The following is a 70,225-nucleotide window of genomic DNA, read 5'->3' as shown; positions in this document are numbered from 1 at the left end:
TGCTCCCGGATTAATGAAAAATAACTATGTCCTCTCCATACTCTCGGACTAAGGAAAAATGACTATGTCTAATCCATACTCTCGGATCGATGACAGATCTTAAAGTTCTACCCTTTGTGTATATCTCACTCGTACTCATAAGGAGATACTACCCAATATTCCTCTTAATTAATTTAGGTTTACTTTATATCCTAAATCATCAAATATTATCAGATATGCTCTTAACACGTATTCAAGACAATATCAAATATTTCACACATAAACATATGTTTAATATTTTAATCAATACTTGTATTAAAATCATGTTCAAGAAAGGGACTGTGCACTCACTTGTTAAAGTGATTTTTCCAAACTCGGGCAGCGATTCGCTTCTAACGATTCTATTTTCCTTCGACAAAACCTAGCATTATTATCGCTAAGTTTTAGTCAAATCTTTATTGCGACTAATTATTAGTCTAGATTCATCATTAACTCAAAGTCTACTTGCATGATCTATAAAGTAAGGAACAACCAGGTAGGATCATATCAGAGGTAGGGCCCGTTTGGTATACAAAGTATACTGTTTGGAAATCCCACTTTAAACACCTCACTAAATCACAGCCTAAACATCATCCTCGTAAGTAGATCAATCAGTATAATGATTTGGAGTCACTGATAAATCTTTTTTATAGGTTCATAATAATGATAATGAACTTAAACACAAGTTATACTTAAAGTACGGTAAGCATAACTCAACTTACAAGGGGTTTAGCGAGGAACCGGGCTCTGCGGGGCAGAACTTCCAAGCCGAAAAGCTCTTTTTTTCGTAGCCTTTGGGCGCTCTGGGGCTTTTCTATAGGAGCTTGAGGTTACTAGGGGGTTGGGACGGTTTTGGGAGGCCTAGAGAGAAGTTAGAGAGAGAAGTGAAGGGGTTTTGGTGTGAAAAATGAAGGCACTCTCGCATGGTATGTATAGGCTGGAATTGGGTCAAACTAGTCACGTTTTGGCCTCCAACTCGTCGAGTTGGTGCCACATGTCACCATCTGGTGACAAGGCTTGGGGAGAAAGCAATAACTCAGATCGCGCCACATCACCTAGTTCGCAACAGCATCATTCCGACTTCTAAACTCCGTAACTTTCGCATACAAGCTACGTTTTTGACGTTCTTTATATCCACGTGTAGGTATTGAAAAGATCCACAACTCTCCTTTTGACTCCACCGACTAATTCTTAACCAATTTTAAATTTAATAGTATGAGAAGATTACATTGTTAATAACCGTGTAAAATTAATAACTTTTACATACGGACTCCGTTTTCGACTGTCTTTTTATCATTGAACTCATATTAATGAGATCTTCAATTCTCGTTTAGGTTGTTTCAGCTAAAAATCGCTCGATCTAAAATTCAATTTACGAGTTGTATATTGTTTTGCGAAATCTTAGAAAAATCATAATTTCTTCATACGGAGTCAGATTGGGACGTTCTTTTTATGAACGTTCTCATTTTAACGTATATTAAGACTTTCATTTACATCGCTAAGTCTAAAAAGTAGGGATGAGCTTTAGAACCAGAAAACTGGACCGAAACCGTTAGAACCAGAATATATAAAACTGGTTCCGGTTTCGGGTTTAAAAATTGGCTTTATCCAGGTTTCAAGTAATCCGGGTTTGGGTCCATCGAGTCCGGGTAAACCTGGTCTAAAAACCGGAACCGGTGTTTGGAACCGGAACCACTTTTAGGGTCGGAACCGGTTTTTGTGAAACATTTAAAAGATGCATATCTCATTCGTTTCAACTCCAATTGACATGCGGTTTTTTTCAACGTATAGTTTAGAGTTTGTACATGATTTTAGACTATAAATTTGTCATTTTTAGTTTTATATTCATTGACTTACAGTCCCCCAAAGTCAAGATATCAAAGCTGGAAGTTTTTAGTTTTTCAGTTTTTTTGTATTCGGTGAAAGTTTTAAAATATGCATATCTAATTTGTTTGAAGTCGGATTGACATGTGGTTTTTCACAACTTGTAGTTTACAATTTGTACATGACTTTAGACTATAATTTTGTCATTTTTGGTCTAATATCAATGATTTACAATCCTCTGAAGTCGGGATAACATAACCGAAATTTTTTAACTTTTTAGCTATTTGTTTTTGTACTTTGTATTCTGTGAAAATGTTAATACATGCATATCTCATTCGTTTAAAGTCGGATTGACATGTGGTTTTTCCAGAGTGTATTTTAGAGTTTGTACATGATTTTAGACTATAATTTTATTAATTTTGTTTTAATATTCAATGAGTTACAGTCTCCCAAAGTCGGGATATCAATATGAAAATTTTCAAAGTTCAACCCACTAAGTAGTAAGTAATTACCAAAAAATTCCGGTTTTTCCGGTTCTAAACCGACTTTATCTGGTTCCAACCTACCCACTTTAATGCTTCCGGGTTTTCCGGTTCTAGAGACACTTTACCCGGTACAGTACCCGGAACCAAACCGGAACTGGTTCCTATATACCGGTCCGGTTTCAGGTTCTTTAAAATCCTGTTAATCGGTTTCGGGTTTTTCGGGTCCGGGTCCATCCGGTCCGGGTTTTTCGGGTCCGGGTCCATTTGGTCCGGGTTTGGACCCACTTTCATCCCTACTAAAAAGTATTTTATCGCAACTCACTTTTTACGATTCTCAGTGTTGTGCCGGTTTTGCCGTTAAACTTCGATTGGTCATAACTTCTTCGTTATAACTCGGATTTCGGCATTCTTTATATGTACGGAACCCTAACATATAATATAACTTGGTTAAGATTATTCCTTCTAAATCATCTTCCATCAAAAATTCATTTTTGACGCTCATTGTCTCTAAATTGAGTAGCACGAATTTGCAGGCGTTACAGTGTGATATATCACAGTGAATCGTTAAGTTTTATTAAGAAAAAATTAAGAAAATAATGGATTGTTTCAGTCACACTGAGGTGGAATCATCATGAATCATAAACGGTGTTAACTCATCAACAAGAACTGGTTTAACTTCCGTATCATAGAGTTAAGTTGCAGTCTAGAACTATATAGTTCACCATCAATTCATTTAATATGGTACAAGACAAAATAATAAATAGTGTAAGAATACAACAAAAGAGTTAGTCAAACAATGAAATATTCAAAAAGCGATATTTGTGCAGCTTTTTTAGAAACATGATAAAGACTCGATCCACCAAATCTTTTGAATTGAATGGCCATGAATGTACTTCCATTTTCCGAGATATCTACCCTCAACACTTGTCTATAGAAGAGAGAAAACAATATCACATATATCAAACAAAAACACAATTCATAGTAAACAAAGAGAGAGATTGTATTTAATTATTGAGATATTGTAGACTAATTCTAAGCTTCATGTTCACCAAGATCAAAGGAGGAGCATGAACCAGTCTTTGTAACCAACGAGTTAAAAGGATCCAATCTTTGTAACCTTCGAGTTATGAGAGTCTCCAAGAAAAGAACCAAAGGTTCCACTCGTTGTGATCCTTGAAGGAAGAGAAGGTGGGACCACTGTCTTGTTGAAGACATATTTGGATTTCATAGGGAAGTTGTGTTGTAGTGACAACGTCAATGGAAATTATACGTGCTATGTCACCTAACTTCATCTCGTCCCATTGAAACATAAATAGGTTGTTCAATCAGAAACGATATGTGCCCAGAAGAATACTTCGTGGCATAGTTCTCTGTAACGCCCGTAGATCCGGGCTAGTCAATTTAGAGATAATAGGGGTCGAAAACGAACTTTCGGCAAAATATTATTTATAATAAATAGTCTTAACCAAGTTTTATAATATGTCTCAAGGTTTCCGTACATATAAAGAACGCCGAAATCCGAGTTATAACGAAGAAGTTATGGCCCGTCGAAGTTTTACGGCAAAACCGGCACGACACCGGGAAGCGTAAATAGTAAGTTTACGATGGAGCGACTTTTAGCCTTATCAATCTAAACCAAAGTTGTAGTATACGTTAAACCGAGAACATCCATAAAAAACGCCCAAATCTGACTTCGTATGAGGAAGTTATGATTTTTCTAAGATTCGGCTTAGCAGTGCACGGCCCGAAACTCGAATTTTAGTTCGAGCGGTTTTTGGCTTACGCGACCTAAATGAGAGTTGAAGATCTCATTAATAGGAAGTCAACGGTAAAAAATATAGACAAAAACGGAGTCTGTATGAAGGAGTTACGAATTCTTCGCGGTCATTTAATAGTCTAAACGATTCCTACTGTTAAATTTGAGATCGGTCGAGAATTAGCCGACGGAGTCTAAATGAAAGTTGTAGATATTGATTTTACCTACGCTTTGAAAAAAGAACGTCGAAAATAGAGCTCGTATGCGAGAGTTATGATTTTTCTAAGTTTGAAGGCTGATACGCGATAGGGGTGATGTGGCACCACTAGAATTGGACACGTGGCACCACCAGAAGGTTGCCACATGCCCCAACTCGGCGAGTAGGTCCTCCTACTCAGCGATTCCATCAGGAATTCACCCTATAAATAGAGGTGTCGGGTCTTGCCATTTCTTCACACCTCTCAAACCTTCTTTCTCTCTCTACACTCTCTCTCTCTCTAAGCTCCGTAACCCCCCTAAAAGCCTAGGTAAACCCCCTAGCACCCGAAGGAAGCCCTGAGGCTCCCGGAGTCCCGAGAAAAGAGCCTTTCGGCTTGGGAACACTGCTCCAGCGAAGCCCGATTTTTGCGAAAAACTCGCTGTAAGTGAGCTACGCCTACGCTATTTTTAATATAGTTTCTAATTAATTATAGTAACATTATTAGGACCTTAAAATAATTATTTGGGCTATTATTATGAGTTATATTGAGTGTTATTTAACGCTTATATAATAGTAATAATAGCTAGACTATTAATTAGTCGCGGTTAACGTTAGACTAAACTCTAGTGATAATGATACTAGGTTTCGTCAAGGGATAATTATTTTAAGAGTAACGAAGTGTTGTCCGAGTGCCGACTCACCACCTTACCAGGTGAGTGCATAGTTACTTTCATCTTACACATAGATATGAAGTATTTTATATAAACTACGTGCTATGTGTGAATATTATCTGTATAATTGTTATCTTTGCTGAATGAATGATTTTATACATGTTTTAAATGATTTAAACGGTATATGTATTTTATATCTACGATAATGTTAGGGTAAAACATGGGTAGATGTAATAGATGGAGTATGATTTGGATGATGAGTTGAGAGGTGAAATAGACCGTGAGGTGAGGGTGAGAGGTGGACGATGTGAGAAGCCTTTTTCCCAAATGATGGCCCCGTCATTCAGCAGAGTATGGATGAAAACCACAGACTATTCTAGACAGTCCAGTGGAACACTAGCATGCTCGCAACCTGTAGGTGTTGTGAACGATGTGTTCACCGGTGTACTCTAAAAACCCATTGACACGTATTGCGAGTGGATACTGTCGATAAACGAAATAGCCCTGGCAGCTATGGATTTAGTGCCTGTTGAGCAAACCTTGGCAGCTATAGATTTAGTCCCCGTTCAGTAAACCCTGGAAACGATGAATTTCGTGTCGATTCCTTAGGAATGAATTAACGATGAGTAGTTGATTCTTAGGGTAGACCCTTAAGAGTAAAGAAGATAATGGGGATGGGTAATTGGATTAACTGTTTGACGATTAAACATAATAATTATATTATTGTGGGTTGAAAACCCTATGTACTCACCAGGTTTCCCAACCTGACCCACTTAGTTTATTTATATCACAGGTGTTAATATGAAGTCACATTACACTAAGAGATTAAGGAGATATAGATCACTAGTGATAATGAATGTAAGTTCTGTTTATGCTTATGTTTCTGTATTAACGATGACATACCAAATGTTTTAAAATGAATAAAAATACATTTCTTCAGAAATGCTTTGATAACGTCTTTATCATGTTTTACTGGGAACAAATTCCGCAATATTTTTATGAAAAGAAGTACTCTGACTTTTAACAAAGCATAAACAAAATCGGTCTTTTCTGGCCGTGGAAAATGGGGATGTCACATTCTCTCCTATCTGGTTTCATCAACAGGATGCAACATGTCAATCAGCGTGAGCATCAGCGTCAGTAAAAGGGAAATTGGTACTGAAGAAAATATGTAGAGTCAACGTCAACTAGCTCTTACAAAGAAGGTGATGCATTCAAGGAATGACACACTGATCTTATTATTTAAGATCAATTTCGAGATGGAGATAGAGGATCCTGAGACATTTAGAAGGTGATGGAGAAGATCATACATAGGCAATGTTAGTGGAAAAATATACAATGTAGCCTCCTTTGGTAAAATAAAAGTACAAAATAATTTTTATAAGCAATAAATTATATAAAATAAAAATCTAGTAGCTTATGTTCAGAAGTTTAAAAGTAGCAAAGCATAAAGTAAAAACAAATAAAGTGGCAATGTCTAAACAAATAAAATCGAACCATATAAACGTTGTTTTCCCTGAGTTCAGTAAGCACAATTTTGTTCTTAGAATAAAAAAATCTTTACTTCATGGCAATCGAAAAGAACTTTATAACCAACGTCACAAAGTTGATTGTTGGAGATGATATTGTTCGTTAGGCCTTTAACGTAGAACACTTCCTTCAGCATAAACACCATGCACTCAAAAGTTCCCACTCCCATGGCAATTTTTTCATTGTTGTCGCCAAAAACCATCTTGGGACCATATTCTTCACAAATTTTGTTAAGAGGGACTTGAGACCGGTCATGTGTCTAGAGCACCCACTGTCTAGGTACCAAGTACGTTCTAGATTTAGACTTGATCCGTGGACAACATGAGAATTATCAGCGTCACATATGTTAAGCTTACGTTCAGTGGATTCATTGATGATAGCCATTAGACCCTTAATATCCAGCTCCTCATATTCAGATGTCTCCTCTTCTTCCACACATTCTTCATGATCCTCTTGTTTTACAATGAAAGCTTTTGGAAGCGAGATGTTCTCTTTCTTCATATGGGCCACCAGTTTCTTGTATAAGACTGCATAGTTCTTAGGACTTTGAGCTTCTTTCTTCTCTTTGTAGTCCTTGGCAAAATGGTCAGGGCTACCACAGCTAAAACAATTACCTGAGTTTTTCTTCTCTGAAAAGGATCTCCTCGCTGGACTGCCTCCCTTAAACTGAGGTCTTCGAACCCCATTTAATATGCTTTTTGGTAAAATTTGACAATACGTGCAGCACTGGCAACAAGTTCACCAATGAGATCTTCATCACTCTCTTCACTCTGATATGAGTTATTTGAGTCGCTAATGTGCTTCATTGCTTCTTTACAAGAAACCAAGGCTACAAACTTTTCCTTGCTTGAGTCCTTCATAATGTTTTTACAAAGAGCTTTGGTCTCTTCGTAATTTTGTAGATTTCCAAACAAGGAGTTTAGATCCATGGAATTGATCTTTTCACTATTCTTAAGGACATCAACGTGATGTTCCCAACTTTTCCCAAGATAATCCATGAACTTTAGAACCAACTGAGAGGAATGCTTGATGATTCCTAACCTGCGCATATCATTGACCAAATAGTTAAACCTATTAAAGGTTTGGGTTAAGGACTCACCTTGTTGAGTAAAGAAATGCTCATATCTTCGATTGAGGTTATTGATGGTTGTGACCTAAAGTTCCATAATGCCTTCATAAGCCACTGTCAGCATTTTCCATCATCTCTTGGGCTGAGTCACAATTTTGCACAAGATGATATACGTGATAGGGAATATAGTTTCCTATCGTTGCTCTAGCTTTTACATTAAGATTTATCAGCCTCTTGTCAACGTCGTCATTGCTAGTCTTTGGTTTTTGCTTCAAGGGACCAACGAGAGCATTGTTGGCCATAGGTTGATACATAGGAACGTGAGGACATTTTTCAACAATTTTACGAATCTCATAGTCCATGGTTTCAAGAACAACCATGGCCTTAGGTTTCCACATGGCGAAGTTGTGCTCATCGAAAAGAGGAATTTTGTTGAGACCAAATGATTTAGGATTATTGGAAGTCGACATGATTACTTGAGTGTATCAAAAGCCTACTCTGATACCAGTTGAAGGTTTATATTGATCAGATACACTTCAAGTATAAAGAACAAAAGCAAACTAGTCTAAGCAAATAAAAAATAGAAAGTAAATAACAAAAGTAGTTCTCCAAATTGTCTTTCACCAAGAAAGGGCTTGTTTTCATTAACAAAATGAGTTGTCATAAAGACGGTCACAGAGACGAACTCTACATTAGGGTTTACCCTAATGTTAATTATATACTAATCTATACAAGTATATCCCTTCAATCAAGGGATTATATGTTATCTATACTAAGAACTGATCCTCATCACAAGGATATCGGCTCTGCTATCTATTCTATATATTTGTATCATTACCTAATATACAAAAAGTTATATAGAATAACTATTTATGCGATGACGCTAATAGACTTGAAATGTTGACGTTTATGGTGATGTAGACGTTGACGCCGACAGTTAATGTGTAGAGTGTTGACTCATCAGATCATAAGGCGTGACCTTACAAAGACCAATCATCTATTGCTCAAATATGGTCCTAATAAACGTCTAAAGTGATAAAGTTCCTAACTTTATGCCTTTGCATGGCTAAATAAATCTAAAATCCAAACCCTAGTTTCCTATCACCTTCTAATGTCCAAAAACTCTTGCATGGGTGAAATGTAGCAACCAAGATCCCATTTTTATGACATATCAACCTCATAAACATTAGGAAATAGCAAGCCAAAGGTCTTGACTAGTTCATACTCACAAGAACCAAAATCATGGGACAATAAGCATGAAAACCAAGAAGCTACTAAGATCTAACTCAATGAACCATCAAGGTGAAAACTTTATACCTTATGGAGTTGGAAAATGAAATGAAGACTTTGGATCTACAAGATTGAGCTTCACCAAGCTTCAAGGATGGGCTTCTCCTCCTTCAAAATGCACCATGAAACACACAAGAGGCTCAAATCTAGCTCAAGAGGATTAGGGTTTCGAGTTGGGTGTCAAAGATAGTGGAGGTTGATGATAAAAAGAGCCTCAAGGGGTTAGAGTCCTTAAATAGGGCTCAAAAGCCCGAAAATTAGGGTTTGAACCCTACACGATTACGCCCTATGTAACTAGGGTTACGCCTTGCATAGGGCATAAAACCCTCGCATGGGTTTAATGAATTATGCCCGGTGTAATTGACCATCTACGCCCCACGTAGAACCTTAATTGTAACACCGTAAATTTCCAAACATATTTTTCATTTTTTTTTAATCATATAATTCTCATAACGCATTTCGTAAAATCTCATTTATTTAGTTTACAAAACACATCTCCATAATTGTTTAATTAATAATCCAGAATCCTCAAAACATAACTCTTTCTCTGGTGTGCACAATCGAGCCGGTGCCTTCCCGCGATCCTGAGAAAACCTGAAACACAAAACACATAACACGGTAAGCACGAAGCTTATTGAGTTCCCCAAAATACCACATACAACACATTAGCCACTCAAGGCTACAACTCTGTAAGACCCTCCGGTCTATGTGTCTCGGTAGGACCCTCCAGTCCCATGGCTCGTTGGACCCTCTGGTCCGGTCTAAGTGAGGACCCTCCGGTCTCACAGCTCGTTGGACCCTCCGGTCCGGTCTCAGTAACACATAATAACAATACTCAACATAAATCACAAAGACATAATGCAGAATATCACAATACACAAATAAGCACATAAGACATCTCAGTCACACAAGGATACCACTCATGGTAAGTATAGTGAGAAGACTCACCTCGAATGATGGACAATCCCTATAAACGTTGTTGCTACGCACCGACCTCTAACTCTGAGCCAAAACCACAATTAACCCAATTAAGAACTAAGTCCAGACTCTCACTCATTAGGTCTAAAGGAAGACCACTAACCAACCCATTAATAACCTAAAACCCATTGGGCCCTCCAAGACCCAATAATAAACGGGCTCTCCCAAGGCCCACTCTCAAAACTAAATGGCAAGCCCAACTCAAGGTCCTAAGCATGAATATATATTCCTCTGGTCCAATAGTCTATTGCAACAAGCCCAAACTCCAGGCCCAACACTCAAGGCCCAAAATGCGACTTAGCCCAAAAGTCCACAGTGAGGTTATGCGGGGCGTACCTCCCTTGGTACGCTCAGTGTACCCACAATCCAGATTGGCCATCGGGGACATTGGGGCAGTACGCAGGGCGTATAGGAATTACGCTCAGCGTACTCCCTAGATTCACTCTTTCTACTCATTTGGTCTTAATTAGTTAAGACATTAACTCAAATCCCAAATCTGGACTCCTTAATGGCTCTTACTCCATAAAGTCAATGACTTTAAGCCTTTGCATGGCTGGAAAGGTCACAAACACCCAAAACACCCACTCCCTTATCTCAAAAAGCTCATAACTCATGCATGGCTTGATTCCAACGACCAAGATTGGATTTTTATGACATTACACTACTAATCACACTCAAAGGGGTTGATCATAGTTTATGGAGCTCACTATTTCATAAAGTCTCCACCTTTTGGGACAAAAACCCTAAAATACTCTAATATGATGCTCAAAACAAAAGAGTGAGAAAGATTGACGCTTTATACCTCTATATGAAGCTTCCAACTCAGATATGCTCAGATCCAAGGCTTGGACTTCTCACTCCTTCTCCAAAGCTCCTTCTTTACTCCAAGAATACACCAAAATTACTCAAGGCTCTCAAATGCACTCACAAGCTCCATGAACGAAGGATTAGGGTTTTAGAGGGTTTATTGACTGAGGATGGTGGCCAGGAATGAGGCCATCTCATTCTTTATATAGGGACACATCCAAAGTTAGGGTTTCCACTATGTGCCTAGTATGCCCAACGTACCCTCTGGTACGCTCAACGTACTAGGTGGCTCTGTTTGAAAATCACGCACATGAGTATGCTAAGCGTACATATATGTACGCCCAACGTACTCAGTTGTCACATTTCTTAAATAAGGGACTTATCCTGCCACAACTTCAAACTTCCATCGCTTCCTCGATATAACCCCGATTCCTATGAACCTCAAACCCATGGAAAGGTGACGAGATGTCCTATGCTTCTAGCAACTCGTCGCAACCCCGAGACCTCCTCAAGCCCGATTTTTAGTCCACGAACCCTAATCACGGACGATCCGAAACGGGATGTTACAGTAATTGACAAAAATATAAACTTTAATAACATAAAGAAATATACCTGAGGAACGGGTGTTATATATATATATATATATATATATATATATATATATATATATATATATATATATAGAGAGAGAGAGAGAGAGAGAGAGAGTAAGGTGTTGTTTGTTTTTTCTGAGGCAAAATGTATGCAGTCTACGGACCACATTTGCAGACCTCAATAGTAAAAGAGGCAGACCAAACGTCTGCAGTCTGAAAGAAGAAGATAATTTGTTTTTTTAACATCTGTAATAATAAACTAAAAATCTAATTAAACTGATTTTTTTAGCCTAAAAGAGTTTTTCAATAATTTTATGATTTTACTACACATAATTAACAAAAGTAGATCAACTTTTACGTATTATTGTATAAAAAGTGAAAAATAAAATGGTACGCATTAATGTATATATTTGATAAAAACCAACAAAATTTGGTCGCAAAGTTATACATAAACATTGTAATTAGGGATAAAAGAATTCAACATATAAAATAGATGAAAATAAGCTTTCATTTTAAATGAAAAATGAGAATTTTCAAAATTTTCGTTTTACCTTTTCAATTAAATCAATTAAAAAATGTTTAATAAAATTTGGCACAAAGCTATAAGATAACATTAAGATTTTGTTTTTCATATCTATATAAACAGCTCCAACGACCATTATTGTAAATAAATCTTTATTTATATATTTGTCACAAAGGTCATGATTGTGTCGTCGGACATTTTTTCGTTAAGTATTGTAACTTTTGTTTTCCAAATTGTTTATCATAGATAAAGTTAGAATAAATTTAAGTTAAAAAACAAAGATATATGTGTTTTTTTAAGGCTAGAAGATGTCTGAAATGTTTGAAGACTCTGGTCCATATATGCACCAAGAAGATGATGAACATGCCTTTTTAGGTCTACAGTTTTAAAAAAACATTTTGTAAAGCCTAATGTCAACGCGTGATATGCGCAACGCAGACAAAAGAGGCCAATAATACATGTAGACAAAAAACAAACAATATCTAACTGTGGCAAGCCACAAGTGAGGAGAAGGAAACTACACTCCAAACTAGTTGATGTGTTTTATACGATTGGGATGTCAAACCACAACATTTACCACAACCACACTCATCAGCCTTATAACAATTATTGTTACAATGGTAACCCTCTAAATTACCCCCTCAACAATTCCCAATAATGTCTCTAATCATCTAACGAGTTTCTTACGAGAACTAAAAGGGGATTATAAGTTGGCTTCCGAAAATCTCTAATCGGTAAAACAAAATTTTGCTACAAATGCTTAAATGTAACCCTTAATGCTCTTAAATATACAAATATACAATCAAGCAATGTTCGTTACAACAAACAAGGCAAATTAGCCTATCTCGGATGATTGGATCATTACGCCACAAGGATAATAATGATCTGCACAAGAGGATAACCATGCGATAAATTCGCAAATGATGTGACAAGTTAATACGTTGCTATTGATATATTTGTATGTTGTGTTTAGTAAATTCATTTGTCGAAATCTTTTATAAATCCATCGACATTGAGCTTGAAATCACAAAAACTGAAACGAGTAACGTATATCTATTTTATAGGAGTGATTATGACATGAAAAACACAAATTTTGAATGAAAAAAATAAGATATTTTATATAAACATAACAAAAATGACAAAAATTATATCTTAAACAAATAAGACATGGTATTTTATGGAAATGTTTAGATATGCATGTTAAATAAGTATTGTACTTCAATTCGTAATATTTAGTTTTAAACATGCAAATACACACTTTTTATTATCTAAAAAGATTAAGTGTGAAAAGAATCTCATCATCTTTTTAACCCTTTATATTTCAGTTTCCCGATGTCCGATTGACGCCAATTGCCAGGGACAACTGTAGAAAAGGATTCATCTCTCCGGTTTCTTGTGTATCCTTTCACTCCGGCCGTCGACGTCCCATCGGCTACAAGAAGAGCATATCAGAGGGCAGATTATTATCGCTTGGTACGCAATTCGTAAGCCCTAATTTTGCGTGTAATTTTCGTTACCTTATCTATGATCAGCCGCAATCGTGATTGCATCTGCTTATATTGTCTAATACGATTGATTTGTACTAGTTTTATTGCCTAGAGTTTATGTTTACAGGTAACGATTGCTTTGCAATCTAAGCTCTTTCTTAATTCATATCAAATGTATATTTTTTCTATGGTTAGTTGTTTGTGTCATACGATTTTCTTATGTATGTTTTGAGTAATTTGTATTAAGTGAGATGCTCCCAACGTTTGGGATAAAAATTGATTTGATTTTTGATGGCCTAGTAGTTTATATTTATAGAGCAAAATTGGTATGCAGTTTTGATTCAAAAACTCCTTTGTTCGACCTTGGATCTCTTATTTTTGTTTTGTGTGTAATTCAGAGGCTATCTGCTAACTATTTTCATTAGAACAACGAAAAATCAAGTACTTCTGAGAACCTGATTATTTCTAGGGTCTATTTTCCTTGTAAAAGTAGTCAACTGGTTTATAACAAATCTTTGTTTTTTGTTTCACACAGGATCAATATTCAATCGGATGTATTCCCAGGATTTGAACAAATTTTAACACCTAGTACCCATAATATGTGGAACTTTGCATCTAAATGTCTAGCTGGCACTGGTGCCCTAAGGTTTAGAAACGGTTTCAGAAAACTAAAGCAAGGTGGCAAAGAATTATCAGATGATGAAGCTTCTTCCACAGTTAGTAAAGATGATGGACTAGAGTGCCCAATATGCTGTGAATCCTTTAACATTGTTGAAAACATACCTTATGTTTTATGGTGTGGCCATTCACTCTGTAAAAACTGCGTGTTAGCCCTTAATTGGGCCATTGTGAAGGTCCCTCCTTTACCAATCCAGTTGCCTCTTCTAATATCTTGCCCTTGGTGCAACCTTTTATCCCCTCGCCTTGTATTAAGAGGAAATTTAAGGTTTCCTCGTAAGAACTACTTTCTTTTATGGATGGTTGAGAGAATAAATGGGGAGAAGGTGAAGTCTGACTCTGGTTCTTGTGGGGAATGTGGTCCCCACAAGAACCAGAACCAATGTCAGACTTCAGTGAATGTGAATGTTCACAGACATCAGTCGTTGGGGACCACCCAAAACAGTGGTGGTGGGTTACAATCTTATGTTCAGAAGGGTTTGGTATTTTTTGTTGAGTTAACGGCTAAGTTTCCATTGGTGCTGATATTTGTTCTGATTGTGTTATATGCAATTCCTGCAAGTGCTGCGGTTTTGGGCTTGTATGTTTTGGTGACTATTCTATTCGGTCTTCCTTCATTTCTGATGTTGTATTTTGCTTATCCGAGTTTGGATTGGCTGGTGAGGGAAATCATGGCTTAGGGTTCTGTTTGATACGAATAATAATAATAATTATAATAATAGATCATACATGGTTGTCATGTGAAGAGTCTCTATGTACTTATTCTTTGTTTTGTAGAATATTGATATTGGGGGTCTTTTTTACTCATTCTCTATTGGTTGTATTTGAAAATTGTATATTTGATTGTGTTATGTCTAAAATGTAAAAAGTTTGTATTGTATTGTTTTTAAATTGCTGCCTCAAACTGAGTTGTCTATAACAAATTGTAAGTGCTTCGCTATCAATTAATAATAATGATAATATTAACAAATATATGGTCTAAAGTTTTATCTGGAACAGAATGATAAGTTTGGTATTTTTCACTTTTTTAATTTCTTTATCTTTAATAAAGCTTTGCATATAACAAATTATGATGTTTATGACATACATTACATTAACATCAAACTTCAACCAGTTTACCTATTTAGTCATCAAAGTTTTTAAAAATTATAAATTTGTGACTTAAGTTATGGGTTTGGTTTTATTACACCATTGTATAAGTTTATAAGATTTATTACTCCGTTGAGACTCTTAATAGCCAATTTAGTTTGTTTCCTACCTATGTTACATAAGCATCCATGTATGTCTCTTTGGAATTTTAATTTTAACATTTTTAAATTTTCTTTATATAATAAGTTATTGAACTTCTCCATAATCTGTTTCCAACTATCAATTCGTGACATATTCAGAGACCCACTAGGACTCCAAGGTATTTGATCTGAAGCTTTCTATGGTCATGCATGCAACCAGTGGAAGACGTAGAAAGTTTGAGTAGTGGTGACACTAAAAATAAATTTCTAAACAAATCTAAAATAGTGGTGACAATCATATTTCAAGACATTGCACCTAATATAAAATAATTATACTAACAACCGGAATTGGAGTGGTGGCCCACGACCTCTGGGCACCACATAAGTCCACCAATGCATGCAATCGAGGCTAAAGCCAAATCCACCAATGGAGTGGTGGCCCACGACCTCTGGGCACCACATAAGTCCACCAATGCATGCAATCGAGGCTAAAGCCAAATCCACCAATGGAGTGGTGGCCCACGACCTCTAGGCACCACATAAGTCCACCAATGCATGCAATCGAGGCTAAAGCCAAATCCTCGGCCTCCTCAAGACAAACACCAAAAGCTTTTGATTTTTGGAAATTTATCTGGAAACCTATAACTCCATGAAAACACTTTAAAGCAATGATCAAATTTTCAACATTCACTCTAAACCAATGTCGAACAAAAAGCGCATCATTACCATAAAGTAGGTGAGAAACGTGAACAGCGTCACCCCCTACTCGAATTAAGTGAAATAACATAACAACAATCGCATCCAACATCGCGACATTTAACGTTTCCATCACCAAAAGTAACAAATGGGGTCGGGAGGGGGGGGGGGGGGGAGAGGATCTCCTTGTCTAATACTCTCTGACCGAAATTTATCCGTAGGACTCCTATTAACCAGAATAAACGAGTGACAGGAAACCAGACAAACTTTGATCTATTGCATCCTTTCAGGACCAAAACTTAGAGGTTTAACCCAAAATTAGCAGGTTGGGTTGAAATTATCAACACATTTAGGTTAAATGGGTCAACCCTCTAACACATTTAATTAAATAGGTTGGGTTGGGTAAAAGTTATCAACCCATTTAACTTTAATATATATTTAATTTAATAACTATTTAAATATTACCATGTATTAAGCTAAGTATTAGTTTATAAATTACAATGTTGTATTGTTATTTTTTTTAAATGCAATCCTAATTCTTATATTTTTTTTTCTTTGCGCCGACAACACTAGTCACTCTTCCAAATCATTTGGAATTTACATATCTTTAATGTTATTTGAACAATTTATTTGTATTTTGTGAATTAGGATTGTGCTTTTATTATATTTTGAAAGTTTATTTAAGTTTGAAACTAATTTAAGTCGTGCAATATTTAGTTATTTTATTTACTTTTTTATTTTAAATGGGTTAACATAGGTTTAACCCATTTATTTAATAGGTTGGGTTGAGAATTACATAAACGGGTCAACCCAGTGACAATCCATTTATCTGAAAGGTTGGGTTGGGTTGGAAATATCCACCTATTTAAATAAAAAGGTTGGGTTGGATTGAAATATTCAACCCAATTAATAAATGGTTGAACCCGAACTCAGGTCGATCCATTGTCAGCATAAACTTCATAACCTTCATTAGAAAATCTTATGAAACATAATCATATGTTTTTTTTCAAAATCTATTTTAAGGATCATATACTTTTTTTTCTTTCACCAAGCTACCACTTCATTCATCAAAAGAGTATCATCTAAAATTTGCGCACCTTTTACAAAAATAGATTGTTCAACACCAATGACTCACAACAAGTCTATCAGTAAGCATTTTAACAATAATCTTGTACAAAACTACAATCAAACTAATAATAGGCCTAAAGTGAGTGTCATCCATTTTAGGAATTAAAAGTGATAAAAGAAGAGTTGCAACATGAAACAATAACCCTCATGACTCCAAAATCATTCATAAAGGCTCTGATATATCCTTTTGTCAAGTCTTACATATCATCCCTAATAAATAAAGAACTTTCTGTTACATGACATGTTCTCCTTTAATTTGACGAATGCCAATTTATGGTAATTTTGAATTTTTTTTCACATGTCATTTTATGGATTTTCCTATTTTATTAAATTTCATATAATATTTTAATGTAATATTTGTAATAAATATAGTAATAAATGGATTAATGAGCTTACCTTCCAATTTCAAAAATTTTAAATTAAAGTTTATTGGTTTTTTTGTTTATTTATTTAAATTCATTATTTAAATTTAAAAGATAAAAAACATTTCAATTTTAATAATTCATTATTTTTCTTATTTTCTTATAAATTCAAAGTTTTCAATTATTTAGACATTTCTATTAATTTTTTTTTTTAAAATTAACTCATATAATATATGAGTCTCACAACTAGTGTTTAACAAAAGAAGTTAACTATGTGTTTAGTAATATAAAAAAGCTTGAAAATTGGTGTGACGTGATTTAGTAATATAAAAAACAAGTCAATTTGCCTTAAATATTAGCCTAAAAAATATATAAACAATAAAAAACATTCATTTAAAACTAAACGTAAAATCATTAAAACTCGAAGAATTCGATGTCTATCATTATATACTTATAAAGCTAGCATTTTTCCTTTCACCACATTCATTTGAAACTTCCATATATTTTTCCTTTCACCACATTCATTTGAAACTCCCATGACTTTTCAATTTCTTTCTAAAAATAATTATAATTTTGTTAATTAGGTTAAATAAATATCAAATCTAAAGTATAATCATACATAAACTAAATTTCAATATTAAAATAATATATTTACTTCTACTTATAAAGTTATGTTTTTTTTAACATATAATACTTAATTATTAGTTTTAATATATTGTTGAATGTAAATCATTATCATTTTAAAGATACAATTTTAGAACAATTTGTATAAAATACTTAAGTTATTAATTTGAATATATAACATTACAGTGTAAACTTAAATACAAATTTTACTTTAACTTAAACAGCCCAAAAAATATTTTGTAAATAGTTAAAAGTGATAAATTGTAGTGTTTTTCTAATAATGATTATAAGTTGGTTAATAAAGTTAAATAAATATCAAACCTAAAGTGTCATCATAAATAAACTAAATTTCAATTTTAAAATTATATATTTACTTCTACGTATAAAGTTATGTCTTTAACGTTTAACATATTATACTTAATTTATTAGATTTAATATGTTGTTATATGTAAACCATTATCAGTTTAAAACTACAACTTTTGAACAGTTTGGACAAAATACTTAAATTGTTAACTTAAATATAATATTATAATGTCGACATAAATATAAATTTCAGTTCCACTTAAAACAACCAAAGAATATTTTGTAAATAGTTAAAAATAATAAATTGTAGTGATAAATACAAAAACTAAATTGTTACCGTTAAAATAAAAAATAATGTTTGATTTTCCTAATTAATTATAATGATAGAAATTAAAACATTAAGCAAATAAATTTTAAAAAAATTAATTAACAATAACAACAACTATAAATAACATTAAAACATATATTATATTTAATTTTATTCATGTGTAACTCGCGAGTAGAAGTCATTCAAATGATTGAGATTATGAAGTTATAATAGATGTATATATTATCATATATTCAAAATAATCAATATATTATATCAATTTAGTATACAAACTATTATATCAAATTTAACAACAACGTTATTGTTATATTAAAAAAAAACATATATTTATAAAGACTTCAACTATATAGGTGTTTCTGCGCAACGCGCGGACATTCGCCTAGTTTATAATATACGAAAGGATACAAAACACTTATTCATTCATTAACACCTCTTCAAAATAATAAATTACAATTTCGGATCACTTTGTCTCCTTTTGTATGACCTACATGTGATTGGCGTTGTAGGTTCCTGAGATTGTTATTCCTTTGATGTAATTGTGTTTGAAACGTTCTTTGGGTAACAAAGTAACAATTGATATAAAAGGGTCATCAAAATCTAGATAGGTTGGGTGTAAGTTACTATGCACGTTTTTTCTTTGGTGTATTTGGTTTGTTTAGCTTCTTGCTAGCATAATAAAATCTCTACTCTTCTAAAAAAACATAAACAAGACATATTCCTTGAATGCCATTTACTCAACTATGCTAACACTTAGTAGAAAAAAAGCCTTAAGAATTGCAGCCATGCGTCCTTGTCGGCGAGAAAGGTGAGAAAGAGAAAAAAAAAATACAAGTTAGGAATAAAAAAAAGTTTACTTAGAGTTTCGTCCATTGAGACCTGGAGGTACCCAATTTGGTTGATGATTTTTTTTTTTTTTTTTGAAGTGATTAAAGTTCGAGAATGATTCTTCAATGTAGGGAGATGCCGATTTATGTTATGAAAGTTCAGAGAAATGCTACAACATACAAGTAAGAATGGATTGGATTTGAAGATTGACAAATATTTAGTGTTGTTTAGGTATTTTATGAAAGCGTTGGGCAGGGCCGGTCCTGAAAAATGAAATATTCTTAAAGGCCTAGGACGAACAAGAAAAAAATGGCCCTTATCTTTATTATAATTTTGTATTTTTAAATAAAAATATATAATGAAAAAAATTGGGCCATGTGCAGCTGCCCACTTTGCCCCCCTCTAAGCCCCCCATGGCGTTGGGCACTGAACCGAATAGTACAAAAACCTGAATGATATAAAATAAAGAACAAAGTACCATACCATATACATATAATCGATTCATTTTGTTTGTCCCTAGACATAAGACCGTTAGGCTTGAGGGAGTGGCTCACCACCCTCCCTCGCTAAGTCCTTGCTACCACACCTTAACCATGCGCCAAACACATGCGCTAAGATGGACTCGTTGGTTGCTTGGCGAAAGAAAATAGAAGTACGAGTAAGACGGGTGGTTCCATTTGACTATATAAGCTTCAAATGTTTGTAACTTCAGCTTAGCAACTTGTATATTTTTATAGTTTATTTTACTTAAATAGTTAAATAAAAATTAAGAAAAGAAATGTTTACTTTTTAAACACATCAACACTTCATATTATCATATGAAGCTTAGGTGTCCATAAAATTATAATTTGACAATGTTTTAGCACATGCTATCATTCTCTCCAGTCTCGGTAATACTCTTCACGTCAAAGGTCAATGAGAGCTTTTACATCAGCTACCTACCTAGAGAGAGAGAGAGAGAGAGATGGTTAATCGTCCTTCCCACCATAACTCACAACACAACAAAAATGTTTGATCATGAACCGATATGATGATGTGCACGATGATAGTTCGTGACCCTATCAACCACGATTGCCTCCGTGATATGTACTCGTGAAGGCCTAATAAACCACCAGGTTATAACCGAGTGGTTTATGTTTCAATAGTAAATTAACAAGGCTGTAAAAACAACAAAATACTGAGGGGATGTGATTGGATGGAAATAATGGAAATATGGACTGATGGGTTGTGACTTGTGGTGGCAGGAACAGAAACAACTCGACAAGCCTCGCACTCTCTTGAACCATCTTCTTCCTTCTTCATATCCTTCCGTATATATATCTCAACTGTTTCGACCCTCTCCTCCACTCATCACTTAACTCACAAGTTTTGCGTTGGAACTTACCAGAACCCTATCTTTCCCGTATTCCCACTCAATCCCCTCTACTTTTCCATTCCTTAATCAATCCCAAGAACCTTAATTTATTGGTCACTGGACTCACTCTTCTTCCGTCACCGATGGCAACGACGACGTCCTTCCCCGGCGTCCGCATCCACGTTCCATCCTCTACTGGCATCGATAGAACTACATTGTTTGCTCAACCGTCTGTCTCCTTGAACTCTTTTTCCAAACCTAGAACAACTACCCTACGTTCGTTGAAATTAAGGAGCAGGAGTAATGATGTTTTGTTGCTCGCTCGGACGGGTGATAGGTTTGGTGGCAAGAGCTCCCGGTCTTTTGTTGTTCGTTGTGACGCTTCATCCAATGGGAGGGTAAACAGTTACTAAAACCTTTCTCTTGATTTATCGATTGTACTTTTTTTTTATTTGTTTAGTTTTCATTGGTTTTGTGCGTTCCTAATTGGAAATGAACTAACATCTCTTATTATATAGTTTATGTGGTTTGTCGATGATCAATTAGATTAGATGCAAGATATTAGGGTTATGAATTGGGGGAGTCAATCCATGATTTGTGAGATTCAAACTTACTTTATTTCATTACCTACAAATAAAATCATATCTTTATGAACTTAACAAACGCATATCTTTGTCAATGAGCTAATGTTGAGTGTCGTTTTCGTTACCTGTAAACTTGCGGTGGTTTCTTTCATTAGTTACTTGTTTCCATAGTATACTCATATGTGGACATTGCGTTGTCAGATCACTCAACAAGAATTCACAGAGATGGCATGGCAAGCAATAGTGTCTTCACCTGAAGTGGCAAAGGAGAACAAGCATCAGATAGTGGAGACTGAGCATTTGATGAAAGCCCTTCTGGAACAGAAAAACGGGTTAGCTAGACGAATCTTCTCCAAGGCTGGTGTGGATAACACCCGCCTACTTGAAGCCACTGATAAATACATTCAGCGACAACCAAAGGTGAGATATTGTTGTATAGATATTATTATGGATTAATACTTGTCTGAATATTAGTATATTATCTATCCTCACCTTGGAACTCCTGATTACACTATGCTGTAGGTTCTTGGTGAGTCAGCTGGGTCGATGCTAGGGCGTGATTTGGAAGGCCTAATGCAAAGAGCAAGGGATTACAAGAAAGAGTATGGCGACTCATTTGTGTCTGTTGAGCATTTGGTACTTGGTTTTGTACAAGATAACCGATTTGGGAAACAATTGTTCAAAGATTTCCAAATTTCTTTAAAAACCTTAAAGAACGCAATAGAATCCATCAGAGGACGACAAACAGTAATAGACCAAGGTAAAACATGCGAATGATTTTGCTCATGTTTATGATGATTGATAAGGATCTTGGAAATCCTTGAACTAGTATAACCACCCAACTCATCCTAATTCCTAATATATTTTGAACTTCAGACCCTGAAGGGAAGTATGAATCATTAGAGAAGTATGGTAAAGATTTGACTGCTATGGCGAGAGCAGGGAAGCTTGATCCTGTGATAGGAAGAGATGATGAAATACGCAGATGCATCCAGATTTTATCAAGGAGAACTAAGAACAACCCTGTCCTCATTGGTGAACCAGGTGTTGGAAAGACTGCAATTTCTGAAGGGTAACCTTTTCTATATCCTGCATTATACATGTAATATACAAAAAACTCAACTAGTTTGAAGCCTTTGGAACCTAAAATCTGTGTTTCTCTATTTGACAGACTTGCTCAGAGAATAGTGCAAGGTGATGTGCCTCAAGCTCTAATGAACCGAAAGGTACATAGTGCTATCTTATCTTATCTTTTTCTTTTGCTTGACCTTCTTGAATATGGTGTGCATTAACTAAAACTAACTTGTTATTACATTCCAGTTGATATCCCTTGACATGGGTGCACTTATTGCTGGAGCAAAATATCGTGGAGAATTTGAAGATCGACTCAAGGCAGTGCTCAAGGAGGTGACTGAATCAGATGGACAAATCGTTCTGTTCATTGATGAGATCCATACTGTTGTTGGGGCAGGTATTTGCTTGAATTGAACCCTGGAATCTGGATAAATTTTTCATTTCATGAAATATTCTGTTTTAATCATATGATCTCAAATGAATATAGGTGCTACAAATGGTGCAATGGATGCTGGAAATCTGTTGAAACCAATGCTTGGTCGTGGAGAGTTGAGATGCATTGGTGCAACAACATTGGACGAGTATCGTAAATATATCGAAAAAGATCCTGCATTAGAACGCCGATTTCAACAGGTTTATGTTGACCAACCTACAGTAGAAGATACAGTTTCTATCCTCCGTGGACTCCGTGAGAGATACGAGTTACATCATGGAGTGCGCATTTCCGATAGTGCCCTTGTTGAGGCTGCAATTCTCTCCGATCGTTACATCAGTGGTCGTTTTTTACCCGATAAAGGTAACAATCAAGAATTTCAAGATACTTACCATCTACGTACATGTCAAATCTCACTGAAGAATCTTTGTATCTTGTAAATTGTTTGCAGCCATTGATCTGGTAGATGAAGCAGCTGCTAAACTGAAAATGGAGATCACTTCAAAACCAACCGCACTTGATGAGATCAATCGTTCAGTACTGAAATTGGAAATGGAGAGGCTATCACTCACTAGTGATACGGATAAAGCCTCGAAAGATCGGTTGAGTCGACTCGAGGCTGAGTTGGCTCTGTTGAAAGAGAGACAAGCCGAGTTAAATCAACAATGGGAACATGAAAAAGGTGTCATGACAAATATGCAGTCCATTAAAGAAGAGGTAACTCAAAAAAGTTTGCTTTCACAACATTTCATCATATTGAAACTACCCAACTAACTAACTAACTAACTAACTGTTTTCTATTTGTAGATTGACAGGGTGAATCTAGAGATCCAACAAGCGGAACGTGAGTATGATTTAAACCGTGCTGCTGAGTTAAAATACGGGAGTTTGAACTCTTTGTTGAGACAACTTGAAACTGCTGAAAAGGAATTGGTTGAATACATGAGCTCAGGGAAGTCAATGCTTAGAGAAGAAGTCACAGGTGATGACATTGCTGAAATTGTAAGCAAATGGACGGGCATCCCCCTATCTAAACTCAAACAATCCGAAAGGGAGAAACTCCTACACTTAGAGGAAGAGCTTCACAACCGGGTCGTGGGTCAGGACCCGGCGGTGACAGCTGTCGCGGAGGCGATCCAACGGTCAAGAGCAGGTCTATCAGATCCCCATCGTCCAATCGCTAGTTTCATGTTCATGGGACCCACGGGAGTCGGGAAAACCGAGCTAGCAAAAGCACTTGCTTCTTACTTGTTCAACACAGAGGAAGCTCTCGTGAGGATCGACATGAGCGAATACATGGAAAAACACGCGGTGTCTAGATTAATCGGCGCGCCACCTGGCTATGTTGGGTACGAGGAAGGCGGGCAGCTGACCGAGACAGTGCGCAGGAGACCATATGCTGTTATTCTGTTTGACGAAATTGAAAAAGCTCACGCGGATGTATTCAATGTGTTTCTCCAGATTTTGGATGATGGTAGGGTCACCGATTCGCAAGGTCGTACAGTCAGCTTTACAAATACAGTCATCATCATGACATCGAATGTCGGGTCCCAGTATATATTAGACACGGATGATGACTCCATGCCAAAAGAGCATGCTTATGAGACTATAAAACAGAGAGTCATGGATGCAGCTAGGTCGATTTTCCGCCCCGAGTTTATGAACCGGGTTGATGAGTATATAGTATTCCAACCACTTGACAGATCACAGATCAACAGAATAGTCCGTTTACAGGTAAGTTGCTTCATAAGTTGGGAAATTGTTAATTGAATTGAATTGAATGGTTACTTATTTATTTTTTTTGTTATGTATAGTTGGAAAGAGTACAGAAGAGGATAGCGGATAGGAAACTGAAGATTAATGTAAGTGAAGCTGCGATTGAGCTTTTGGGGAGTCTTGGGTATGACCCGAACTATGGTGCTAGACCTGTGAAGCGGGTTATTCAACAACATGTGGAAAATGAGCTTGCCAAGGGTATCTTGAGAGGTGAGTTTAAGGATGAGGACACGATATCAGTGGACACAGAAGTCACGGCGTTTTCAAATGGTCAACTCCCGCAACAGAAGTTGGTTTTCAAGAGAGTGGAGACGTCGTCACCGGGTGATGCACCTAAGGATGAACAAGCGTTTTCACAAGCTTTGTAGAGGTTTATGAATGCACATGTAGATGATGATACATAAAGTTATACGGAATATCACACATCGTAGTTGATGTGACATTAGCTAGAGCATGTTTATCTTTGGTATGCATAATAAATGCTTATGCTTTATGCTATAGTGAGTGTTTTTTTGCCACTTAATAATTCGGTCACCTATTATTGTTGCAAATCAAAGTTTTAAGCCGATGCTTTCTTAAGGCTGAGGGGTATCCTCACGCATGAGAATGAGAAGGTAGTAAAGACGAGGCCACGTCATTATTTAACCATTCCATAACCAACCCATTAGGTTGTGGAAATGGTCTTCACTAGTGAAGAAGAGAGAGATAGGCACAAAAAATGCTCTGTGAAACCATCCACTCCACAAGACTTTCACGTATGAAAAACCCTCGTACCGGATGGCCTAACTCATGCACAATGACACTACCATTGCTTCCACCTTTCAAATGTTTTGAACTGATGCTTATAAAATGTTGAAATGCATAAATGAGTATGATAGCATTCGGATAGCCCTAAGAAAGAATCGAACAATAAATTTTATTTTTAGAGTTTCGAAAATTATAATTTTCATGAAAAAAAATCACTTTCAACTTTTCTAGTTATAATTTTCATGATAAAAAAATCAGTTTCAACTTTTCTAGTTATAATTTTTCAACTGCTGAATAGGTTTCGAGGCTTAACTTAAATAAGTCTTCAGTACGCTCAATTGTACAGTTATCTTCGGCCAACGCAATTCTTTATTTTATCTTTTTCATTTTCTAAAACCTTGTAAATTATGTGGTTTCTTCCACCTCTCTCATGAAAACTCCGTACCCCTTTTGATAGCAAATCATATAAAAACATTAACTTGTAATACCTTGTCAAAATGGTATGTTTGAACGACTAAGATGAATTTAATGGTAAATAATAATAATAATAATAATAAATGCGTACAGAAATCATATTTCATTCCTACAAAGTAATTTTGTCAAGTTTTATACAAGACTATATGGTGTCCCGTGTCCATAACATGGATGCCTACGACATTTAATGTGGCATGTAAGACAACAATAAATATCACCCCTCAGGCTGAGAGGAGTGATGCCACAGGAACCGCACTCCCTCCTTTGAGCCACATCATTTTTACCACATAAAGTGTGGTTCTTTACCACACCCAGGGAGTGGAAACCATGGTAGAGAAAGAGAGAGGTGAGAGAAAGAAGTAGAGAGAGAAAGACACATGAATATAAAGAGAGAGAAGAAAGAGGGTGCGGCCATTTCTAGCCGCACTGCGGCCAAGACCGCACGAGACCGCATCCAGGGGGTGGTGTTTGCGGTTGACGTGGCGCTTTCGCGGTTTGGAACCGCACTCCACAACCTCCAGCCTCATAAGCCACAAATTTCATATTACATGAACGACAAATGTTTGCAATTGAAAAAATGGTTGACAACTCTCTCTCCCCCTCCCACCATTGAGGTATTAGAATGGCATGGATAAATTTTATCTAAATGGATTGGCGCCGATAACATTCATGCCGTTTAGCCTAACCATTGGATCCGGAAAAAAATACAATATCTTTGTATTTTAACTTATATTTTATATAAAAATTTCAATTTACATCAACCTTTTAAGCTTTTTTTATATAAAAATTTCAATTTACATTAACCTTTTAAGCTTTAATATATATTAGAATAGTGGTGATTTGAATCCATATTTGCTAAATCAGCATTTATAAGTTTTGGTGAAAATCCATATTTGCTAAATCAGAATAAGAAAAAAATTTCCACTTTGCATTTTACCGCAATTTCTACACCTTTCTTAAACATTTCTTCCCTTTTACAAATAAAACAACAGCCACCCTATATAATGATTTTAATTCAAATCTCCCGCACAGATTCAGATTGTTTTCTTTGTCGTTCCTCATTTCTCAGAGGGAGTTGCAGGTGCCTCATCTTGACGAGATATCACAGTTTCAAAAGCACCCACCAACGCCCCCACCTTCGTCTTCATGTCCTCCACAAGCTTACTCGCTGTTTCCTCTATCACACTATTAAGCAACTCCTGCGCTTCTTTCCTCCCCACTTCTTGGTGCTTCAAATTCACTTTCTCCGATTCTTCCTCTTCATCGCTCTCCACCACCGTTCCCGCCTTAAATTTCAGCCTCCGAGGACCATCATCCCCGTCGACCTCCAACACTTTCCCTCTCCTGAACTTCACACCCCGAGGACCATCTTTTCCTTCGGATCTAATCACCCTAGATCTTCTTGCTTTTTTCTCATCATCGTCGTCGTCGTCGTCGTCATCCTCTCCTTCTTCTTCTTCCAAGATATAACCTTCTTCATCGTATTCAAACTCTTCTTCTACCAGAAGTTCTTCTTCACAAACTTCATCATCCACAGACTCTGAGTTTTCAACCTGTTCGTTGGAACAAGATTCACAGTTTCCAGATGATGACTCTGAGTTTTCAACCTGTTCTTCGTCCAAAACCTCTTCGGAATTTTGATGGATGGTTGATTCTGTTGTAGTTAGGGTTTCAGGAGATTCGATCGTTTCTTCTTCAACGCCCATTTCTGCAGCCTCAACTTCTTGCAAGATCATTTCCTGCATCTTATCTGCAATCATCAGCCTGAGCTGCGTTTTTGTTATCATAGTTTGATCCTTTCGAGGAGACGCATGTTTATTGCTCTTTTTGGGGGTAATCTTAGTAACTTTTTTGTTTTTAAGGGTAGATGAATGGTTCATTGAGATTGGCTTAATAACTTTTTTAGAAGGTAGCGAGTTATGGAGCTTGCCGACTTTAACAGGTACAGCAGGAGCACGGATTTTGGGAGCTCGAGAAGGTTTAGGTTTTATTTCTGTTATCTTCTTTCTCTCGACAGAAACTACAGTCCTTTTGACTCCATTATTCTTAGTGACTGATCTTTTTCTTGAAGCCAATGTTCTTGTAGTTCTTAATTCCATCTTTTCATCTTTCTTACCATGTTTACACAAATCATGACAAGAACCAGTTGAGGGTGTGAGATAACGAGAAGTTGTCATAGCGTATATTCTTTTTGGACCCAAATTTCTTGTATTTTTGTATTCCATCCATTCATCTGTAGCATTTTTACAGGAATCATGACAAGAACCAGTTGAAGGTTTGAGATAACGAGGGTTGACTCGGTATTCTTCTATGATAGTTTTTTGAGTGGTTGATGATATGATGTATCTCCGGGGTTGTTTGCCTCCCGAAGCACCCCCAACAGCATTTTCATCTACTTGGGTAGCCATTACAATAAGAAGAAAGCTTAAAAATTAAACCTGACACCACACAAGAACATGCATTGTCACCAATGTGATAAAAAGATGATGCACATCACATTTCTCTGTACATTTTTATGAACATTAATTTGAAATATAACTCAATTTTCACTGTTTTGGAAAAGGTGATTGATGTTTATGGTTGAGAATTTAAGTGGAATCTGGTTTCTGTTTAGAGATTAATCATCAATAATGATTTCAATCATGGAAACATATATCATAATCATTATTGCATAGACACAACAGAATTCACAAAGCACGTAGTGTAATTGAACAGAAATCTGAAAAAAAAAAAGTATCGATCTTAAAAGGAATTCCGATTAGGAAAAAACAGCAATCGATAACAAAATGTAGGTTGTATATGTATATATGATCCTTATCCTTCACATACAATTGAAATAAAAGATACAGAATTAAAATTACGAAGAAGATGAAAGCCTAAATAGGATGTACCTTTCTGTTACTTGAGCTTTTTCTTAATTAGATTTAGGAAGAAGATGAAAGCGAAATAGGACGTACCTTTCTGTTACTTGAGCTTTTTTCTTAGGAGAAGGGAAAAAAGTCAGAGTAACAGAAAGGGCATTGATTATAGATGGGTTATGCCTTGGATTAAGAACCCTAATAGTCTCAATCATATATAAAGCAGCATTTAGCGGGTTTCATGGCAAAAGACATGGCAGAGAAAACAAGAGCTTCAACCGTTTTTAGTAATATATAAATTTAGTTAAATTATTTATTTTCGATCACAAATCCAAAATAAATATTAAAAAAAATCCCAAAAAAACAAGAGGATGATTTCTTTTCAACTTTACCCAATCATATACTATTCCGACATATGTGCAATTGCAAGATGCTATTTTCTTGCATTATGAAACAAAGTTTGTTGTGTATACATATATTTGTTTATAGTTTTTCTTCTTTTTTGCTCCAATTAATCATGATCGTTTACGACCTGAAACTGTCTTCTTAACTGCACCAACGGAAACTAGAAACTGATCGAGCGATGATAAAGTTTTCATGTCATCTGGAGGAAAGTAACTTGCAGCCTTTCCCATAATCGATGTAAACAGAAGTTGAAGAGAAGGTCGTGTAACATAACGCTCCCCTAACAGATCATCAAGAAACGCAAAAGCTGCTACAAAATCGGATCTGTTTGCTTTTACAGGAGCCGCAAAGTGTGCAGGAATGATTCTCGTAAATCTCCAATCTCTCGAAATGCTGTCGATCCAATCCCTCACCTGAAAAAAAAAAAAAAATCATCGATTTGATTTCAGTTTTTCTTTTTCAGATCGAGAAATTTAAACGATGGTTAACTAATGAACATGCCTTTTCTGGAACTTTGCTGAAGACTAATGTTTTAACAATGGGGGAAACGATTAATTTCTGTGACATTTGGGAGAAACTAGCGTTTGGTTCTAGGAGATTTGATGGGCCAAGAAACAAGATTTGAAGAACCATTCTTTCCCACCCTGGAACAAGAGGATCAGATACATGAAATGGCAAAAGGGTACAAGTGTAATTTACTTTCTTTAACCAAAAACAGACCTTTTTGCCTGTTCATGGAGTTATCAATGACTGGTTCTTGAGAGACTTCTTTCCCTTTACTAAGAAGCTTTACAGCAAGCCCGTTTTTAGCAGAAGCCAACAAGGAATCATTGCTTATACACTCAGGAGGCTGTTTAGGTACAAATATTACAGCATCAGTTACAAGTAGTGTCTTTGAAGGCTTATGATAAAATGCGACCTCCACGTATGGTCCGATTCCTGAATTAATCAACAACGAGAACGGATGAATGATAGATGAATCTTGAAGCTAATTGATGAGAAGCTTAATTAAGTGATTTTAGGGTTTATATTACCGACTTCAGGAGAGCTAAGAATCTTTTGTTCGATCTCTGAACCCCATGGGGTTGAAAGATCTTCATGTAGTAATGTTTTAGCACGAAAAATCCCGAAAAATTCAAGTGGTAAATTCAGAGGCCAACTCCATTGTCTTGGTGCCACCCATATTTGAGCTTCTGGGAACTTTCTGGAAAATGGGGCGACAAATATTTTATGCTCGTAAGCAAATGTAGGCAGGACAATGTATTCTACTGGGGCTCCTAACTCCTTCACTAACTGGAAAATTGAAAGAGAATTACAGTTTGAAAATCAAAATCCAAACAAAGATGTTGAAATTTGACATGAATTAAGTAGCTACCTGAATGCATTCTTTAGTTGGGGCAATTGGTGCATGAACCCACAATCCACCTGATTTGAGTTTGATTACAGTCATTCTGATGTTTGTTGAGACGCTGCTGAATCCCAATGCCTGTTCTTGCTCGAACAGCCATATGCAGTCTTTTACAGCCTGAAATAATCATGGTGGGAGAAGATCTTAATGTAAATAAATACACACCCATGGAGAAAAGGGCTTTACCTCGGTCCTGATAGTGCGTCTATTGAGAAAAGGGCCAAGAGGGAATGGGAAACCAGTGAAATTGACGTAAAATCTACCACTACCACCGCCGGTGGTGGTTGTAGTGGTGGTTCCGGCGGAAGCAGAGACTATCAACCTGGGAAAATCCAAATCCCTAGGTTTATTGGCGTAACCTGGTTTGAAATTTAAAGATAAACCCTCTAATGGACACCCACTAAGGAATTTAGAATTGGATTGTTTGAGAAGATCAATAGTGGTTGATTTAGGTAAAAGAACAGATATGGCTGTCGCCATTTCTGTTAATTTTTCTGAAATTGATGAAAGTAACCGGAAACCGAGAGTCGAAGAACAAAGAAGAAAGAAAAAAAAAAAAAAAAAGAGTTTGAAAGGTAAGGTGTGTGATTCAAGGTTATGCTTCTTACACGTGGACTCCCATAGTCCCATGTTGGGGGATCTTCCTACCTGGATATTCAGACTTATTATTGTCTTTTTTATTTTGTGACAAATAACTGGTGATAATTAGATGATGAAAATTTGAAATCGTGATTTTTTTTTATATTACGTGTTTGATCGATTACTGTACAAAAACAATCTTAAAGTTTTGTTGTTTTTCCATAATTCGTTTAAATAATTACCAGAATTTGTGCGAAATAACATAATCAAAACAATTAGAGGTCCAACAATAAATTGAGTTTGAATGAAATATGTTCTAAACCATGAGGAAGTGATACTGAAATGTTTCAACCTCACGACTCTTACACCACATTAAATTTTTATAACTGTTTATGCATTTAACCAAACACATGGGCAAAAGATACATACAATCATTGAATAAATATCAAACCAGGACACTAAATAGTAAATACCATATTGGAAAAGATTAGGCACCATAATCCAATAATCCAATCTACGATTTTCATAAATGTCACGTAAAAAAATTCATAATCATTGTTGTTTATTCATATCTAGTCACAAATTTTTCAATCCTTTAGAGAATCAGGCTGAGCGTTTCAGAATAGTATTCAAGAATCCACAAAAATACGCAAAAAAAAGGAACTTGGAAGCCTCACCAATTGTATATAAACCTTGAACAGTAACTTGTATAATACATATATTAATCACACGTGTCTTTTTTCCCTTATTTTCTGATATATTTTTTTTATTCAAGATCTTCATTGTCCAACCATTCTGATCTCAACTGCCGTATCATCATTTGTAACTATACCAGCAATCTTTATCTGCAACAAGTTATAAATATATACACTAATTCAACAACAAGATTCAAGAAAAAAAAATAGTTTTTATTTTTATTTTTTTAGAATCGAAGACTAACAAACCTGTAAACGATTTGACCCGGGATCGATTCTCATAATATAACACAGGCGCATTTGTTTTGTTTGAGGTTACTTGTCGCTTTCTTTTCTGGTAAATGACCAAAAAAAGAAGGTTGTCTTATGTTAGAACAAGAAGATACGTAAGCTAGTGGGAGAAAAAACTGTTCTTTATATTCTCCATCCATCTCTTGATAATTGCAAGATTTCTATTTATGGAAAGGGATCAGAAGGACATGTATATGGCAATTGGCATCGTTACAAAAGAAAGAAAAATGATAATATTGATTTGGGTCAACAAGATTCTCTTGCTTTCTACCAAAAAAAAAATTATTCTTCCAACAACCCCTCAAATCACTTGTTCAAAACATCATGTCAGATGTAGATCACGCATACAGCGACCCTCTAGGTGGTTGACTAAGGCCCAAATCCCAAAGCCAACAATGAGCCCAATGGACATTGGAATTAAAAACTTTTCTAGAAGCAAGTGAGCTACTCACTTGAAGACAAGATTCTCTTGTTTTGTAGTGATTTTAGATGTACTTTAAGCAAAAAAAGAAACCTTTACAAAAATATAAAGTGTTGCACAATTTAAATGAGATGGGGAGTACTTGTTGTAAAGTTGAAAGTCATAGTTAGAAATTTCTATAGAAAAACTAGACATGCATATGAATTTTGGAACGAAATAAAAGGCTATGTATGTCATACTGTATGTTTATTTATGTATTGAACAAATCATTTTCCAGACTAAAATTCAATATTTTTAACAAATTTAGACGAACCTTTTTCCTGTGGGGGTTGACTAATAACAACATGCATTGTCGTAATTCCACCAGGGACATCACATAAAGCACTTCTGCATTCTCCTACTGTTCTATTGTTCTCCAATATTTTTCCTGCACTAATTATCTTTACATCTTTTACAGTTCTTGGTGCATTCTCCTTCTCTGTTCCATAAAAAATAACAAATCCCCATTCAATAACAATACAGTTCTTAACTCTAAACATAATAAACACTTTCAAGTAGATCATAATTCATAAGGGCTTTAGAAGAACAATGGAGAAAGTTTCTTTCTTGTATCACTAAAAACAAGTCCCTTTTGAGTTCTGAATCCCAAAAGTGATTCACAGAAGTAACAGAAATATTGTCAATATTGAATAATAATTGGTGTATAGGGTATAGACTAACCTTTAGGCCATTGAGAAAGGATGCTTTCTTTCAAGGTTGCAACACTTGCAGCTGCTGGAAAGCTTTTTGGACCAATATCTGATCCATCAATCAAACGAAACTTAATCTCTAGTGAATCTTGAACAACTCCCGACATATCCCAATTTCTAAAAACCCCCAAGATCTATATGATTTTGAGTGCAAAGGAACAATTATGTAGCCCTAGAAGCTACACAGAGATGGTCTTGATTTTGATCGACAACCATTAATGGTGATCACGCTGAAAACTTCGAATCCTTGAAATTAAATAGTCTCTGAGCTGATATACAACCACCTGAGAAGAATATTTCAAGCATGAGACAATCAAATCTACTGATTGCAAAGTAAATACAAGAATCGAGATCTCTCTAGCTTTAAAGAAAATAAAGACACACAGATTCTTTTGATAAATGGGTATTTCAATTGAATTGAAATAAAACAAACACTGAAACCTTCAACTAGATCAGACAAATCGATCCAAATAAAAGTCAAATACCACCCACGAAGCGTATCATATACTCAAATCTTCAAGTGGGTATCGTTATAAATCAAGTAAAATCAAGATTATAAATTTTCCCACATGTATGATGATTGAAAGATTAGGGAAAACCCTTACTTTGCTCAAGAACTGATCTGTGTGGTCTGTCAGAGCGTTAAATTTGGTGAAGAATAAAGTGTGCACGATTCTTAACCCACAAAATTAAAGAATTAAAAATCTCGGTGCGATGATTGATTAAACATAAACAATACAAGTCAATCAGAAGAAAGGAAGAAGATAAAGAAAGGAGATTGAGGATGGGGAGATGGAAGAATAAAATGGGGGTGTTTGGGAGTTATCGAAAGTCTTGGAAATGTGTGGCCAAATGTGCCAAACTTTCTTCAGCTTTTTCTCCTTCGAATACTCCTCCGAAGTCTATGGTTTAATCGACGTATTTTCTTTTCCCCACTTCTCCTATAAATATACATATACTCTCCTACTCAAACAAAGTATTCAAGATTTGTGTTCTTGCATTGTGTTGCATATTGTCATTCTTAAAATGGTTTGATATAATATTTTAAAATGTTAAACGGTTAAAATGATATAAATATTGTTCATACAAATAATTTGGCAGCAGTTCCATCCATTATTAAAAAGGATGCAAAATAATTGTAATTGTTATGTTAAGGCTTTTAGAAAACAAAGTTTGTTATGGTAGGAAACTTAAACATTTATAATTAATATTGAGATTTTCAGATATCTTGCATTAAAAATTGGGGCAGAGTATTTTGAATATAATATATCTCAGAAGTTTTACAAATGAACTAGTTGTTTTAAAAAGTCAGATTGAATAATAGATATATTTTGTTCTTATTTAAAAAATTTATAGAGAATGATAAATTGAACATTTACTTTTAAAAAGACAAATTGTATAATAGATATATTTGTTCTTGTTTGAAAATTTTATAGAGAATGATAAATTGATAAAGTGTTCTTAAATTTTGTTTTGACTTTTAAAAGAACTCTAAGTTAATTAAAATCTATCTTTACTGTATAAATATTTGATAAGAGCATATAAATTAGGACGGAATTGAAAGGGATATTTTTGTTATTATTCGTCCTTATGGTTTGGGTTAATTTATGAGTTTGTCAATAACTTTTGATTACAAGACATATGGTTTGAATTTGTTTAGTTTTTTTTGTCCTGATAACTTAAAACTGTGATATTGCCCTTAAGATTTTTCTATCTTTCTTATTTTTTTTATTAAATAGAATAAATTATTAATATATTAATTGGAACGGTTTACACTCCCTCCCTTACATCCTAACATACATGTGTTCGTCGGAGAGACACCATCGTCCTTGACTCAAAGCCATCACGGAAAAACCATAGACCATCATCACCACCCGTATTGGAGAAATCAAAACTTATAAAATCCTCTATGATAAATCCAATGTGACATCCCCAAAATCTCGGTCAGAAAAGACCGATTTCATTTATGCTTTTTAAAACATTTTCAGAGTAAATCCATTTGATTTTTAAAAGATATGCGGAATTTGTTCCCAAAAACAAAACATGATAAAATAGATATTTATCAAAACATTTCATATAGAAATATGATTTCATTTCATAATCAAAGTTCGGGATGTCATGTTCCGATACAGATCATAAAGCATAAACGATAACATCACAAGTTGTTCAACAAATATATACATATACAGACTTGTAAACAAAACAACTTGATGATTCGCCCATCTTAAGCTCTTGCGCCACTTCCTGTAATACAAATCAACTGAGTGGGTCAGGCTTGGGAGCCTGGTGAGCATATAGGGTTTTCAAACCCACAATAATTATATTTAATTTCATCAATCAACAATAAACCCGATTACCCATTCCCGTTATCCTCACCTTACGTTCCTAAAAATAACGTCTATTATAAGGAACTTATTTCAGGATTTTCATCGGGACGGACATTACTGCAGAGGGGCTTCCTCAACAATAAGTATCCTAAAGGCAACCATGTGGGGGATAGAGTACACCGGTGAACACGTCGTTCACAACACCTACAGGTAATGAGCCTGCTAGTGTTCCACAGGACAGTCTAGAATAGTCCGTGGTCGTCATCCATACTCTGCTGAATGACTAGAATAACACCAATAACACCGAGGCCTCTCATCTGTTTATTACACACCAATTATCTACCCATGTTCTACCCAACATATTAGTAGATAAAAATATACATTTTTATACATTGTTTAAAAACCTGTATAGCATGCTTTAATCAATACATATTCCACATAACAGATGAGGCATACACACATAACACGTATTTCATAGAGAATATACATTCACACATATAACCACAAAATATATACACGTAGCACGTATTTTATATTAAATACTTCATAATATTGCGTATTGAAAAGGGACTATACACTCACTTGATTAGAAGATGATCCGACAGCACTACGGCTTATAGAAGTAGCGCCTCTCCGCAGATCTGGAAGATCTTCACAAAAACCGGCTCCTCGCGGGCAGGGCTTCGGCTCGGGAATAACGCTCTTCGGGATCCTCGGGGCTTCGGATCTTGCTTCGGGGCTCGGGAATAATACCGGGGCTTCGGGATATGATTGGCACGCAAATCGAGGCAAAACTTAGAGAGAGAGAAGAGTTTGAACAAGAGAAAATGGCTGAATTCGAGTTCTATTTATAGGCTGAGGGTCTGGGATTACGCGGGGCGTAATCTCAAATTACGCAGGGCGTACTCAGTACGCAGGGCGTACTCGGTTACGCGGGGCGTACTTTGACGTCACTGCATGCGTCGATCTGTGGCACTCGAGTATTGGTCAGACAAGTTGCGTCCGACTGAGTACGCGGGGCGTACTCAATTACGCGGGGCGTAATTGACTCGTCGAACTTCTAAATTGCGTAACTTTCGCATACGAGCTCCGTTTTCGACGTTCTTTATATCCACGCGAAGGTCAGACCCTACACTACAACTTTCATTTAGACTCCGTCGGCTAATTTTGACTTTTATTTTTATTATTTATTTTTAGAAGGCCGGGACAGAAAAACTCCGTTATAAATTCATAACTTCTTCGTCTGACGTCCGTTCTTGCCTAACTTTTCATCGTTTCGCTACTAACAACGAGATCTTCGATTCTCATTTAGATTGTTTCGGCTAAAAACCGCTCGATCTTAAATCGAGTATTCGGGCTGCATACTGCTAAGTCGAAACTTAGAAAAATCATAACTTCCTCATACGAAGTCAGATTTGGGCGTTCCTTTTATGCACGCTCTCGGTTTAACGAAATCTACGACTTTCATTTAGATCGCTAAGGCTAAATATCGCTCTATCTTAAATTCAATATTTTACGTCACTTGACGTCGTGCCGGTCCCGTCGCGAAACTTCGACAGGTCATAACTTCTTCGTTATAACTCGGATTTTGGCATTCCTTATATCTCCGGAATCCTTGTTTCAACCACTACAACTTTATGCAAAGATATCGGGCTTATCTCACACTTAAATTTTGACGCTTATTTTATTCTTAATTCATTAAATTATAATAATTAAGAAAATAAACACATAAATCACATAATTCACATAATTCACAAATAATACATTTTTATTATTTCAAATTGGGGTTACAATGGTTAACCTAGACTATTACATTGCTAAAATGGCAAGCCTAGAAACACGGGCGTTACAATTCTCTCCACCTTAGAATGATTCCGTCCCCGGAATCACACACCAGCAAACAAATGCGGATAGCGACTCATCATGTCACTCTCCGTCTCCCAAGTGAGATTCGGCCCATTCGTGTGTTTCCATCGGACAAGCACTAACTCAACCATCTTTCGTCGCAACTTCTTAGTCTTTCGGTCAACGATTGCCTCCGGTTCCTCGATCAACCTTTTGTTCTCATCGATCCTCAACTCCGAAAGTGGAATTATGTCGGGAACTTCTCCCATGAACTTCCTCAAGTAACACACATGAAAAGTGTTATGAATTCCATTCAGTTCTTCTGGTAGTTCGAGCTTGTAAGCTTGGTTCCCAATCCTCTGAAGAACTTTAAACGGTCCAATAAACCTTGGACTTAACTTTCCCCTTTTACCAAATCTTATAAGTCCCTTCCACGGCGAGACTTTAAGCAAAACCAAATCTCCAACTTCAAAAGTCATCGGTCTTCGCTTTTTGTCAGCATAACTCTTTTGACGGTCCTGAGCTGCTAACATTCTTTCCCTAATTATTTTCAACTTTTCTGCAGTTTGATGGACTATCTCCGGTCCCATAAACTGCTTTTCCCCAGCCTCAAGCCAACAAGACGGCGTACGACACTTCTGTCCATACAATGCTTGATAAGGTGCCATCTTTATGCTCGAGTGAAAACTATTATTATAGGAAAATTCTACCAAAGGTAAATGTTCATCCCAATTACCTAGGAATTCCAAGGTACACGCTCTCAGCATATCTTCAAGTGTTTGTATCGTTCTTTCACTCTGACCATCAGTCTGCGGATGGTAAGCTGTACTTAAACACAACTTGGTACCCAATTCCTCTTGTAGACTTTTCCAAAATCGTGAGGTGAAACGACTGTCACGATCCGACACAATCGTTAACGGAACACCGTGAAGCCTCACAATTTCCTTCACGTAAGAATTCGCAAGCTTTTCCATAGTCCATTTCTCCTTTGCTGCTATGAAATGCGCACTCTTAGTGAATCGATCGACGACCACCCAAATCATGTCGTGACCACTTTTTGTTCTGGGCAGTTTAGTGACAAAATCCATAGCAATGTCTTCCCACTTACCCATAGGCACAGGTAATGGTTCTAAACTCCCGTATGGTTTCTGATGTTGTGCCTTGACTCTTGCACATGTCACACACTCGGCCACATACTTCGCAATGTCGAGCTTCATCGTCGGCCACCAATAATAGGGTTTTAGGTCCCTATACATTTTTGTGCTACCGGGATGAATCGAGTACATGGTTTTGTGAGCTTCTTCCATCAGAAGATCTCTGACTCCTCCTGTCTTAGGTATCCAAATCCGACCTTGGAACACCTTCAGTCCGTGACTGTTTACACCGAACACCAACGTTTTGCCCAAACGTTCCTCCTTTCGGTCATTTTTCTCAGAAGCTTCGCTTTGAGCTTTCTTTATACTTTCCAAAATAGTCGAGACAACTTCAATTCTCAACGCTCTTGGCCTTTTCTTTCCAAGATTGACCTTCCGACTGAGAGCATCAGCAACAATATTGGCCTTACCGGGGTGGTAAAGTATCTCACAGTCGTAGTCCTTAAGTAATTCCAGCCAGCGTCGTTGCCTCATATTCAATTCTTTCTGACTAAAGAGATATTGGAGACTCTTATGATCAGTGAAAAGTTTGCACTTCGTGCCATAGAGGTAATGCCTCCATATTTTCAGTGCGAAAACTACCGCTGCCAACTCCAAATCATGAGTCGGGTAGTTCTTTTCGTGCTCCTTCAGCTGTCGAGACGCATATGCGATCACCTTATCCCTTTGGGTCAAAACACAACCCAATCCAACCCCAGACGCATCGCTATAAACAGCGAAGTCTTCAACCCCATCGGGTAGAGAAAGTATCGGTGCCTCGCATAGTTTCTTCTTTAGCTTCTCGAATGCTTCTTTATGCTTATCATTCCAAGCATAAGTAGCTCCTTTGCGGGTCAAAGCTGTTAATGGACTAGCGATCGAAGAAAAGCCTTGTATAAACCTTCGGTAATATCCGGCTAATCCTAAAAAGCTTCGGATCTCCGTGGGACTTTTCGGTTGTTCCCACTTCATCACAGCTTCGATCTTCGCTGGATCAACCATTATCCCTTCTTGGTTGACCACGTGACCCAAGAATTGGACTTCACGAATCCAGAAATCACATTTGGAGAACTTCGCATACAACTTCTCCTTCTTCAAGACTTCCAACACTTCTCGCAAGTGTCTGCCATGCTGCTCTTGGCTTTTCGAATAAATCAGAATGTCATCTATGAACACTATCACGGATTTATCAAGAAACGGATTACAAACTCTGTTCATCAAATCCATGAATGCTGCCGGAGCATTGGTTAGTCCAAACGACATAACCAAGAACTCGTAGTGTCCATATCGCGTTCTGAATGCAGTCTTCTCTATATCTTGCTCCCTTACTTTTAGCTGATGATATCCTGACCTCAGGTCGATCTTTGAAAAATAACTGGAACCTTGTAGCTGATCGAATAGGTCATCAATCCTCGGCAACGGATATCTATTCTTTGTTGTTGCCTTATTCAGCTCTCTGTAATCAATGCACATCCTCATGCTTCCATCTTTCTTCTTTACGAATAACACCGGAGCTCCCCAGGGTGATGAACTAGGTCTAATGAAACCCTTGTCCAATAACTCCTGAAGTTGCATCATTAGCTCCTTCATCTCCGTTGGTGCTAATCGATAAGGTGCTTTTGCAATTGGCGTTTTTTCGGGCAACAAGTCGATACGAAATTCCACTTGTCGATCGGGCGGTAATCCAGGAAGATCTTCGGGAAATACTTCCGGATAATCACACACAACAGGAATATTTTGCATCACCTTCTTTTCCTTCTTAGCGTCGATCACGAATGCTAAGTATGATGTACACCCCTTGGTCAAACATTTTCTGGCTTTCATTAGAGAAATGATTCCAGAATTTACTCTGCGTTTATCTCCGTACACCATAAACGATTCCTTCCCAGGTGGATTCACTTTCACTATTTTCTTCTTGCATAAAATTTCGGCATCATTGGCGCTAAGCCAATCCATTCCCAAAACGATGTCGAAACCGTTAAGTTCGATAGGCAATAATTCCTCGTGGAACTTATTTCCATTCAGATCAATTAAGATGTTTTTCATATGATGGCTAACAGGTACAAACTTGCCACTAGCAACTTCGACTAATAAAGCATTATCTAGTCTATCAACAGGCAAAGCTAGTTTTCTACCAAATTCATGCGATATAAAGGAGTAGTTGGCTCCAGAATCAAATAAAATTTGGGCAGGCAATTTGTTAACGAGAAAGGTACCTGAAGCGACATCAGCTTCATCTTTAGCAGCTTCCAGTGTCATCTGGAATGCTCTCGCCTTTGGCTTTGGCGGAATGTTGGGTCTTGCTGCTTCCTTCTTTTTCGGACAATCCCTTGAGATGTGCCCCTCCTCACCACAACCATAACAAACATTCTTGGTGAAGGTGCAGTCATTGGCATAATGCCCTAGCTTTCCACATTTGAAGCATGTGGTTTCCCCGCCACACTTCCCATGATGCTTCTTTTTGCACTTGTCGCACCATTTCGCCTCTACCTTTCCTCCACTTCCTCTCGAACTAGACTTCGAGAATTTACTTTTCTTGCTGGACCCTGAAAATCCATCGATTTTCCTTTTCTCGCCAACCTCTGACCTTTCCAGACCTTTTTCCCTGATCTGGGTCTCAACATTTCTAGCAGCCCAGATGGCGGCTTTCAATGTGGTTGCTTGCTTAACCATTGGACCATAGTCCGCTGGTAGTCCAAGGGCAAACTTGTTGACCTTAGAGAGTTCTGTAGGCACCAAATATGGGATAAACTTCATCTTTTCCGTGAAACTTGCAGCGTATTCAGTAACGCTCAATTTCCCTTTCTTCAAATTCTGAAACTCATTACTGATTTCCAGAAGGTCCTGCTCGGAGCAGTATTGCAGTTTTAGTTGTTCCACAAAGTCTTCCCAAGACATTTTGCTTGCTTCTCCCTTGGGCATAGAGTCAGCTAACAGCTTCCACCAACTCAACACCCCAGATTTTAGCAGAGGGATCGCAAGAGCGGTCTTCTGCCTGTTGCTGCATTCGCAACTTTCAAACATAGTCTCCATTTCGGAGACCCAATCCATAACTTGCACCGGCGTCGGGCTTCCGGATAGACATGGTGGTTTGGATGACATGAAATCCTTATACTTGCACCCACGACCATCATTTCCTCCATACTGGTTATTGCGTCTAACCACTGGTTGTTCGTCTTGACCAATGATCCCACTAAAGTTTTCTCCTTCAGACTGCCCTCCATTCTCCTCGGGCTCTTCTGCTTGAATTGACGGTTCTTCACGATTCTGCCTAAGCAGGCGTCTTGTTTCTTCCATCTGACGATCCAACATCATTTGAATCATCATTTGTACACCAGCCATTGTTATCGGCTCAGGTGCATCAGCTACAACAGGTACTTGTTGAATTACAGGCGGTTGATTCCTGTTTTCATCAGCATTTCCAACTCCGCTTCTTGTTCTCACCATTTTTGATCTACACACCGAATAATTTCACCTTATTACTCCAAACGATTACATGCTAGTTCTAATGTCGTATACATACGCTTAGAATCCTAAACACATAAACCTTCAGATCCGGTTGGCAACAAACCGTAGATCCGAACAAACAATAACATTTAGCACATAAAAGCATTTTAGGCAACTTTCCTAAAATAAACTAGTGCTCGTGTCTAAATTTATCAGACACACCCCTCACAATCTCCACTTAGCATACTAAGTTTAAGTCTAGAAATCCTACAATTTCCTAGTTCGCTTAAACTAATGCTCTGATACCAACTGTGACATCCCCAAAATCTCGGCCAGAAAAGACCGATTTCATTTATGCTTTTTAAAACATTTTCAGAGTAAATCCATTTGATTTTTAAAAGATATGCGGAATTTGTTCCCAAAAACAAAACATGATAAAATAGATATTTATCAAAACATTTCATATAGAAATATGATTTCATTTCATAATCAAAGTTCGGGATGTCATGTTCCGATACAGATCATAAAGCATAAACGATAACATCACAAGTTGTTCAACAAATATATACATATACAGACTTGTAAACAAAACAACTTGATGATTCGCCCATCTTAAGCTCTTGCGCCACTTCCTGTAATACAAATCAACTGAGTGGGTCAGGCTTGGGAGCCTGGTGAGCATATAGGGTTTTCAAACCCACAATAATTATATTTAATTTCATCAATCAACAATAAACCCGATTACCCATTCCCGTTATCCTCACCTTACGTTCCTAAAAATAACGTCTATTATAAGGAACTTATTTCAGGATTTTCATCGGGACGGACATTACTGCAGAGGGGCTTCCTCAACAATAAGTATCCTAAAGGCAACCATGTGGGGGATAGAGTACACCGGTGAACACGTCGTTCACAACACCTACAGGTAATGAGCCTGCTAGTGTTCCACAGGACAGTCTAGAATAGTCCGTGGTCGTCATCCATACTCTGCTGAATGACTAGAATAACACCAATAACACCGAGGCCTCTCATCTGTTTATTACACACCAATTATCTACCCATGTTCTACCCAACATATTAGTAGATAAAAATATACATTTTTATACATTGTTTAAAAACCTGTATAGCATGCTTTAATCAATACATATTCCACATAACAGATGAGGCATACACACATAACACGTATTTCATAGAGAATATACATTCACACATATAACCACAAAATATATACACGTAGCACGTATTTTATATTAAATACTTCATAATATTGCGTATTGAAAAGGGACTATACACTCACTTGATTAGAAGATGATCCGACAGCACTACGGCTTATAGAAGTAGCGCCTCTCCGCAGATCTGGAAGATCTTCACAAAAACCGGCTCCTCGCGGGCAGGGCTTCGGCTCGGGAATAACGCTCTTCGGGATCCTCGGGGCTTCGGATCTTGCTTCGGGGCTCGGGAATAATACCGGGGCTTCGGGATATGATTGGCACGCAAATCGAGGCAAAACTTAGAGAGAGAGAAGAGTTTGAACAAGAGAAAATGGCTGAATTCGAGTTCTATTTATAGGCTGAGGGTCTGGGATTACGCGGGGCGTAATCTCAAATTACGCAGGGCGTACTCAGTACGCAGGGCGTACTCGGTTACGCGGGGCGTACTTTGACGTCACTGCATGCGTCGATCTGTGGCACTCGAGTATTGGTCAGACAAGTTGCATCCGACTGAGTACGCGGGGCGTAATTGACTCGTCGAACTTCTAAATTGCGTAACTTTCGCATACGAGCTCCGTTTTCGACGTTCTTTATATCCACGCGAAGGTCAGACCCTACACTACAACTTTCATTTAGACTCCGTCGGCTAATTTTGACTTTTATTTTTATTATTTATTTTTAGAAGGCCGGGACAGAAAAACTCCGTTATAAATTCATAACTTCTTCGTCTGACGTCCGTTCTTGCCTAACTTTTCATCGTTTCGCTACTAACAACGAGATCTTCGATTCTCATTTAGATTGTTTCGGCTAAAAACCGCTCGATCTTAAATCGAGTATTCGGGCTGCATACTGCTAAGTCGAAACTTAGAAAAATCATAACTTCCTCATACGAAGTCAGATTTGGGCGTTCCTTTTATGCACGCTCTCGGTTTAACGAAATCTACGACTTTCATTTAGATCGCTAAGGCTAAATATCGCTCTATCTTAAATTCAATATTTTACGTCACTTGACGTCGTGCCGGTCCCGTCGCGAAACTTCGACAGGTCATAACTTCTTCGTTATAACTCGGATTTTGGCATTCCTTATATCTCCGGAATCCTTGTTTCAACCACTACAACTTTATGCAAAGATATCGGGCTTATCTCACACTTAAATTTTGACGCTTATTTTATTCTTAATTCATTAAATTATAATAATTAAGAAAATAAACACATAAATCACATAATTCACATAATTCACAAATAATACATTTTTATTATTTCAAATTGGGGTTACAATGGTTAACCTAGACTATTACATTGCTAAAATGGCAAGCCTAGAAACACGGGCGTTACATCCAACTAGAAAAAAAATCAAAACATGATTTCTAAAAACCTACATCAAATCCATTCCTCCCCCGTTGAACGCTCGGGTGACTCTCCAGATGAATCATCTATTCTGGTGATTCCACATAATAGAAAAATGTCATGGAAGACCCCTTTTGCGAACTTGTAGCAGTAAATCGGGGTGTAGATATCCTTAAAAAAGAGTTTGTGGTATAATAATAAGGAAAAATGACGCAAGGCCCTATTATGTATTTCAACTTTACGCTTTTAGTTTATAAAGTTTTTTTTCATACCTTTTAAGGGAACAAACTGTTTTTTGTTGTGTCAATTTGGTTACTTTTGACAAAATAAAGGAGCCAAAGTCGTACAAGTCAGAAAGTTGTACAAGTCAGAAAGTTGAGGGTTATATTTAATTAAAATGTAATTAAGTTTGTATGTTGTATCTTCTTCATTCGTAAATCGTATTTACAGATTGCTTGAACGAAATTGGAGACCAACTCCCTGATCTCGAATGAATGAAACAAAAATGGAGGGCGAGACAATACCCTTAAGCGAGAGTGGTGGTTGGCCGGAGAGGGTCGACGGAAGCAGCAGCGGGTGGTGGCGATGGTTCACAACATCGGAGATGTGGTGGCAGGGGCTATTCTGGCGGATTCTGCTGCTTCGTTTGTGGTGAGCTTGACACGAAAGAGAAAGGATGGACATGCAGTTGGTCTGAAGCAAAGCAAACAACAACAACAACAGGTGGCTGGAGGCGGTGGTTGGAACTTGGGTTTTACTCCGATCAACATAAAAATAAAAAAAAAATAAAAAAAATAAAAAACCCGAGGGGGTGGAGAGGGTGGTGCCTCTCGGTGGTGAAGGAAAAAGGGGTTGTAGGTGGCTGAGAAAGGAGTTCCGACAGCAACAATTATGGTAGGTGTTGGTGATTTCCAGTGGGGAACAAGATGGTGGCAATGGTGGTTCTATGGTGGCCCAAGTCCAAGAATGAGAGGGAGGTTAAGGCAGTGGTGTTTTTAGATGTTTGATTTATCTAAATAGCGGGGGGGGGGGATATAAGGTGGAGTTTGTGGTAGATGGGTTCAAAAGGAAGAAACAAGTTTTTCACATTTTCGTGTATATCACCATTTGATCAAGAACGGAAAAAATTTAGCAGGTTTCTTCATTTACTCGGTTGATTTTAAGAGAGAGAAAGAGAGAGATGGTGGGCCCTAATTTTGTTATTTTTTTCTTTACTAAAAAAATTTCAAATCATAAGTCACATCAGCTTTAACATGATATATTAGGTTGCAGTGACTAAAAAAAGCAGGTCGACATCAATTTTGTTCCCATAAAGGGCACAAAAAAAAAATTTAGGGACTAAAAGGGTAAAGTCAAAATATATAGTAGGGTCGCTGCGTCATTTTCCCTAATAATAACTATTGTATGTGTTGGTAAAATAATACTATGAAAGGTTTTGGAAGATATTGTTGACTTAGACTTTGTTCCTTTTTTATTTTGTTAAGTCATGAATTTATAAAATGGACTGAATTGCTAATGATATTTGAACTGATAAAGTCTTATTGATATAAATGTTGTTTCTTTTTTGGTTTAAATGCACTTAATGAATCTGAATAATGACTATTTTACCCTTTATGTTTAAAATAATAAATTACCATTCTTTAATACTTGTTATAGAATACAAAAAAAAATATCATTTATTTAAGAACCATGATAAATTAAAAGTGTATATCATCACAATAAATAACTTTTAAATTTTAAATAAATTAAAAATAATGTGATACTTAACTAATACATTCTAATAAGAATAATTCTAACATATTCATTATATTAAATTAATAGTTTTTTGAAAAAAAAAATAGGTGTATATTTAAAAAGTGTTCATCGTCGCAATGAATTAATATCCTTATAGAATTAGAAGTTACATGCCAATTATTAAAAGACATACATGAAGCATGTTGTTTTTTATTCTCTTTTTAGTAATTGTATTCTTGAAGGGTTTTTTTATACATTGTTAGTATTTTGTTTAGAAGCAGAAAATCACCAACATGGTCTATAAAAAGAGACTAGTTTATGAGTAATAAAAAAGATTCTAAAATCATGAGCATACCCTTTTAATTCGGAGGAAATCATGAGTGGTGTGGAGGGTAATTTTGGAAAAACAAATATAAGATTACCACTTAATGTTAAGGATATTTGTTTTTCAACTTAATCCACTAAGATAATTTGTTAAGATTAAGTAAAAAAGAACAAGTCTTATATTGCTAAATTTATTTACTTTTATAAACGTTAAGTACATTAAGTAAAAAAGAAACGACTCCTTAGTATTTCTGTTAGCCGGTAGCCAATGTTTGAGACTATGAAAACAAAACCTAATGATGTCTAAATGATTAATTCATGATCTTAAACTGTATCCACGATAATGTAAAGCACATAAGTGAAAGACTCGGCTAAAACGGAGCTCGTATTAGAAAAATATGGTTGTTGGAAGTTTAGAGGATGGAGTAGAATTGAGTTTGGAAGCACATTATCCAAAATGCACAAGATAAGACAAATTTGGAAAAAACAATCGTGATTTGGCGTTGAGATGATAAAAGAGGGTGGAAACATGTTTTAATAAAGTATATTGATATCTTATGCACATACAACGGGGAGACTAGTATAACCCATGTTTTGGAGTCAAATCCTCCAAAAAAATGAATAAAAACGGCATGTCAGCTTCTAATTTCTTAAATCACTCAACACCCTTCCTAGAACCTCTCATATCCTTGGAAAAGACTCCTATAAGGCATATAACACAAATTTACAAAGTATTGAAGGATAAAATCAAGCGGAATATAAGAATTTGCTAATTTCCAATTTAAACAAGGTATGGTTTGTTTCTTCTCTTGATAATTTTTGTTTGATTACTCAATTGAAAGGGGATTATAAACACTAGTTGTTATGTATTGTTAGATAAGAAAGATTTTATTAAATAAGAATAAATATGGTGTAGAATATTTGTTTACTAGCTTTAAATTCCAAGTAGACACTTAAAATCCTTGGTATGTGTAACATCCAATTTCCGATTATCTTTTTCCATTCTTTCATTGGGGTTTTTTAGTCCAAAGGAAAGTACAAGGATGGAGTGAAGCAAAAAGCCATTAATCGTTGTAACATCCCAAAAATACCGAGTAAAAATTTCATTTTAAATAAGTCAAAGTCATTCATTTATTGTTCCAAAAGACAATGAGAATCAAATTATTCTCAAAACATAAAAATAATTCATAAACAGGGACCGAATCTCAAACTATAGCCCAAAACTCTCAAATTGTCCAAAACCATAGGATATGGACCAAACCAATACAAAAACAAACCATATGGATATGGATGGTTCATGTTTAAAAAAAAGATTGACATATTGTCCCATGGGAGTATTTGTGTAATTTACTCTTTTATAAATGTTTATTTCCCTTTCCTAAAAAATAATAATATAGACTTGGGCCACAATAAGTTTTACCTTGTATCTTATCATTTTTTTTTCTTTTGGAAAAGCGAAAATCTTGTCACTTGGATGAGTTAGATCACGCATACTAGACTTTTATCATATGGATCACTTGGAATCTATATTCAGACCATTTGACATGTTTATAACGAATATAATATTATAATACACGTAGAATTTCAATTCAAATTGGACTAGAAACTTTAATAAAGTTACTCGTTTTAAATAATCGATTACTTTTTCTAACCACAAACTTTGAAATGTAACTAATGTTTGTGATGACAAATCTTGTAATATGTGACTGCCTTTTTTCCTACAATAAAGCCTAAAATTTAATTGTTAGCATACTTATATCTAAATTTGTACTTCCATATAGTTTAGGGACCATTGTTGCTATAGTTAGATTCATCTTAAGTCTATAATAAACTATTCATCTCTTTCAATATAATCGCTCTCAAGCATTTAGCTTCATCAACCATGTTTATCATCAAACGATTCATTAATTCTAACAGTGATGGATTTTATACAAAAATATTTTAACAAAGGGTAGATTTCTACTTGGATCAAAAATGTTGTTTGGATCATATGTTTAGGAACTTGGCTCCACACGTCCCACTTCTGTTTTAAAGTCCAAACCTGTGATACTCATCTTCCCAATATTAACTGCATATTTTTAAGGTGCTCATTATTCATGAACAACTGAAAAAAAAAAATCCCACTGAGTTTGAACTAGATATGCTTACCAACAGCATCCAATCCAGTTAATTTGGGCATGAACTGCCTAATATGCCCTTCTGCTGCTTCATCAGCTTTAAGCGTTTCACACGCAAAAGAAATTGCAATCTTCCTCTTCTCTTGCTCCTTGGCAACTAAACTAACCACATCCTTCTCCCATCTGTCAAGAAATGGAAAAATTCATGAGTTTATTTGAATATTTACAATGTAAATAATGTCTAAAAAGATTCTTAATTTACATAATGAATACCCACCCATGAGCATGATCAATGTTACATAAGCGTGCAGCATCATGGCCTCTTCGTTCAACCACTACATCCCTTTCTTTCTTGCTCTGTAACAACATGTAAAAACTGATTACAAAAGCTTTATATAAGTGCTTAACATTGAGCAAGCTAAAGATTAAACTTACATAGAAGTCTATTATAGTCAGTTTAACCAAACGGTAGTCTTCACCCCTGCTACATTCCCTTTCACATGCTATCTCTGTTTTCATGGCAACACATTTATTACCAAAAAACATTGCATCTGTTAAAGTCTTTAATGCCCAAAAACATCTTTTAGAGATGGAGATAAACAAAACAGCTTCAATGGTATTTGGAAAAGGGAAGTAATGCAATAAAAAATACATCGATGAAGTTCGGAAATACCAGTGCCATGAATGCCGTAACAAACGGAATGGGGAAGATGAACAAAATGACCCGAGATTGACCCATCTGGTAACAACGCTATTGATGCCATTCCTTCCATTTTCGATTGTTCATCCTCCACTTCCTCTACTGTTACTTCTTCACCATCTTCTACTTTTTCTGTATGTTGCATCAAAACGGAGGTAAAATTATACAAGGGTTTTTTCTTTAGTATCAAATTTGACCTAATCGAGCATTACCCAGAGTAAAAGAATTAATACTTACGCTCTGAAACTCGTAATTTAACTTACCCATTTCTGCAAGCTCGTTTTTTTCTTCCATTAATAAAATCGTTGCGCGGGGAACCTGGGATTGAAAAAGGAGGGTTTTAGGGAAAGGGGGCGCCCAGAACTTTATACGTAGGGAAAGGTCAAGGCGAGATTGACTGTTTCTTGGTTTGTACGATGTGCATAAAAAATGGTACATTGTTAAGATATGAAAAGAGAAAGATTTTAATGGGAATACGCATTTGCTATCAGAGCCTTCTCCATTTTGGTCCAAACAGGTTTGAAACTCTGCAGTCTGCTCCACTCACAGTTGCAATACACAAAACCCTGCTTCCTTCGTAGACATTCGCGAAATCTTTTGCGTCTGTATTATATGAATATCTATCTCGACCTATTTTCAGTTTATTTTCTTGGTTCGCTTCTCGAGTGAATTAGTGAAAGCTACTAAGCTTGGTTGCTTAGGGTGATTTATGGCTGCATCTTTGACGACTTCGGTTGTTTTTCATGTACCGACCCTTGGGCTCTCTGAATACTATCATACCCGCATACATATTTCAAGATTTTCTGAATTTCTTAGTTCAGACATTACATCGAACAGTTGGAGTGCGAAACGGAAAGTAGTGTCTTCCTGCCGTAATTCTAGAAGTACTAGACTTGACAGGGATGTACCCAAGGTTTCAATAGCATACGGATCGGTTCTTAATGAACATCCCATGTGGGACGATGGAGAAGAAGACGTTGACGATGTTAGTATGGCTTCTTCCCTTGTTTCTGAGAACAGACTGCAGTTTTTAGAGGAAAGGGATGAAAAGAATCTGTCATGGCGCCTTTTGAAGCTGAGCAGAGCAGATAAGGTTAGAAGCGCACTGGAGCTTTACGCCTCCATGGATTTCATGGGTCTAAGACCTGAATCACATGCCTTCAATGCTCTTCTCTCGTGTTTGTTGAGGAAGGAAGAGCTTGATGATGCTCTTCAAGTCTTTGAATCCATGAGATCAAGTGGGCGAACAAGTGGACATAGCTACAACTTAATCTTACAAGGAGTTGCAAAAGCTAGAGGCTTTGAAGCCGCGTTTCAAATGTTTCAGGAGCTCATAGACGATAAAGAAGAAACAATAAAAGCCGACCAAGTTTTGTTCAACATGATGCTGACATTATGTCGTGATGAAAAAGATTGGATTAAAAGCGAATGGATTTGGAGGAAGATGAAGGAGAATGATTGTGTAGGAAACTCAGTAACATATCGGTTGTTAGTCACCATGTTTCTAGGGTTTTGTCAGTATGGATTAGCAGTTGAAGCGTATCTTGAAATGGTTCAAAACGAGGTTGAACCAGATACCCGCACCATGGAAGCTGCAGTAATGTCGTTTGTGAAAGATGGGAGATGGGATTTTGCGTTAAGTGTTTTTCGTGATATGATGAAAAGAAAAGAGAATCCAAACATCATCGTATTCAATGCATTGATTCATTCACTTGGGAACAATGGTCAGGTGAATCTTGCATTTAAAGTGTATGATTGCATGAGATGTTTAGGGCATGTTCCTACATCATACACTTGGAATGCACTTCTCATTGCTTTATGTAGAGCGGATCAATACAGTGATGCACTTGAGTTATTTGAGAAAATCCAGCAAGAATCCCCATCTGAGTTGGGATTGCATTTATACAATACTGCATTAACAGCCTGCAACAAGCTTGGATCTTGGAGAAGAGGGTTGCAGATACTATGGGAGATGGAGGATTTGGGATTGGAGATTCCTGTTACATCATATTGTCGTGTGATTGGAGCTTGTGAGGTTGGAAATGAGCCAAAAGTTGCATTGCAGGTATACCAACACATGGTTCATAAAAAACACAATCCCGACACTTTAACTTTGTTGTCACTGATTAGATCTTGCATATGGGGTTCCCTTTATGATGAAGTGCATGAAATCTTGAAAGTAAGTTTGACTTTTCTGTTTCATTAGTTAAAATCAGTTGCAATTTTGGTTTGGGTTATGGGTTTACGTTTTTACTATGTGCAGCTTGTTCCTCCAAATGCACATCTTTACAATGCTGCTGTTCAGGGATTTTGTTTGAGAGAAAAGACAGAATCGGCCACTAAGTTGTATCAGGAAATGCGTGAACTTGGGCTTTCAGCTGATCATAAGACACGAGCAATGATGCTGCAATTCTTACCAAAAATCTAATCCCATGAATGTATTTGTATTAGTGAAGCACAAGATTGATGTTGAAATTATTTATCATTGTATAGATTTATGTAGATGATGTTACAATTAATTGTTCATGCACAACATACTCAACTAGTTCCCTGATGAATTCCGATTAGTGCATATACGTAACACAATCATGTAAAATCAGAAAAAAAAAAAAAAAAAAAAAAAAAAAAATTACTGCACATTCATTATAAATGTTTCTCATGAATACAAATACTTGGCATGTGTGAAGTTCCTGTAACAAAGCAATTCCAACCTTGTACTACTACTACTGCTGCCTAAAAAGTAAAAACTCAAGACACAATTATGTAAAATCAAGAGAAAATTAAGAAAGAATCATCATAATTTCTTAAGCTAATTAGCCTAAAGTTGAACGTAACTCCTATTGGCTAAAAAATATAGGCAAAAATAAAGAAAGTCTTGTGTTACTGTTACATACCAAAAAGGCAAAAAAAGAATCAATCTTCTTACACTGCCACCACTCTCACTCATGCATGCATGCATTAATCTTTGTTCCAGGTGGCAACTTTTGACTTTTGCCATTCTATTTGTGGCTATGATTTTCTTGCTTCTTCTATAATTGACAAACATACTTTGATCTTCTTCCCATATATATATATATATATATATATATATATATATATATATATATATATATATATATATATATATATATATATATATATATATATATATATATATATATATGTATGAATATATGACTGAATGTTCTTTTACACATCCTTTTGTTCATGCCCAAAGCAATCACTACTCCAAGATGTGACAATTCTTGACAAATTCATTGGAGTAATTCACATATTTTGACCAAAAAGGTCGAAGATGTTCATAGCCTATCTGTAACCATGGTTTTGATTGCCCATTGTAATGTATCACAGCCGCCTTCTTTACACTCTCAATGTTTGTCTTCTTCTGGTACCCCAACCCCAACATATGCCACGTAGGATCAATGCCTTGCACATGTCCCCTAAATGCAATCAAAGCTGGTGGCAAAGTCCCAAGTTTCCATAATGTCAAATTCGACCTTAGATTCTGCAACAATTTTTTTAAAAAGAAAAATTATCTTTTTTTGTGACATGTCTCAAGAAGAAAGAAAGAAAGAAAGAAAGAAAGAAATGATGATGATGATGATACATTACATACCTCTTTAAGCCATAAATGATATGTTTCTCTTATGTTGGTCAACCTCCATGCATGCAGGTCAAACACATTCATCCCATATGCCCAGGCACACTCATTTGGATCCAAACTTTTTGCCACCAGCGGGTGAGAAAAGTTGAAGTAGTTTCTGAATCTTTTAGACATCACCCATGAATCTTCACCTTTACACGTTTCAACAGCCCCGTTGACTTTTCCACCAAGGTCAACTTCCCAAAGTGGAGACAGATCCCTTTGAATTACAACATCATCATCCAAGAAAACCACCTTCTCAAGGTTCGGGAATAGCTGTGCATATAATAACCATTTTTCAAATCTAAACTTCAGATGCATATAAAAATTTTAAGTAAATTACAAAAAGGGTCCATGTGCTTTCTGATTTTTACAGCGTTTAGCCTAAATTTGACAACTTTTTTCAATTTTGGTCCTTATTTCAAGGTTTCATATTGATATTTTGATTCCTAGACTAAGAACCTTGAAACAAGGACCAAAATCAATATGAAAACTTGAGCTAAGGACCAAAATTGCGAAAACATGGTAAAAATCAAAAAACATAGGGACCATTTTTGTAATTTACGAGAAAATCAAACTGCTGGTTACCTCTGGGAGATATATGCGAAGATGATTGAGCAAGGATATGTATTTAGGGCTTCTAGCTTGTAATTTTGAGGCAAATGATCTTGGAGTAACAGTATCACCAACATTAGTGCCTGATATATGATTTCCATGATAGTAATTACGGATTCCATTATGATTTTCAACGGCTTCAAGAACAGGAACATTGTCTCGGGTCAACCAGTCAAACTGATGAACACCTTTGACTTCAATAATGGCAGGGGAGATGGGGTTTAAGGCAAACCATGAGTGCATGCCTGCGTATGTCTTCTTATCAGTGATGACATGGAAAACAATCTTTTCAGGTGTTAGAGATGACTGGACTGCAGAAGTGACCACAACAGCAGCTGCCAAGATGTTGTCGGTTGAAAGGATAAAATGGTAATATGAGTTGTCAGAAAGAACAGGGAGAAATTCCGGTGAGGGCAACTGGCGGCGTGCATGGGCGTTAGATGAATATTCATCGGTTAATCTCAAAGAGAGACAATGGATGCCTTTTGGAACTGAACTTGCTGCAAAATGTTTGTTCATTAGTTCTTGGAGTTTAGATTCTCTAATCTCCCTCTCAGATCTCTCCATCTGTCAAATTCATTTAGAAAAGGTGTTAAACAATAATGCTGAAACTTCTTCAATTCAAATTTCAAAAAGATGTCAATGTTATTATGTCTCTTGGCTTTCAATTTCATACCATTCCTTTCAAGATGATAGCAAAATCTTTGGCACTGTACTTGTTGCTTTTCATTTCAGAGACAAGCTGTGTAAAGTTATCAGGGATTTGTAGGTCATGTGAAACTTCTTCGGGGTTCACTTGATTAAGGATCTTGTAAAAGTCTTTAACAAGTTTCTGTTTTTTTTTCACAAGAAGGACAATGGTATAAGTTTTCTAGATACAGTGTATGCATGTAGAGTTTGAAATGTATGTAACAACTAAAAAATAAAGAAATTACTTAAGTAATATTTTTACCCCTGAATCATCACCCCTTCCAAGAAGCTTTGGACCCAAACGCCTGCCTAAACAATCTGAATCATGGAAATATAGATTAATTGTATAGGATTTAAGATTCGATGAACTCAATTAGAAAGATTAGAAAGCATATCAGATTGCTTCCCCATCTAAGCAACCATATTGAGAATAAATACTCTCCTTTCCCTATCAACTTTTAACTTGAAAAGAATCCAAAAATTCTACCTAAGATCACTCTTCTTGTCAAAATTTTGATAAAGCCAAAGAGTCAAATCAAGATCTAGAAACACCAAGGTGATGAGAGGTTGAATCATAATTTTCAAATCCCGGTTGATGGAATTAAGAAACAATAATAACAACAATAAAAAGATATCAAGATCTACAATGCAGTCCTAATTTCTGATTAATCACATATATATGTGTGTGTATTATAACAATTAGATGAGAGAAAAGTAGATCGAGAAGTGATTAATTAAAGAAAAAGTAGTGGCGTACCGAATGAGGAACACTTGTTGACACCTTCTAGGGTAACAAGAGCGGTGAGGATGAAAACAAAAGGTAGCAAGAACGCTAGGATGAGGAAGGTATGGAAAAGAGTTCGATAAGAAATGTGCCGAGCTGCGACCTTGATCTTCATCAAGTCAATAAACCCATTGCTGCTCGATATCGTTACACTTCTCATGCTAGGTGAGAAGTGTAGCTGCATAATGATCCCCTAATTTCTTGTCAAACATACAAGAGAACCCTAGCACCACCGACGATGAATCCCCTCAAATTAATTCTCTCTGATGTAAACAAAAACCTCCCCAGCCACTTTTTCATCATAACCAGATCCACCAAGATTATACTTGCAGCGAATAATTCAATCACTTTGTTCAACACCAACACCAATGTATTGAATTGATTCCCATCCAACAAATGCGCAAAATTAGGGTTCTAAAAACCAGCGAAATATCTACAACAATCTGTAATCCAGACAGAATCAGAGTATCCTTCTTCGATGATTAACTGGATTTTCCTCCCTTGTATCAAAGAGAGTGAATGTATAGAGAGAGAGAGAGAGAGAGAGAGAGAGAGAGAGAGGGAGGGAGGGAGATTTATACTACGCTTGTTTTGCGTAGCCTGGTTCGTGAAAATTGTTCTGATTCAGTAATTCGTCAAACGGTCCTCCGATCCAATATTGGGCTCATCTGAAAATAAAATAAAAATACGACACAAATCACAATAATACTTTTTTAGTCAAAAGCGCGTTTTTAATAAAAAAAAACTAAAAAAATATCACCATACAATACAAGTAACAACGATTTGCTTTTCGACGGGAATTTAAACATGTATTTTAAATTATTATGATTTCTTTTTTAAACGATAGAGAATATAAATTAAGAATTCTAGCACGAACTTAGAGAAAAAGAGTTATTATACAAATACAAAAGTCTACAAAATAAGAAGACCAAAACACCCTTAAAACTTAAAAAACCAAAACCAAAAGTTAACGACCATCAATGTGGTATGGTGGAGATCAATTTGAATTTAAACACTCTAAAATTGAATTTGAATGAACTTATATTGAATCTCACAAGTTTGAACCTTCTAAGGTTCAAAAAAGAGTCAACAAACTATTTCCAACCATGAAAACAATAAACGAATTGGAGAAAAAAAAAAGTATTTGAATTTTGACCCTTAAAGCATCACCACATATCGGCTCTAGTCTCATCGTATCTTGTCAAAACTCAAAACCTCAAAACACTATTCCCTTAAGAAATATGATGAAACTTTATTAAAATGAAATGTGTTGCCTTCCATCGTACCTAGATAATCAACTCACTGGTTATGACATAGAGAACATAAATTATAAGCCATGGATCCATAAGATATTATGAGTTCTGCGTATTAAGTCTTGAATGGATTAAGTATTCATTAACGGTTATTAAAAGATGTCATGACTTGTTTAAGATATAGATAGGTATTGCTAAAGTTTGGGAGCAAAAGAACCAAAGTACAATGCTCAGAGTGGAAAAGATCTTGAAAATGGTGAGCTATGTACATTAAACAAGCATGTAAATTGCAATATAAATTTTACACATGTCGTATAATTGTATGATGAGCCTAAAACAAATTTTTGTTATGTATTCAACACATCTGACCTCTTATTGCCCTTAAAAGGTTTCATGTAGAGTTGTAATAAGTGTCTTAACCATAAAATAAGGTTAAGAAAGTTTGGAACCCTCTCAAAGGTATGTTGGTTATTTTGTAACCATTGGTTGTTAATCAATATGTCACAATTAGAAGCTCTTTCTTTCCATTGAAAAGTAAGGAGGCTTAGCTTTTGGCTTCATATGAGTTTAGCAGGAGTACATGTCCTTATATTACTTTGTATTTTGAATTTCTTTGTTGATATTTATATATGATATATATTATATGCAGTGTGCCATACTACAAGTTTTATTTGTGCATAGCATGAAACGTTTTTTGGAAAATATTTTACTCACTTGATAAACTTGTTGGTTTGAAAAACTTTTGGCATCCTGTTTGTACATTTATTTAGGATGGGAAACAAGTATGGCTAGCTACCACTTATAGGGTGCTTGTGTGATGATTTATAAATTACCTAGTTTGACTAGAAGTATTTGTGTATGCGCTTTAGCCTGATTCTGATGGTTTTCTTGTGTGTTTCTGATGGGTTTTGAGCATTACATCAATCATATGGTACACATGTAAACCCTAAAGCTTTGGATCTAGGTTTCTCTAATTGTATATGCAAATCATCCAAAGCTTATAAACCCAAATTTTAGCATACAAAAAAATCAAAAATCATAACTAAAGTAGGGTTAAGAAATTACCTTTCGATTATAGCTTGAAGATCTTGAGCTTTGAGAACCTAGCACCTCAAATGCGATGCCTCTAATGAATCACAAACACTAAAGCAAGTTAGATGATCTTGGAGAGAGAGGAAGGAGGCTCAAACACGACTCTTGATATCTAGGGTTCAAGTGGTAGCCGAAAATGCAAAGTCTGGGGTCCTTTATATAGGTGAGCTACTAGGGTTTCAGTTAAAACCCTAATTGGATTGCTTAGGCCATAAGCAGTCCACACGAACTTTCCAAAAACAAGGCCTTGGACGAAATCAATGTGGGCTTTCCCCTTGATTTCATCCACCCCATTTCTAAGGGATCCACAACCCAAAATCCAATTATCTTATAACTGCAATTCCAGTCCCCTATGTTCAATTAATATCTTTTGATCACAAAATTAATTTCTTAATTAATTCTTGACCAATATTAATTAACCAATATGATTTCTCTTTTAATATATTATTCATATAATATATTAATAAACCATAATAACCTCTTTCTCCATTATTCATCCAGTCAAGTTGCTCTGGTGAAGGCAACCCAAAAGGACCATGCTACAACCGGGTCAAGTACATACTAAATATAGTTATGGGCTTAGACACCTAATCCAACAGTCTCCCACTTGGATAAGTCTAATATCTATAGATGCAAGTACGACTTCAAAATCCGATTAGCAATCGTAGCTCTCAAAGTCGTTGTCGAACTCTGACACGTCCTTTAGATAAGGGATCGTATAGTCCTCTGTTCTCAAGATATCGTGTGGACAATCACATGGAACATAGTAATACTTATTTTCTAGCAGCAAGTTTCTCGATCTTTGATTCGTCCGACATAGAACTTAATTGAACACATCAATTCAGTCCTGACCGGGCCCGAAACATAAGTCAAACCAAATCATCGAGGGGCCCAAGATATCGCTTTTACCCTCGTAGGATAAAAGGAACAGATAAACTTCGACTTATATGCTTTTACTATTTACTCATCAAATCATACACAACAATGTGCTTTATAACATCAAGTTACTGATGCGTTTACGCATTATCAATGCACAACCAACTAGCAAACAATAAACCATATATCTAGGTTTAAATAGTATATGATATTATCGTCTCAGAATCACTCGTGATTAATTCCATGAAGTGATTCAAGTGAGTGTGGGTTTAATCCAATACTCAAATCTTATTTCAAAAGCACTCATGAACGTTACAGGAAACCTTTGCTATGTAATTACTTTGACTAAGCCCTATTAGTCTTTTACTCCTGTTTCTCACTATCCTTATCCCTAGAATATAAGCAGCTTCTCTGAGGTCCTTCATAGCGAAGCACTTCCAGAGCCAGGACCTAACCTCCTGTAGGGTTGGGACGTCGTTTCCTATGAGCAGTATGTCGTACACATACAAAACGAGAAAAGCTAACTATACTCCTACTGGGTTTGACATATACACAATACTCATCCTTGCTTCGCAAGAATCCAAACTCTTTGACTTTCTCATCGAAATAAAGATTCCATCTGCGAGACGCTTGTTTCAATCCATAGATGGATTTCTCAAGCTTACACACTCTATTAGGGTGTTTTGCATCGACAAAACCCTCTGGCTGACTCATGTAAACATCTTCAGCCAACTTCCTATTAAGGAATGCGGTTTTGACATCCATATGCCATATTTCATAATCATGAAATGCAGCTATGGCTAGCATAACCCTTATAGACTTTATCTTCGCTACTGGTGAGAAGGTCTCATCATATTCAACTCTGGGAGTTTGAGTAAAGCCCTACGCAACCAATCCTACCTTATAAGTGTGTACTTTCTCATCCATGTCGGTTTTCTTCTTGAAGATCTATTTGCACCCGACCGTCTTACGACCCGGTACATTGTCAACCAAGTTCCAAACTTGATTGTCATATATGGACTGAATCTCGTTGTCCATAGCCTCTTTCCACTTTGCGGACTCTAGGCCTGCCAAGCTTCCTTGTAGATGTTAGGTTCATCCAAATTTACTAGTGTACTATTACTAATAAAATGTATCACCCTCATTTTTTATATGAAAACCATATAACACAGGTGGAACACCAACTCTACTGGAACGTCTAAGATGTAAGGACTCGTCAATCGGTTCAACAAGAGTTTCCTCCTCAGGTTGAACGCCAGCGTTAGAGGTTCCTTCACCGCTTGATTCTTGAAACTCTTCAAGATCAATTTTCCTACCGTTGTCCTCTTGGCTTATGAGTTATCGCTCTTGGAAAACCCCTCTCTTCGCAACGAAGACAACATTGTCACTTGGTCTATAGAAGAGATATCCAAAGGACCTATGCGGATAGCTGATGAAAATACACCACTCACTACAAGGTTCGAGCTTGTCGTGAGTCTCTCGTCTTACGAAAGCCTTGCAACCCCAAACCTTGATATGTGCCAACTAGGGAGCTTTCCCTATCCACATCTCGTGAGGTGTTTTAACAACCTTCTAAGTAGGGACTAGATTAAGGATATGGGCGGCAGTTTCTAAGGCATACCCCCAAGATGAGATAGGTAACGAAGCATGACTCATCATGGAACGAACCATGTCCAACAAAGTTCGATTGCGCCTCTCAGCCACACCATTCAACTACGGTGTCTTAGGTGGAGTCAGTTGCGAAACAATTCTGCATTCTTTGAGGTAGTCGTGGAATTCAAGACTAAGGTACTCACCACCTCGATTGAATCGGAGCATCTTAATTTTCCTGCCCAACTGATTCTCCACTTCTTGCTTAAACTCTTTGAACTTTTCAAAGGTTTCTAACTTGTGCTTGATTAAGTGGATATGCCCATATTTGTTATAATCATCGGTGAAAGCCACATAGAAGCGGCTTGCATCCCTTGTGGTGGATCTAAAGGGCCCACATATATCGGTATGTATGAGATCCAATAAACCCTCACCCTTTTCACAAGTGCTAGTGAAGGGTGACTTGGTCATCTTTCCAAGAAAACATGACTCACACACGCCATCATCCCTAAGGTCGAATGACTCCAACACTCCATCCTTTTGGAGTTGCGTTATGCGCTTCTTATTGACATGTTCAAGATGACAATGCCACAAGCATGCTTTGTGCAAACCATTGGAATAATCAATATGCAACACATCATTTCCTAAGTTGTCTATAACCATCACAGTTTCATATACACCATTAAACTGCCATTTTATTGGCAGTAACCTTATACCCCCCTAATAGATCGGCTTCGTGAATGAGGCCTACTATGTTAGATTAGTGTCTAAGTCCATAACTATTTTGGTATGTACTTGACTCGATGGTGCATGGTCCTTTTGGGTTGCCTTCACTAAAGCAACTTGATTGGAGAAATAAATAGAGAGAGAGGTTATTATGATTTATTAATATGTTATAAGAATAATATATTAAAGGAGAAATCATATTTGTTTAATTAATATTGGTCAATAATTAATTAAGAATTAATTTTGTGATCAAGTGTAATTAATTAAACTAGAGGGGCTGAATTGTAATTATGTGGTAGTTACAAAATAAGGTAAGGATTATCTTAATTATAGGTTGAACGAATTTAAGGAGATAATGCCTTAGAATTCGACTAGGATAAGGGTTTCTAAGACTTATCTTATGGTTGCTTGGTGGGCAAGCAACTAGATAAGGATAAGGACTAAAACCCTAATCTTTACACCTATATAAACCCCCTAAGGCTCATGAATTCGTCTAAGCCTTCCCAAGAAGTCCTAAGGATGAATTCCTACCTCTTTCCTCTCTCTTTATACTTTCTCCATTTTCTCTTGGTGTTTGTAAGCCATTAGAGGAGTGACACTTGTGACTCTAAGCCTTCCAGAGCCAATTCAATGAGGAATTGGGATTGTTGTTGCTACATAACAATCAAGGTAATATCATAAACATAATTATATGTTAATATCGATTTCCATATGCTAAAATTAGGGTTTATAGTCTTGGATTCAAAGCATGTACAATAGAGAAACCTAGATCTAAGCATCAGGGTTTGTATGAGCACATAGGATGTCTTATGACCAAAACCCATCATACTAACGGTAAGACTAGCTTTATCTTATATATATATATATATATATATATATATATATATATATATATATATATATATATATATATTAATCTTATAATATTATAATAGTATAAGGGTTGGATTTTAAACTTGTAAAATTCTAGGGTTTAGAATTTAAATATTTCAAAATTAAACTTTTAATCAAAAATTTAAATTCCAAAACTTGAGGGCAAGTTTTGAAACTTTTCACAACTTTCTAGATCAAATTACAAATAATTTAATGTAACATCCAGTTCCTGTTGGATTAGTGTCTAAGCCCGTAACTATATTTGGTAAGTACTTGACCCGGTTGTGCATGATCATTTTGGGTTGCCTTCACCATAGCAACTTGACAGGGTGATTTATGGAGAGAGAGAGAGAGAGAGAGAGAGAAGATATTATGGTTTATTAATATATTATAAGAATAACATATTAAAAGAGAAATCATATTATTTAATTAATATTATTCATAAATTAATTAGGAATTAATTTAGTGACTAAAAGAGATTAATTGAATAAAGGGGGCTTAAATTGTCAAATGTATGATAGTTGGATTTTGGGCTGGGAAACCCAATGGGACAAAGGAGTGAACGAAATTATGATGGGAGCCCATCATATTTTCGTCCATGGCCTTATTCCAGAAGGTTCTGTGGGCTGCTTAGGGATTAAGTTGTCCGTTAGGGTTTTGACTAAAACCCTAGTTGCCCACAATATAAATAGGACTCTAAGCATGCAATTTTCAGCCACTACTTCTCTAAGAACCCTAGCGCTGATTTTGTGTGCCTCCTCCCTCTCTCATATACTACCTTCTTGCTATTTGGTGTTTGTAAGTCATTAGAGGAGTTACACTTGTGACTCTACGCATCATAGACAAGAAGATTCAAAGAAGCAACAAGAGGTAATCTTCTAGATCTATTTTGGTCATTATAATTTCGAATTATTATCACTAGATCTAGGGTTAGAAAGTCTTGGATGAATGTATGTACAATAGAGAAACCTAGATCCAAGCATTCGGGTTTGCATGTGCACATAGGAATGTTCTTGTGGCTCAAACCCATTAGTGGTATCAGAGTCTGGTTTGGTTTCTATTGTATTGATGCCTTGTTTATTTGTTCAACCTTTAAAATCATTTTTTGTGCTAACTGCCTGGTGAAGTCAATGAGTTCCATAAGGAAATCGACGAGTTCCAATGTGGACTTGACGAGTTTAGCTGTCAGACAGAAAGAATTTCGGGATTTCTTGCTGTTTTTCTTAAGGATGCTTACCTAAATCGTTTTGGTTTAATAAAATCCGATTTTTATTACCTTTTTGTCAATATCCTTAACAAAACAAAAGATAATTACCAATTATTTAAATTATAAATTCCTTATTTGATAATATTTGATTATTTGAATTTATTTGGTGAATTATCTTAATCTTGATTAGGTCAAATTTAGATAATCATTAAATTAATTTTTTAATTTAAAATTATTTGCTATTTGATACTTTGTGTTTTGAAAACTTCAGAACTTGTCCCCAAGTTTTGAAATTTAAATTTTGTGATTAAAATGTTTAGTTTGAACTATTTAAATTTCAAACCTTAGAATTTAACAAGTTTAAAATTCGACCTTATACTTTATAATATTATAAGATTAATATATATATATATATATATATATATATATATATATATATATATATATATATGTGTGTGTGTGTGTGTGTGTGTGTATATAACTTAAAATGCTAGTCTTACCGTTAGTATGCCTCATTCACGAAGCTGATCTATAAGGAGGGTATAAGGTTATGACCTATAAAATGGCCGTTTATTTTTTTTTTTGAAATAGCAAACTAACTAATCTACTCCTAAATAACCACATATGTCTCCACCGAGACTTGAACCCCAGACCCCTCATACGTGATGGTCACTCCATATCGATAATGGTCGTTTAATAGGTGTCCACTCTCACCCACCACTTCCTTGATTAGTGGAGGGTCGTTAGCCGAACGGGTATGATAGGGCAACCCTTTCTTATTAATAAGTATAATGAATTATTAAAGTAACTAAATATTTTTTTACAAAATTCTCAATCTTAGTTACTTTAGGAAAAGTGAATTGATGCAATTCCATAAAATTACACTTTGTACCCTTGCTAAGACGTTAGTGGAGCGTGTATGGTTAACCAGCACACTAATTGGGTTCTAAGCAAAGGTGGCAAAGGGTGACTCATTGTTTGTCGTAGTTCGATGGAGCGTGTGTGGTTAACCGGCACATCAAATAGGTGACTGTAACAATGAGGGCACCATGTATATTTGCATGGTTATTCACACCTACTTTGTGATCCTCGGCATCCCAGTCACAAACTTGAGGGGTATATCGAGATTTAAACATGTCATTGAAAAGTTCAATGAGTCTCAAAAGATCTAGGAGTTTTCAATACATTTAAAACTTAATGTTGTTTTCATTTTTCATGATGGAGAATTAGTGAATCGTCATTCACTTACCTTCAAATTATTTACTTGTTAGATTACGGCATCCCTCTTCTAGTATGTAAATAATGTTGTTGGATCCTATCCCTAATTTCTCATTTGGGTGTTTAATTAGGGATTCTTTTCTAATCAAACTTTGTTCTTTTCCTTTTCAGATGTCAAACATGAACAACAACAATGCTTCTGGCTCGAGTTCCTCCGACTCATTCTCACTCATGAACTTGTGTGGGAGGGTGATATTCGACGGAAACAATTTGAACGATTGGATTCGAAACATAAGAATGGTCACTCATTACGAGGACAAAGAGTATGTCCTTGATAAGGAGCTGAAAGAAATCGACATGAACATTGCCACTCCCGAAGAGATCAATGCCTTTGAGGCCCTGGAGTGTGATGCCACGAAAGCATCATGCTAGCGACCATGACTTACGAACTCCAAAAGTCCTATGAGGACATGTATCCCTACGAGATGCATCAATACTTGTTGGACCGGTACCACCAAAGTGCGAGGCAAGAGAGGTATGAGATCATCACTTCGATGATCACTACCCGAATGGCTAATGGAGAGTCCCTTACCGCTCATCTGCAAACGATGCAGAGATATGTTGATCGTCTGCTAAAGTTGAATGTTAAATTTGATGAAGAGTTGGCGATTGACATCATCCTTCACTCCCTGCCTCCCTGCTACAACCAGTTCCGCATGACCTGCCATATGAATAAGGAAGAGGTCATGTAACACCCAAGATCAGAAAGGCCAAGAAAAGGAAAGAAACCCAAAGTCAAGGAGTGGAATCGTCGAGCCCAGGGAGGAACTCGACGAGTCGGAGCAGGATCCGAGGGATCGAGTAAGTGACCAACTCAGTGAGTCGGCTCGTGAGCTCGGCGAGTTGGGTCTGAACGAGGAAACCCTAATTTTGGGACTTGGTACCCTATTTAAGCATCTTATTCTCTTCCCTAGGGCTCATTTGCGGCCCCAATAGTTCAGGACCCCAAACCCTAGCCACCAAAATCATCTTTGGAGCAAGATCTACCCTTGGTGAAGTAATTTGGAGCTTGGAAGAGAAGAGATTCATAGTGGTGCAAGAGGAGGCCTTGGATCCAAAGTTGGTGGACCTTTTTAGAGCATTTGGAGGTAATGAATCCTTATCCTTGTCTTTCTCCTTTCTAGATCCATCTTTCATGGAGTTTTAGGGTTTCTTTGAGAGTATGTGATGAGAAATTGGTGCATAAGCTAGATCTGGAATTGAAACTCCAGACCTGAGCTCTTTTTGGATCGAAAATGCAGAAAGCCATGTTAGTTGCTATGCAAAAGCCTTTCCCCATGAGTGGAGTTCCTCTCTAGCTTGGTTTTTGGTATTATGAGGCAGGAAACACGTAAAGTTAGCAACTTTATGTTACTAATGGACTCTAGGAACCCAGATCTATTGTTTTGAGCAAAGGAGAAGCTCTGTGACTCGAAATTATGGAAATGCACGTATGGACTCGGCGAGTCTGGGAGATGAATCGGCGAGTCAGGCTAGATATCAGACTTAAATCGCGTAGCAACTCGGCGAGTCACATGGGTGGACTCGGCGAGTTGGATGAAGATAGGCAGGAACTCGACGAGTTGGAAGAACAACTCGGCGAGTCTGTTGCAAATTGCCTTGAACTCGGCGAGCTTGTTCTTGGACTCGACGGGTCAAGTCGTGAAACCCCAAACCCTTCGAGTTAAGACTCGGATCAGTGAGCTGAGTGGGGACCCAGTGAGTTGGCCAAGTCAGGACACAGAAATCAGTAGACTCGACGAGTCATGGTCTGACTCGGCGAGTCGAGTCGAGAAGGGAGGAAGTTTCTGAGCTCATGAACTTGGCGAGTCAGTAGGCTGACTCGGCGAGTAGGGTCAACCTGGAAGGTTGACTGTGACCAGGACTTTGACTTTGACCAGAGTTGACTTAGTTGACTTTTGAAGGACTGTCAGACTAAGTGTCATATTGATATTGATAGCTCGGAGAGCTAGAGGAGCAGCGGCTCAGGGGATTGTCGATTAGCAGCCAGAGGATTATCGGCAGAGCTCAGCAGTTCAGGTGAGTTTCCTTCCAGTAGGAACGGGTCTACGGCCACAATGCCGACCCGTTTAGTTAGCAGTAGTTCCAGACTTCAGTCCGATGCAGTAATTAGAGTGCTTGATGTCTTTGTGATTCAAGCATGTTTGTGTTATGTGTTCCGGACTTCAGCCCGATGCAGTATATGTGTTATGTTAGCAAATACGTGTTTTATGTTATGCTATGTTAAGATAGTTCCAGACTTCGGTCCGATGCAGTTAGTTCCAGACTCCAGTCCGATGCAGGGGACAAGGTCCCAGTCAGTTCCGGACTTCGGTCCGATGCAGTTAGTTCCGGACTTCGGTATGATGCAGTCAATTCCGGACTTCGGTCCGATGCAGTTAGTTCCGGACTCCGGTCCGATGCAGGGGACAAGGTCCCAGTCAGCTCCGGACTTCGGTCCGATGCAGTCAGTTCCCGACTTCGGTCCAATGCAGTCAGTTCCAGACTACGGTCCGATGCAGCTAGTTCCGGACTTCGGTCCGATGCAGTGGGCAAGGCCCAGTATGTGCTTTATTTGATATTGTGTGGTATGTGGTAGTTTGGGGGAGCTCACTAAGCTTCGTGCTTACGGTTTTCATTTTTGGTTTCAGGTACTCAATTTTTAAAGGAGGAGCTCGGGAAGATTGCAGTGCACACACCATAGTCAGTTAGCCTGGGAATGTTTTACTCTGATAATGAGATTATGTTTTGAATTTAATACTTGAAAGTAATGTGTTGACTTATGATACGTTTTTATAAATCTGGTTTTAGTAATGTTTTTAAAGAAATTTTTAGTCGTGATTTTTGGGTCGTTACAAGTTGGTATCAGAGCCTTGGTTTGAGGGATTCTGACATACCTTCGGGCGTGTCTGAACTCAAACTAAGGGATTGGTATAAAGGTTTTCAAAAGGAAAAGACAGTTTTGAAAAAGGAGTTTGAGAAAAGAAAAGAGTTTTAGAAAAAGTGGAAAGAATATTTAGAAAGTAAATAACTTGAAAAGAGAAAAAGGGTGTGGTGCATGCAATCAACCGAGCTCAAGTAAGTACTCCCAAATTACCCATACAAGTTACGTTTTGATTATCAGTATCAGTATCAGTTTCAATTTCAGTTTCAGTTTTAGTTTCAGCTTCAGTTTTAGTAGAACAGCATGCTAGAATAGGACTAAGGATCTAGGAGGATGCCTTATGTGTCTGCTTTATGTGTTTCAGCTTGATAAGAATTTCATGCTAGTATTGAGTAGACAGTAGTATGATAGCATGTGTAGGTTATGCCTGATAGTATGAGCTTAGCATTGTATGCTAGTACAGTTTCTTGTTATGAGAATAACTTTGCCTGAGTATGTTTCCTTTATCCGAATGTTGCTTGCTTTGTGCTTTGTGGGACTCTGAGTGATGGGAGTTAGCCATTAGGTGAATACGTTACATCACATGTGAGCAGGGTTGAATAATCTCAGAGTGTTGGATTTGGCCCTATTGCGCAGCTCTTGTCTGAGTCCAACCGTTGTAGGGACGAAACTTTTACTCGAAGTATTATCCGAGCCTCATTGCATGTGATGGTATTCAGGTGGTGGCTAATTGGCATTACGAGGAGGCCTTCAGCAGCTGAGGACTGTTTGGGTAGAGTCAGAGGTTCCCTAGGGCAAGCCTAGGATGAGAGTAGCAGAGATCAGTAGTAGAGAAAAGGGGACTTGGTGGAGTTGAGGTAACTCTTGAGGAAAGTACGGATAGATGTGGAAGATAGTATGGGCCCGTACTACTGAAAGCAGAGGATCCGTACTCGATTCAAGAGGGGCCAAGGCAAAACCAGGGAACTAGTAGAGGGTGTGAGAGATCCCTCCGCAGTAGTGTGTGAGATCCCTCGAGTTTGGATGAGTATTGTGATGTTAGTGATGGCAAGTTGTCGAGTATAGTGACGCTATGTGGTAGACCAGATGGTAGTTCTGGTGTCGACAGGGGATCAGGCTCGGACTCTGGAGCCGAGCAGATTGATGATCAGATGAGAGAGTTCATTTCATTTGAGAATTTTGCGCAGTATCACTGACCAGACTCCTGTGATCCTCAGTGTGATCAAGGAGGGCATTATGGAGATTTGTGATGAGAGGCCGAGTGCATTCTGCACTGAGATAGCAGTCATGATAGAGACCCGTACGTTGATGTTTCGGGAATTCACAGTTTGTGAGGCTTCAGATTGTCATGGGGTTAGGGACCCCATTGTTAGCGGCAGATGGTTGGCAGATGTTGCCAACACTTTTCGTACCAGACGTTGTATCGAAAGGAGACAAGGTCTGAGTTACTTCCTATCTCCTGAGGGATAGAGCACGAGATTGATAGGAAGAGGTTGGTAGCAAGTTGAGGGATGATGTGGTTGATGCTATGTCATGGGATGACTTCCAGACCAGATTCTGGGCAGAGTGTGCCCAGGCGATGGAGGCGCAGCAGTTGGTGCCAGAGTTGTTAGATCCTCACCAGACGAATGAGACTGTGGCAGAGATCACTGCCAAGCCTCGGGAAAGAGCTTATATGGTACCACAGTATGCAGTAGATGAGGAAATGAAGAAGGAAAGTTATCAGGACATACTGTAGAATGATAGCAGGGAGATCATGAGTATCTCGGGGTGCAAGACCCTGAATGATATGACTTCTAGAGCTCGAGAGCGGGATATTGACTTGGAGCACATTGTTAAGAGGGAACCAAATCAGTTGCTTATAGTGAAGGGTCTCGGGAGGAGACCGTAGATTTTAGATCAGTTTCTGAGGGGCCAGCAGGGTCAGAATCGATGCAGCACTTGTAGGAAACTGCACAAGGGAGCCTTTCATTCCAGAGGTTTGAGAAAGTGTAATCCTAAGTTATCCTCAGTTTGTGTCTGAATTGTATTTTTATGAGATGTCATATGCCAATTGCATACCGAGAAGCATTGGCGAATAGTGATAGACCAATTCCCCAGATTGCGGGATTGGGAGAGTACAACGCCATCTTGGTTTATTCCAAGACTGAGGAGCAGCACGAGAAACACCTGAGGGAGGTGCTAGAGACTTTGAAGAGGAAGAGAATTTTCGCAAGGTTCTTTAATCGTGAGTTCTGGTTGCGCGGAGTGCAATTTCTTTGGGTACCTCGTAAATCGGAAGGATATTCTAGTCAATCCGGCCAAGTTAGAGGCCGTGATGCAGTGGGAGATTCCGAGGTCTCCAATTGAGATTCGGAGCTTCCTAGGTCTAGCGGGCTATTACCAAAGATTTATTCAGATTTTTTTAGAAGTTGGGTGATCTTTTTGGATTAGCTGGTGTTGAAAACACTATAAAGGGTAAGCGTGGTTCTAGCAGATTAGTCATGGGTGGTAAGAAGGATTGGGAATCCTTTCCAGACAGTGAACTGTAAGGATCTAGTTGAATCGAAGTGGGGGAGGAACCCTCGTATAGTCAGGAACGGAAGAAAAGATAGTAGCACAGTGATTGATGGATTGAGGAGTTCATAATTGGGAGTTTGAGGACCTTCCCAACAGTTAGTTCATGTAATCGAGATGGTTAGAAGCTGGTTGGGAATACAGGATTGGAGGACCACCTGTAGGGCTCAAGTGAGTCGGAATGAGGATCCTGAGAACGGTTAGCAAGAGATGCTTTCGTATTAGTAGCCAGTGACAGAGTCAGCATGCAGAATTGTGTAGATTCAGGAGTTGGGAGTTTGGAAACTTCCCAACAATAGCTTCTTGTATCCGGATTAGTAGACGGTTGGTTTGGGAACCAAGCCGAAGAATTCCTCGACGAAGCGCTAAGTATATCAAGGATATAAGATGTCGAGGTTGATGCAGTATTCAAAGACTGAGGGCTGGTTTTGAGAAATCAGGATGAGGAATCACTAGCAGGACTAAGGATAGTTAGGATGTCCTCAGATAGTAGTAGTAGTGTTGTAAGTCTGCGGGAGTAGCCGTAGCATTCACTAGGAGTCAGATAGTAGTAGTAGTGTTGTAAGTCTGCGGGAGTAGCCGTAGCATTCACTAGCAGTCAGATAGTAGTAGTGGTGTTGTAAGTCTGCGGGGGTAGCCGTAGCATTCACTAGCAGTCAGATAGTAGTAGTGGTGTTGTAAGTCTGCGGGGGTAGCCATAGCACTCACTAGCAGTTAGATAGTAGTAGAGTGTTGTAAGTCTA

General features: G+C 37.0%; 8 protein-coding genes across 10 annotated transcripts; 3 read left to right on the top strand and 5 right to left on the bottom strand.

The window, feature by feature from the left end:
• The first annotated feature begins 13,080 nt into the window (after positions 1–13,080).
• Positions 13,081–14,799, top strand: LOC145087649 (RING/U-box superfamily protein). The gene is made up of 2 exons (XM_079025657.1): positions 13,081–13,216; positions 13,766–14,799. The coding sequence occupies exon 2, from the start codon at positions 13,830–13,832 to the stop codon at positions 14,586–14,588; it is 759 nt and encodes a 252-aa protein (XP_078881783.1). The 5' UTR covers positions 13,081–13,216; positions 13,766–13,829; the 3' UTR covers positions 14,589–14,799.
• A 5,838-nt stretch (positions 14,800–20,637) lies between these two features.
• CLPB3 (casein lytic proteinase B3) lies at positions 20,638–25,142 on the top strand. Its single transcript, XM_079025656.1, has 10 exons — positions 20,638–21,155; positions 21,543–21,761; positions 21,864–22,101; positions 22,218–22,413; positions 22,513–22,567; positions 22,662–22,812; positions 22,903–23,211; positions 23,300–23,565; positions 23,656–24,582; positions 24,663–25,142. The coding sequence occupies exons 1-10, from the start codon at positions 20,901–20,903 to the stop codon at positions 24,990–24,992; spliced, it is 2,946 nt and encodes a 981-aa protein (XP_078881782.1). The 5' UTR covers positions 20,638–20,900; the 3' UTR covers positions 24,993–25,142.
• A 1,538-nt stretch (positions 25,143–26,680) lies between these two features.
• Positions 26,681–28,941, bottom strand: LOC145087646 (uncharacterized). The gene is made up of 2 exons (XM_079025653.1): positions 28,737–28,941; positions 26,681–28,283 (listed from the first exon to the last, which is right to left on the bottom strand). The coding sequence occupies exon 2, from the start codon at positions 28,251–28,253 to the stop codon at positions 26,904–26,906; it is 1,350 nt and encodes a 449-aa protein (XP_078881779.1). The 5' UTR covers positions 28,254–28,283; positions 28,737–28,941; the 3' UTR covers positions 26,681–26,903.
• A 105-nt stretch (positions 28,942–29,046) lies between these two features.
• On the bottom strand, positions 29,047–31,077 carry LOC145087645 (lysine-tRNA ligase). The gene is made up of 6 exons (XM_079025652.1): positions 30,703–31,077; positions 30,484–30,633; positions 30,143–30,401; positions 29,829–30,047; positions 29,610–29,752; positions 29,047–29,521 (listed from the first exon to the last, which is right to left on the bottom strand). Exons 1-6 carry the CDS (start codon positions 30,994–30,996, stop codon positions 29,219–29,221), a joined length of 1,368 nt encoding a protein of 455 aa, XP_078881778.1. The 5' UTR covers positions 30,997–31,077; the 3' UTR covers positions 29,047–29,218.
• A 523-nt stretch (positions 31,078–31,600) lies between these two features.
• LOC145087647 (membrane-anchored ubiquitin-fold protein 2-like) lies at positions 31,601–34,178 on the bottom strand. 2 transcript variants are annotated; one of them, XM_079025654.1, is made up of 5 exons: positions 33,857–34,178; positions 33,223–33,535; positions 32,816–32,980; positions 32,040–32,124; positions 31,601–31,940 (listed from the first exon to the last, which is right to left on the bottom strand). In XM_079025654.1, exons 2-4 carry the CDS (start codon positions 33,356–33,358, stop codon positions 32,069–32,071), a joined length of 357 nt encoding a protein of 118 aa, XP_078881780.1. In that variant the 5' UTR covers positions 33,359–33,535; positions 33,857–34,178; the 3' UTR covers positions 31,601–31,940; positions 32,040–32,068. The 2 variants fall into 2 exon arrangements, with proteins under 2 accessions (XP_078881780.1, XP_078881781.1); XM_079025655.1 differs by lacking the exon at positions 33,857–34,178 and adding an exon at positions 33,693–33,811.
• A 14,265-nt stretch (positions 34,179–48,443) lies between these two features.
• Positions 48,444–49,874, bottom strand: LOC145087644 (uncharacterized). 2 transcript variants are annotated; one of them, XM_079025649.1, is made up of 6 exons: positions 49,700–49,874; positions 49,410–49,568; positions 49,172–49,245; positions 49,014–49,093; positions 48,768–48,919; positions 48,444–48,687 (listed from the first exon to the last, which is right to left on the bottom strand). In XM_079025649.1, the coding sequence occupies exons 1-6, from the start codon at positions 49,872–49,874 to the stop codon at positions 48,614–48,616; spliced, it is 714 nt and encodes a 237-aa protein (XP_078881775.1). In that variant the 3' UTR covers positions 48,444–48,613. The 2 variants fall into 2 exon arrangements, with proteins under 2 accessions (XP_078881775.1, XP_078881776.1); XM_079025650.1 differs by having other exon boundaries at positions 48,444–48,660.
• A 271-nt stretch (positions 49,875–50,145) lies between these two features.
• EMB2076 (Pentatricopeptide repeat (PPR) superfamily protein) lies at positions 50,146–51,981 on the top strand. The gene is made up of 2 exons (XM_079025647.1): positions 50,146–51,615; positions 51,700–51,981. The coding sequence occupies exons 1-2, from the start codon at positions 50,146–50,148 to the stop codon at positions 51,862–51,864; spliced, it is 1,635 nt and encodes a 544-aa protein (XP_078881773.1). The 3' UTR covers positions 51,865–51,981.
• Positions 51,982–52,079: 98 nt separating this feature from the next.
• Positions 52,080–55,813, bottom strand: LOC145087643 (putative galacturonosyltransferase 14). The gene is made up of 6 exons (XM_079025648.1): positions 55,142–55,813; positions 54,647–54,702; positions 54,371–54,526; positions 53,668–54,261; positions 53,053–53,355; positions 52,080–52,941 (listed from the first exon to the last, which is right to left on the bottom strand). The coding sequence occupies exons 1-6, from the start codon at positions 55,350–55,352 to the stop codon at positions 52,660–52,662; spliced, it is 1,602 nt and encodes a 533-aa protein (XP_078881774.1). The 5' UTR covers positions 55,353–55,813; the 3' UTR covers positions 52,080–52,659.
• Between the last annotated feature and the right edge of the window lie 14,412 nt (positions 55,814–70,225).

Source organism: Lactuca serriola, chromosome 2, assembly GCF_051521515.1.
Source record: "Lactuca serriola cultivar US96UC23 chromosome 2, Lser_US96UC23_V15, whole genome shotgun sequence".
Classification (NCBI taxonomy): Eukaryota; Viridiplantae; Streptophyta; class Magnoliopsida; order Asterales; family Asteraceae; genus Lactuca; species Lactuca serriola.
Note: the sequence above shows the minus strand (reverse complement) of the source record. Positions and strands in the feature narration are given on the sequence as shown.

What these genes read in the sequence shown, in the direction of transcription:
- LOC145087649 (XM_079025657.1), top strand. Translation starts at nt 13,830, where the DNA reads ATGTGGAACTTTGCATCTAAATGTCTAGCTGGCACTGGTGCCCTAAGG.
- CLPB3 (XM_079025656.1), top strand. Translation starts at nt 20,901, where the DNA reads ATGGCAACGACGACGTCCTTCCCCGGCGTCCGCATCCACGTTCCATCC. An exon ending in ACATTCAGCGACAACCAAAG is followed by an intron (nt 21,762 to 21,863) that starts GTGAGATATTGT and finishes ACTATGCTGTAG; the next exon opens with GTTCTTGGTGAGTCAGCTGG. An exon ending in ACAGAATAGTCCGTTTACAG is followed by an intron (nt 24,583 to 24,662) that starts GTAAGTTGCTTC and finishes TGTTATGTATAG; the next exon opens with TTGGAAAGAGTACAGAAGAG.
- LOC145087646 (XM_079025653.1), bottom strand. Translation starts at nt 28,253, where the DNA reads ATGGCTACCCAAGTAGATGAAAATGCTGTTGGGGGTGCTTCGGGAGGC.
- LOC145087645 (XM_079025652.1), bottom strand. Translation starts at nt 30,996, where the DNA reads ATGGCGACAGCCATATCTGTTCTTTTACCTAAATCAACCACTATTGAT. An exon ending in CAACTAAAGAATGCATTCAG is followed by an intron (nt 30,402 to 30,483) that starts GTAGCTACTTAA and finishes TCAATTTTCCAG; the next exon opens with TTAGTGAAGGAGTTAGGAGC. An exon ending in TCAGCAAAGTTCCAGAAAAG is followed by an intron (nt 29,522 to 29,609) that starts GCATGTTCATTA and finishes TTTTTTTTTCAG; the next exon opens with GTGAGGGATTGGATCGACAG.
- LOC145087647 (XM_079025654.1), bottom strand. Translation starts at nt 33,358, where the DNA reads ATGTCGGGAGTTGTTCAAGATTCACTAGAGATTAAGTTTCGTTTGATT. An exon ending in CCTTTCTCAATGGCCTAAAG is followed by an intron (nt 32,981 to 33,222) that starts GTTAGTCTATAC and finishes TTTATGGAACAG; the next exon opens with AGAAGGAGAATGCACCAAGA. An exon ending in TCAACCCCCACAGGAAAAAG is followed by an intron (nt 32,125 to 32,815) that starts GTTCGTCTAAAT and finishes GTCATTTACCAG; the next exon opens with AAAAGAAAGCGACAAGTAAC.
- LOC145087644 (XM_079025649.1), bottom strand. Translation starts at nt 49,874, where the DNA reads ATGTACCATTTTTTATGCACATCGTACAAACCAAGAAACAGTCAATCT. An exon ending in AAACGAGCTTGCAGAAATGG is followed by an intron (nt 49,569 to 49,699) that starts GTAAGTTAAATT and finishes TGCAACATACAG; the next exon opens with AAAAAGTAGAAGATGGTGAA. An exon ending in AACATTGATCATGCTCATGG is followed by an intron (nt 48,920 to 49,013) that starts GTGGGTATTCAT and finishes ATTTCTTGACAG; the next exon opens with ATGGGAGAAGGATGTGGTTA.
- EMB2076 (XM_079025647.1), top strand. Translation starts at nt 50,146, where the DNA reads ATGGCTGCATCTTTGACGACTTCGGTTGTTTTTCATGTACCGACCCTT. An exon ending in AAGTGCATGAAATCTTGAAA is followed by an intron (nt 51,616 to 51,699) that starts GTAAGTTTGACT and finishes TACTATGTGCAG; the next exon opens with CTTGTTCCTCCAAATGCACA.
- LOC145087643 (XM_079025648.1), bottom strand. Translation starts at nt 55,352, where the DNA reads ATGCAGCTACACTTCTCACCTAGCATGAGAAGTGTAACGATATCGAGC. An exon ending in TTCGCATATATCTCCCAGAG is followed by an intron (nt 53,356 to 53,667) that starts GTAACCAGCAGT and finishes TTATATGCACAG; the next exon opens with CTATTCCCGAACCTTGAGAA. An exon ending in ATCATTTATGGCTTAAAGAG is followed by an intron (nt 52,942 to 53,052) that starts GTATGTAATGTA and finishes AAATTGTTGCAG; the next exon opens with AATCTAAGGTCGAATTTGAC.